General features: G+C 42.6%; 1 protein-coding gene across 1 annotated transcript; it reads left to right on the top strand.

Annotated features, from left to right (window-relative positions):
• The first annotated feature begins 13,397 nt into the window (after nt 1-13,397).
• On the top strand, nt 13,398-57,096 carry LOC311149061 (influenza virus NS1A-binding protein homolog A-like). The gene is made up of 14 exons (XM_084186165.1): nt 13,398-13,777; nt 30,429-30,722; nt 30,989-31,127; nt 39,019-39,188; nt 40,844-40,919; nt 41,023-41,196; nt 44,505-44,630; nt 46,361-46,474; nt 47,564-47,708; nt 47,836-48,060; nt 49,695-49,816; nt 49,940-50,198; nt 53,938-54,111; nt 55,964-57,096. The coding sequence occupies exons 3-14, from the start codon at nt 31,017-31,019 to the stop codon at nt 56,221-56,223; spliced, it is 1,956 nt and encodes a 651-aa protein (XP_084042291.1). The 5' UTR covers nt 13,398-13,777; nt 30,429-30,722; nt 30,989-31,016; the 3' UTR covers nt 56,224-57,096.
• Nucleotides 57,097-72,089: the final 14,993 nt, after the last annotated feature.

The following is a 72,089-nucleotide window of genomic DNA, read 5'->3' as shown; positions in this document are numbered from 1 at the left end:
ACATGTAGCGCAGTTTTGCATGACCCCTGCAAGGTCCAAGCGAGCAGAGAGAATAATATGTAGTTTTAAAGCAAAGTTTCTGTAATTCTAAACATTTCTTTCATTGCTTATGTTGTGTTCATATGCTATCTGGGTGGCCAACCTCCCGGGTGACTTGCGGCTACTTGAATTAGAAGTTGGCTACTTCTAATTCAACTAATGACGACACATCTGCTCTTATGTTAATGAGAGCACCTAGATTTGAGGGAGGCATTAAAATGTCTGGATGCCATGGCGATTACTGAGATAGAGAGCCAAATTACTGGTGCAGAGTAGAATTAAGCACCGTTCCCAAAATTAATGTAAGTGCACCAAAATAAAAGAACATGGATTTAGCTAAACTGTGTGAGCCAAATAGAACATCAGAGTTCAGTGTGTGTGTGTGTGTGTGTGTGTGTGTGTACATATTTTCCTACCTTATCAGGACCAGAATGTCCTGACAAGTCACCAGAATGTCAAGGTAGGAAAACAAGAAACATTTATAAAAGTCCTGAATTTGTTAAAATGCTATTTTAGGCTTAAGGGTTAGGTTTAGGGTTCGGAGTTAGGTTAGGGGTTTGGGGATTGGGGTTAAGATTAGGGTTATGGTTTTTACTCCCCAATAAGTCCCGAAAATTCACAAAAACAAAGCTGTGTGTGTGTGTGTGTGTGTGTGTGTGTGTGTGTGTGTGTGTGTGTGTGTGTGTGTGTGTGTGTGTGTGTGTGTGTGTGTGTGTGTGTGTGTGTGTGTGTCATGTTTGTGTACCCTTTTGGCTGACCCACATTACAGAAAGGGAGAGAGAAGACAAACAGAGAGGGAGGCCCAAACGTAAACGGATACTGTGTACCTCAACAGAGGCCAAACACTCTCATGACATGTCTTGCACCCGGCTAGATGCATCGGGGGTAAATGGGGCCTTGCATCAGTCCTGGCAGACTTGGTCACAGTAGTTATCAACACACAGCAAGCAGGGTTTGTTTAGCTTTAGCCTGTGTCCCCATACTACACACATGACTACAATGCACTGGGCTTCTCATGCTGCTAATATCAACCCTTCCCCTGACCCCTGCAACCAGTCACAATAGACTATCAATATGACTGACAGTCTACACAGTATCTCGGGTCACACTGTAGCAGCATAACCAAACTGGGCTAGTTTGCATTGCATCACAGTTCCACTTTTAGTTCCTCTGTAAAACTCAGTCACCTCCAATGAACTTTTCCAATTAATTGAATATAGGAAAGAGGAGCCAACTGATGATTGCAACATATTGCTCCCATCTGTCACAAGCACTTATGTTAGCTTTTTCAAAAGCTTTAAAACTGGCAGCAATGATGTTCACAGTAGTGACGTGCAGTTTGCGAACAATTCGTTCTTTTTGAACAACTATTTTTACTGACTTGAGAGTCATGATTCGTTTTTCTGAGTGACTCGTTCATTTTAGCCATTTGTTTCATTGGCTGGTTGCAATGAGTCCTACAGCAGGATTGATGCACCCTCTTGGCTCAGTGGCTCCAGAGACATTCTCCAACCAATAACTGTCTGTCATATATGCGAACAGGAAAATAGATCTTGCTGCACGCAGCATACAGAAGAAAAATACATGTTTAGAACTGATAATAGATTGCATGGTTTAAGCTATATGGAATTGTTTTAAGAAGGTCATACCAAGGATCATGTTGCTATTTGTTTTTGAATTTTAAGACCCCTTGAAGTGTAAAAAGAAATATATAAAAACATTATTTGATGAAAAAAAAAGTGGCCTTACTGCAATTAGCCCATCAAAATGCACTGAATGACAGATTCACTACATGGAACAACAGATAGTCAACAAAAATAAAGTTTGTTCTGAAGTGTCTGTCCTATGTTTGAGATATATAAGAAAGATGTACATGTATTTAACCCCTTATTAACCCCTTATTTTTGTGAGGCAACCAACATGTACGTGTTCGTGAGAGTCTCATCTTTTCATAGAGGGGTCATAATTGTTTGAGGTCAAACTGTTTGGATGCTACAGACGATGTTGTGAGAAGACCGATTTTTTAACTGACAGATTTTTATGGGGATTTTTTTATTATGCCTATTAGATTTCCGACGGGGCAAAAGCATACACATGCAAAGCATGCTGGGTATTATTCTAATGCAGTCCGCCTCCAAACAAGTACACATTTGGTCGGTCCGGACAAAACTGAATCATATACAGTACCAGTCAAAAATTTGGACACACATACTCATTCCAGGGTTTTTCTTTATTTTTACTATTTTCTACATTGTAAAATAATAGTGAAGATATCAAAACTATGAAATAACACATATGGAATCATGTAGTAACTATCACAACTCAGGATATGACCCAGATGCAGACACAGGAGGCGGATGGTTCGGTTCTTTGAATATTTATTATCACAAATGGTCAGGCAAAAGGGCAGGTCGAGGTCAAGCAGAGGTTTGTTATCCAAGGCAGAGTCAACAAGGGACAGAACGGCAGGCAGGCTCAGGGTCACTGCAGGCAGAAATGGTGGAACCAGGAAGACTAGAAAACAAGAGAGAAGGTAACACACGGAAAACATGCTGGGACGAGTTGACGAGACAAGACAAACTGGCAACATACAAACAGAAAACGCAGGTATAAATACACAGGGTGTAATGGGGAAAAATAGGAGACACCTGGTGGGGGGGTGGAGACAAGGACAAGACAGGTGAAACACATCAGGGTGTGACAGTAACCAAAAAAGTGTTAAACATATCAAAATATATTTTATATTTGAGATACTTCAAAGTAGGCACCCTTTGCCTTGATGACAGCTTTGCACACTCTTGGCATTCTCTCAACCAGCTTCATGAGGTAGTCACCTGGAATGCATTTCAATTAACAGCTGTGCCTTGTTAAAAGTTAATTTGTGGCCAACTGTTTGAGCCAAACAGTTGTGTTATGACAAGGTAGGTTTGGTATACAGAAGAAAGACCTATTTGGTAAAAGACCAGGTCCATATGATGGCAAGAACAGCTCAAATAAGCAAAAAGAAACGACAGTCCATCATTACTTTAAAATGTGAAGGTCAGTCAATCCGGAACATTTCAAGAACTTTGAAAGTTTCTTCAAGTGCAGTCGCAAAAAACATCAAGCACTATGATTAAACTGGCTCTCATGAGGACCGCCACAGGAAAGGAAGACCCAGAGTTACCTTAGCTGCAGAGGATAAGTTCATTAGATTTACCAGCCTCAGAAATTGCAGCCCAAATAAATGCTTCACAGAGTTAAAATAAAAGACACATCTCAACATCAACTGTTCAGAGGAGACTGCGTGAATCAACTACTGGTCCTCTGTAGCTCAGCTGGTAGAGCACGGCGCTTGTAACGCCAAGGTAGTGGGTTCGATCCCCGGGACCACCCATACACAAAAAAAAAAAAGGTATGCACGCATGACTGTAAGTTGCTTTGGATAAAAGCGTCTGCTAAATGGCATATTACTAATATTTATATTATAAGCATTCATGGTCGAATTGCTGAAAAAAACTCACTACTAAAGGACACCAATAATAAGAAGAGACTTGCTTGGGCCAAGAAACACGAGCAATGGACATTAGACCGGTGGAAATCTGTCCTTTGGTCTGATGAGTCCAAATTTGAGATTTTTGGTTCCAACCGCCGTGTCTTTGTGAGATGCAGAGTAGGTGAACGGATGATATCCGCATGTGTATTTCCCACCATGAAGCATGGAAGAGGAGGTTTGATGGTGTGGGGGTGCTTTGCTGGTGACACTATCTGTGATTTATTTAGAATTCAAGGCACACTTTACCAGCATGGCTACCACAGCATTCTGCAGCGATACGCCATCCCATCTGGTTTGCGCTTAGTGGGATTATCATTTGTTTTTCAACAGGACAATGACCCAACACACCTTCAGGCTGTGTAAGGGCTATTTGACCAAGAAGGAGAGTGATGGAGTGCTGTATCAGATGACCTGGCCTCCACAATCACCCGACCTCAACCCAATTGAGATGGTTTGGGATGAGTTGGACCGCAGAGTGAAGGAAAAGCAGCCAACAAGTGCTCAGCATATGTGGGAACTCCTTAAAGACGGTTGGAAAAGCATTCCAGGTGAAGCTGGTTGAGAGAATGCCAAAAGTGTGCAAAGCTGTCATCAAGGCAAAGGGTGTCTACTTTGAAGATCCTCAAATATAAAATATATTTGGATTTGTTTAACACTTTTTTGGTTACTACATTATTCCCCATGTGTTATTTCATAGTTTTGATGTCTTCACTATTATTCTACAATGTAGAAAATGAGTAAGTGTGTCCAAACTTTTGACTGGTACTGTATGTCTAGGTTATGTTTCCCAAGTTTGAACAGCTGAAATGAAGTCGAGGGCCGGAAAACCCTGTCAACATATCCTCCAAACACCGGCTTCGAGAGCATTATCACTTTTATACAACGGGTTACCAACATATTCAAATAATAATGACATATGTTCATGAAAAAAAATATTTTTATGAATTCATTCACACTATCTCATCCTTCCACAAGATATACTCCCGACACAAATCTAGGGTTGCTTCCCAAGCCGGCTGGTTGTTTGTTCTATCGATTCGGTTGCCATAGTACTGTACTCTGCTCTACTGAATATAACTCTACTGTCCCGTAACGTATTGTACTGTACTGTAATGTAATGTACTGTGCTCTACTGTGCTCTACTGTGCTGAACTGTGACATACTGTACTGTTGGCCTAACAACACCCATGCCATTATATCCTCCAAACACTGGCTTCTCGGGCATTGTCACTTAATCATACTGTCATCAAGGCTCTCAGTCATCCTCAACCTTTAGAACTATAGAAGATCAGGCTTGACTTATTACAGAGTTAGTACTTTTTTTTTTTTATATAAAATATTTCATAAAATATAAAAGTGGATTGATGAAGAGTCAGAGACTTCACAGTAGTTCAACATGTCCAACAGCTACCCCATTAATATGGACACTGTTAAATTAATGAACACGTTGCTGGGGCAACAGACACCCTTGCGCCATGGTCACAGCATAATGAGCCAGTTAACAGGCACACTTTAATTGTGTTCCATGTCGCTGCTGATTTTAACACCAGTGTGGAGAATAGGATAGGATTCACTTTAATGTTCAAGAATGCATTTAATTTAATTATTATTATGTCTGCAAAATGGTAAATTGTTCTTCTGCCTAAAAACCAATTGTTCTCACAAGACTTTGGCTCAGTGGAGTGGACACAATGTTTTCAGTTTGGGTCTATTAACTTTAATGGCACAGTGTTTCAATGGCCTAGAATCCTAGATAAACCAATTCTCCTCTCTGACACTGTTCACTATCTGGTAGCATTATGTGATCTACTGTACTAACATGCTCTCTAAACTTCCACCTGTGAAATCTGTTGGCAACACCTCTTGGACTAAAAGGTCTAAATGTTATCTCTCTGACCCTCTGGACCATAGCATTTCAGCACACAATTTTTTACATCCAACTACTTTTACTCCAACTCTGGAGCAATGACCAGAGAGAGATACACAAACCCACTGCCTCATATTTGTCAAGGTCATATGGTGCTTTAGTCATGTGTGAGAGAGTTTGTCACAGCTTATCAGTTCCTTATCAGAACACCATGTGACTCTTATGACACCGTTCTCATATTCCATTCCATTGCGCCAGGCACAAACCAGTCAAAAAACTTGGCCAGTTCAAGAACAGAGTACTGCCAAGGGAACTTCATTCACCTCTATGACAACCTGACAAGTGTCCTCTGCTGCAGCAATGCTCTTGTTCTGTTATGAGGGGAATCTCACAGGAAAGGCGAAGGAACAAGTTATTTGCAAGTAATGACACACTCACCTCAAGAGTAGATATAGTAGATACATATCAATGGCTCTTAATTTCAAACCACATTCAAAGCTTTGAAAGGAGTTCAACTAACTGTGGACTAACTGTGGACTAACTAACTGTGGACTATGTTCTCAATTATAATTCTGTCTTGTACATTTCCAGTGTCTCTCCCTACCAAGGTCAGGGCATTATGCATACACACAAAAGGGGGAGGAATCAGGTGAAATCTGATGTAGGCAGCCATTGTTTTTCAGCAATACACAGAGACCGTCGACCAGACTGCCTAGCTAGTGACAGGTCCTCTGATGCCCCTGTAAAGAGCATGTCCAACACAAACACATTGGTTGAGACCCAAATGGTGCCCGGTTGAGTGCACTATGGGCCCTGGACAAAAGTAGTGCATTCATTGGGAACAGGGTGCCATTTGGGATGCACACATTCACTCAACCAGGAATGTGATGTCTCCCCCACGTTGGTAACAGACAGAGTGACAATGACAGTGTCTCCATGCATAAATACCAACTAGCACAAGCAATGTTCTGTTCTGCCATGATCCCTTGCTTCATCCCACCCAAAAACCATTCAGCACTGGGTTGACAAATTTGAACCGAATGTTGACTGTCCCCCTGGGCTTGTTTGTTAGGTTAGCTACATACAAAGGACAGACAGAGCTCTCCTACAGCAGGGCTTTGGCTCAACACTATTGTTCTGTCACTGTCAATGACACTTAATAAGTAGGCAGGAGGAGCCATGTTACAGACACTGTAGGGCTGACACTGGCTAAATGGGAGGCTCATGTGCAGGGCCGGCTCTAGCCTTTTGGGGGCCCTAAGCGAGATTTGGTTGGGGGGCCCAACCATTTCATGCAATTGTACACATTGTGCCATGTAGCAGAGATACATTTTAGCTGTTTTAAAACTTTGTTTTCTGCAGTTCTACCCATTTTGCCCTGGGCGGAGAGGAAATGTGAAATACATTTTTGCAGTTTTAAAGCTACTTTCCTGCAATTCTACATATTTTGCCATGGGGTTGAGAGAAATGTTTGCAGTTTTAAAGCTAATTTCCTGCAATTCTACACATTTTGCCATGACTTATGCCATGTTTATGATATCTGAGTGAGAGTGGCTAACAAAATAAATGGAGGTCAGGGCCCCAGGGCCGGTATTCGGCCATGATTACTACAAGTTTAGATAACTGGCTAGACTAACTTACCAATCTAAAAATTATTAGCTGACATGGCTAACTGAGTGACAGTCACTGACAAAACAAGAGAAAAACATGGAAAAAAAAGTAAGTTTAGACCACGACTGAGTTCCTAAAAAATATATTATTTTTTTTTCATCTCGGGCCCCCTAGCGGCCGGGGGCCCTAAGCAAAGTCTTATGTCACTTATGCCTGGAGCTGGCCCTGCTCATGTGTCTATAGTAGTGATTGTGACCCCTTAATCTGATTTAATCACTGTAGAGTACAGTAAAGTAGTAAGCTCTTAGCAGCCATGCAGGGATCTATCTGAGGGTCTGCCTCCCTCACTGATGATGATGTCTGTAGGTGCTAGAGGCCATGGGGTCACTCAGGGACAGGATGTACTAGGATCTCAGAATGCCTCATCGGGAGTGGAAGAACTACATTTACATTTACGTCATTTAGCAGACGCTCTTATCCAGAGCGACTTATCACATAGATTTTTATTTTTCATACTGGCTCCCCGTGGGAATCGAACCCACAACCCTGGCGTTGCAAACGCCATGCTCTACCAACTGAGCTACATCTTTGCCGGCCATTCCCTCCCCTCCCCTGGATGACGCTGGGCCAATTGTGCGCCGCCCCATGGGTCTCCCGGTCGCGGCCGGCTACAACAGAGCCTGGATTCGAACCAGGATCTCTAGTGGCACAGCTAGCACTGCGATGCAGTGCCTTAGACCACTGCGCCACTAGGCACTCAAATGAGTCAGGCTTAGGCAGGCAGATGCCATGAATATAGGTAGGCCTAGCCTATCAGGCAAGACCAACAACAATAAGTAGGCAGTATACAGTAGGCCTATCAAACCAGTCATAATCAGTCCAAATCAGTAGCATTAGTATGTCCTATGATTAAATCAAAGTCCAAAGAATGCTGTTTCAATTAAATGCTACTTGTCCAGCAGATACATAAGACAGCAGAAGAAATAGATGCCTTTGGATAAAAAAATACTTCATTCTCCAAAGTGAATTTATACCAACACAGACCTCTACTCTATTCATGGGCATGTTCCTCAGCTAAGGCGAGGAGACGCAACAACCAATGGGCGAACTCTGCCGATTCTCGCTGGGTTTATAGCAACAACAAAAAAGTGTCCCAGCGGTCAAGAAAAATGACACCGCCAACGGAAGTAGAGTCACCGCCTGCGTCGGTGAAATGGCCTTGAATTGCGCAGCGCTAAATTTGGTCTCCACCGCATACCTCACGCAGCAAAGCTGCTCAATGAACAAAGGAATGTTTGGCGGAAAGAGGGGCCAAGCACTGAGAGTTATGCTATCTATCGCCATCTACATGGCGCCTTACCTAGTCAGTCTGGAACAATGGTTCCTCTGCCTAGGCATTGCTGATGCCAGATCTTACAACACCTGGATAGGTATTTTACGTATCAGCTAACCATATGTTATAGAAATCTGTCAGTTGATGACACAGTCGATGACTTGGCACGCAACCATTGGTTGATGCATGCAACATCTGAGCAGGGGAACACGACCAATGACTGTATTTAAGAATGGACAAAGCCATCGATCACGTGACATCCTTCATTCCTATGTGAAGACTGAATAGAGTGGTGAGGAGGAGGAGTCTACCGTGTCCGGAAGCAAATTCACTATACATTTTCTGTGTTCAGGGTTCACTCAAACATCATTTTAACCTTTGTTTTATTATTGACAGTTACAGCTGATTTCGGGATTGTATATCGATTTGCTCTCCTTAAATATAAGTAATCTGATGTATTGTTTAATCTAACATGCACACTAGGCCCGAGCTCGTTTCCCCCGGTTTTTCCCTGGCTAAACTAGCTGGCTAGCTGAACTATGCTAGTTTTCGTCCTCATTGCCAAACTTAATAAATACTGCACCCTCAACTTCAAAATTCCTTTACTAGTTATACAATCATGTAACTAAGAAATTTGCTTGAAACTTTTTTTTATTTTTATGGTTTTCTTGAATAGTCATGACTGGTTTGAGACAGCGCCAGATTACCAAACGGCACGCAGGGCACGTGGATTGGGGCCCCCTGGAGGACGTGGGTCCCCAGATAGCATATGAAAGCAAGATGTGTAGAATTGCAGGAAATTAGCTTTAAAACTCTAAAATGTTCTCTCAGCCTCATGGCAAAATGTGATCAAAAGCATGAGATGAGCTATAAAACAACACATTTTCCTCTCTGCCCCATTGCAAAACGTGTAGAATTTCAGGAAATTAGCTTTAAAACTGCATTTTTCTCTCCGCACCATGGCAAAATGTGTTGAAATGCAGTAATCATTTTCTTGGGGGGTGGGGGACCTGGTAGTCCGGCCCTGGTTTGAGATATCTGTCATAAGACAACATTGGCGAAGGATATCATTGCTACTTAACGTGGATCCAAGTTCAGTTTTGCAATCCACAGGCGTCATTGGCGTAGTGTTAGCTGGACGTTTCTGACTGGTCTTTGAACTGTAACAATGGACAGCCTCTCCCCGCTTGACTTGATGGGATATGTAGTGATTTGGCCAACACAGCCAGATATGTACACAGTCGTGTACCCTTAACCTTTTTTAAACTGACTATCATTCTTGTTGATTAAATCTGACTTTTTTAATATAATGAGCAGTGGCGACCCGTCATTCAGGGCAGGTGGGGCAGAGCCCCACCTGTTTTGAGCCCCACCTGTTTAGCAATATTATTTTTTGGACTGTTTTGCATGTTATTTTGGTATTAATACATGTCACATATCAGGCTGGAAACAATGTAAAAAACTAAACAATAATTGAGTTAATAACGCCGCATACAAACATGGTCTCTTTTTTGCTTTCTTGAGTAAGGCAACTCCAAAAAGGTGTTTCAGCCTAGCTCAGTGCTTTCTGTGGTAGTGGGGCAGCCAGCGGAAAATACAGAACTTAGGGGTTGGTAATGTTCTCTAGTTGAGCTGTGATTGACTACGTCACCACAAAATCTACAGGGGAGAGCTCGAAAATTCAAGTCCATTGGGTGCTGCCATAGATTTACATTAGAAGTGCCCATCCAAGAAGGCTCAAGTTCATTGGCCACAGATAAAATGACGTAAAATAACGTTATATCTGCTGTAGCTTTGATTGGACTGATCATGTCAACGTCATACTTTTAAAATCTTAGCTAGCAAGCTAGACAAGCAGTCGTCATCATGAATCAAGTCGACAATCTACTGGTAAATCCTTTTCAATCCTTGTCATATGAAGAGAAATTATAGATAAAACGTATTGGTGGTCATCGGCCATTGGACACATTACACAACAAGTTGGAAATCGCAAATTCAACAATGAGTGGTTTGGAAGGAATCAGTCTCTAACTGCAAGTGGAGAGGGTGTGTGGTCCAAGTCTGGGTTTAAGGGTCTCTTTTCCAAGCTTAAAAGGATAAACATCCACATGCAACACCATGGGCCAGAAAAGGTTGAATACATTGGCCATGCTGTCAATCCAGCATGACTTCTGCCGCGTTCAAAACAACTCGGAACTGTAAAATCTCAGACTTCAGTGATTTCAAGACAACTGCGAACTCTGAAAAAAATGAGCTCAGACTGGGAAGATATGTTTTGAACGGTCATCCAACTCGGAATTCCAAGTCGGGAACTTAGGCGTCTTTCTAGAGCTCCGACCTGAAGATCACTGATGTCATGATTCGACCTTGTTGTTCTTTTTAGTTCCCAGTTGTCTTGAAAGCACCATAAATACAGAGAATGCCAGACTTTGATGAAAAAGTTTGATGACAAAGATTTGCCCACAAGAAGGACCGACGCGCCACCTTCCTGTTCAAGGGAGAACAGCACAACAAGGTGAGTCCAAAAATGACTTGTATGTATGATGTAATATGCCAGGGAGATATGTATATGTATGTCATCGTTCCCTTATGCCATAGTGTGTACACCTCAATTGTCAATAGAAACCACATTTGTTTAAGCAAGTCAGCCATATCAACTATGTTTTTTAAAAAGGCATTAAATGAGGCTGAATGAACTGTTTCACTGCCAGACAAGGCTCCGCTGATAGCCAGGTGTAGCTTTGGTAAGGATTCACTTCATGGTGCTGTAAAGAAAGCTCCGCTGTTGGGACAGCTTTATGTAGGCCCTAACCATTTCTGGGCACCATTTGTCACCATTATAGTGCAATTAATGTATTGTTTAATGTTGTGTTGTGTTGTGTAGTGGCTTTGCTGGCATGCATTTTTTTTTTTTATTGAGTTCGCCCCACCAAGATTTACATGCTAAAATCGCCACTGATAATGACTAATCCAGGAATGTCATGAGAAAACTTGAGAAAATAGCAACTCTACAGAGCGCAATGACTACAATGAATGGCTAAATTACTTATGGACACGAAGGGTTCGCACAGCTCCTCCTCCTCCTCCTCCTCCTCACCACCACTCTATAGCGCATTAAAGCCAAATGAAGTCGGTTAAAATAGCATTTCATGGAGACGTAACATGCGCAGTGTGAGGTACTCCAGGAGGCAGGCTTGCTCAGTGCTGCCCCCTCTCATTGAGTAACTCATGTTGAAGGCAGACTGGGGTACTGCAGGCTGACATTAGCAACTAAATGATCCATTTAACTTCTTCTTTGTGCATTTTTTTAAAATAATCGGTTCAAGGACACACATCTGGTGTATTCTAAGCAATTTTGGCACCATGACTGTCTTCGAATGTTTATTTATTTACACAAAGATTCATAATTGACATTTAAGTGAGGGGGAAATGTCCCCCCAATGTTACAGAAGGTTAAGTGAGGGAGACATGCCCCCCCCCCCCCCCCCCCCCCCCCCCAACCTAATAATTTCAAACACATGTAGTTCTAACTTTTGAACGGTTGGAACTATCAGCTATTATGACCACATCACTGATAGCTACAACTCTCAGGAATACAGACAGAATATACAGGTATTCTGTTTCCTTCTACGATGCCAACAAGCCGTGCAGGTCTCGTTAGAAGGGACAGTGACACAACCGCAATTTAAAGCAATGCAGATGTTGTTTTCTACACACACTATTCCTACCTAATTATCTTCCCTGATGTTTTCGTGAACTTTCCAAATCCTTTTGAATGCATTTCAGTCACATTGTGATGCAAATAAAAAATGTAATCAAATAATTTCACATATTTTCTTGTTAGCCTACGTAGAAATGTGGTTGCAGTTGATATCTGTGCTAGAAAAGCCATAAAATGAAAAAGGAAATAGGATATTGGTATCAGCCCACAATATTCACATTGGTGCATCCCTTATTGAATGTCTAAAACCTGATAGAAAGTATGCAGAAATTATAATGGCCTATATATTTTTTAATAACTGCCTTGGCCTTGTGGTTAAAAAGTACACCCTGAGATTGAAAGGTTGGGGGTTCGATGCCCATTTGAGAATGGGACATGATGCCACCGCTTGGTAGTCAGCATTAAAGAAAAATTCAACACAAAAACGATATTTTGGTATTTGTTTCATTATTCCGTTATTGATACAATCCTAAAATGGTTTGCATGTTAGCAATCAAGTTTTCAAGATATATAACTTTCAAAATATAGAAATACATTTTTATTTTTTGACCACTTTAATGGACAACTATTACAGTAAGGTTCATGGTTGTTACCCAGAAATGATTTGATATTGAGATTATATTTATTTATTTCAGCTGCATTGGGCCTTTAAAATGCAGGAAGTCAACCTCCTGTGTCTGGAACGCAACCCATCTCTTACCCAATTGCTTACCCCACCTTGCAGTTGTAAGTAATTGTCTTCAGGCAGGGCTAGGCTACATTAACCAACTAACCCAACATAGACCACAGCCTGTCATTTCCAATAGGAACAAATTAGTCATATTGGACAGAACAAGCAAGGAGGAGGGCAGAGCCAAGCACGAGCTACTGAGATCCTATTGGCGCGTTATATAATATATTTGCATATTTCCGTTAAGGAACGCCTACTCTGTGAAGTGCGCATGTGCAATTACTCAATTCGTAACTCCTTCTAAACAATAACAAAAAACAATACTTTGTAAAAGGGTAAAATCTACAAAACTTTGTCCACTCTGTTCGTAACATATTTTTGTTTTGGGAACATTAAACTGTATTGAGATCAAATGTTTCATCGATTAAAATATTAGCATAATGTCGGTCAAAATCGATCTCGCTCCTTCTCCCACTGCCGGCCACTGGGCTTCCTCCCATCACCATATTTGGTAGTGTGGAAACGGCAACCGGATGCTTCACACTTTTATATCCGTTGAACTATCTGGCTCCTCGCTCTATCTTGGGTGTTGCTACGTGTGGTACATGTTGGGGTGGCACCAGAGACGGAAGAGGAAGAGAGACACTCCACTCGCAGTTTTTTTCTGGTTCAATGAAAGTCAATGAACTAATTAGAAAAGACCCAGCTGCTATTGCATTGGTGTTTATGGGAGACACACCCAGTTAAGCAGACCGGAATTTACCTTTTTTTTTTATGGTAAACGGCCTGAGTGAACTATCGTCCTTTATCCACCATCTTCGGTAGCACTTTGTAAACGTGCTCGAGTCGCCCCTGTCGTCACTTCTGTTCAGACTAGTCTGCGCTACAGTCGCATTGGAGAGAGAGTAAAGAGTGGGACCTGTCCGAAAACTGAACCGTACCCACACAACTCTGAATTTACATTAAATATGTCTACCACCATCTGCTGTCAAAAGCCCCAGGTAAGGTTTTATTTCTGTCAAATATAGCTTATTGTCATTGTTGGTAGATGTTGTGTACGTAGGCCAAGGCTAGCCTACTGGAGGAAATGTGTACATTTAACACGAGGTTGCTTGCTTGTTATATGCTGACATTTTACATTTTTAGTAGACGCTCTTATCCAGAGCGATTTACAGTTAGTGAGTGCATAAATTTTTTTATACTGGTCCCCAGTGGGAATCGAACCCACAACCCTGGCGTTGCAAGCGCCATGCTCTACCAAATGAGCTACACGGGACCTCTGTCGGGTCGTTTTTCAAAATCTAGACTTGTTTTTACCGCACTGTAGCCTACATGTTTTAAATGTAATCATCGACGTTTGTTACATTGCATCTTCCCGCCTTGTAGTGAGTGGCCAACCGCAGAATGAATAGCCACAACTTGTCGTTGGCTGCTGTGACAGTGGTGAGCGCGAGTACATTTTTATCATCAATAAATCCATGGACTGTGCTACACCGCATATCAACTGTTGGCAGCTTTTACCTAGGCTATAATTAGTATCTAGAAAGTTATTCGTGTTTTAGTAATAAAGATATCTTGATTTGTGAATGTGCTTTTGTCAAGGCATGTCCTTAGCCAGCAAATCCGATCCCCTTGCATACAGCTGCACTACGGTCGGACAGGCTTCCTGTGCGAGATATGGCTCTGAAAATTTACCTCAATCCAGGGATTAGAAATAAGTTTAACTCCAAATTTTCCCATATCCCAACTGTTACACCGAGAAGATTGAAGGACTGTAATTCTTTCTCCAGAAAACGGCCCTTTTCATCCTCATGCTAGGTAGCAGAAGCCACAGCAGCCATTTTGGAATGGCAGTGTCAGCCAATCAGCTCCTTTGTTGTTCAACGCCATGTGCCATTCCTTAATGGCTACTGCTAGCTAGCATGAGGACAAAAATAGTAGTTTCCTTAAACTAGCAGTCGTTCAATCTTATCGGTGTAACAGTTGGGTTAATGGGACAATTCGTAATACAATGCATTTCTTATCCCTGGATTGAGGTACGTTTTTCAGAGCCATATCTCGCGCAGACTCTGCAGTCTCTTTCTAAACAGGAAGCCTGTCTGACCCTAGTGCAGCTGTAAGCAAGCGGATCTGCTGGCTAGGCATATCCTCATCACTGGCTGGCAAAGAAGAAAAAAATGGTCAGCTGAGATCGGAGCCATCTCAAGGCTAACTTTATTGGAAGAACCTACATAGGAGCATCATTAAATGTCAGTTGTTTCCCAAAACCATTGTTAAAGTTGCACTTGAAAATGCTTGTTATTTACCGTCTGCCTCAGACCACTTGTAGAGCAGCTAAGTGCGCCTTTAGATACATTATAAACCCTTTATACACAGATCTCCGCTAAACATAGAATCAAGATGTTTATCTGTCTTTTAATCAAGATGTGTATCTTTCTCTCTGACTGCTGATAATTTCACAAACACAAGGAAGCTGACAACAAATACAAAGTTGCCAATGTCTTTGCAATTGTTACAAATAAGCAAAGGATAGTAAGATGCTTCAAATGAAAACCGAGATGACTTTATTAAAAGATGAGTAGGCTAAATAGGCCTATATAATTAAATAATATTGAAGTCAATATTTGCTCATTGTATGCTACTGTCTGTAGTTTTTGCCTCAATATATTTCATGATATGTAACAATGTCCACAATGATGTGCCAAATCTTGATTTAGTTTATTATTATAGTGTAAGAATTAGAAAGACTCCTCAATATTTGCAGCAATATGTGATAATATCTAGGAGCTGATCCGTCATCAGTACTGTGAAATAATTATAATGTTAAGATAAGATTTGAATGGGGAAAACTGATCCGAGAGCAGCACTGCCTTTCTTTCGATTCTATCATTATCGGCACATACTTAGCGAACGTTCTCTCTGCGTAGTGTTTTGGGAAACGTATATTACATATTCGGTCATTGTAGGAACGATGCATCATCATCATCAACACTCATAGTTTAGCAGGCATGCTACCAAGCAAAAATAGCCTTTTGAGATGTTTTCCTGATACGGCCTCTTTCGTAATACACAGTGATTGGCATGTCCCTGGTGTTTTTGTTGTGTGCGCTGTTGGTACTGTCGGTGTAAAGCCATGCAAGCTAATGAGCTTCACTGACCTACATGCTCGTGTTAGGGGACCGGGGTAGACTTTTGGCACAATGTCGACGCCGGTGGCAGTGTGACTAACTGCACGCTTTCTCGGGCACCGTACTCTAAGAGCGTGTTAGACTGACAGGGCTGTCTGACGGAGTGCTGGCTCAGAATTGCATGGACTCATTGTTGACAGTCACTGAGGAAAATGGTTTGACTCTTGTGGAGCAGTAGTCAAAAGGATCGGACTCTTGTTCATTTCACTCTCTTGAGTTGGAACGGTGCTATGCCGGAATGTGGACAGCCAGAGTTCGGCGCAGTATATGGCTGGGAAAACGTAACTCAATCCAGGGATGGAATATGTCGTTGTACTCCTAATCATCCTGAAATGATGAGAGGTGAATCGAGAAGATTGAAATACAACTTATTTTTAATTAAACTACTGTTTTTGTCAGCATGCTAGGGGGCGGCAGGTAGCATAGTGGTTACTGTTCGGACAGTAACCAAAAGGTTTCTGGTTCGAATACCGGAGCCAACAAGGTGAAAAATCTATCTGTGCCCTTTAGCAAGGCACTTAACCCTAATTTGCTCCAGAGGCACCATACTACTATGTTCGACCCTGTAAAACAACACATTTCAATGCACCTATCTGGTGTATGTGACAATTTTGTGTAATTCTAATGGTGAAGTAACCCATGGTTTCAACAACACTTCCAGTAGCTACTCACCCCAACACTAGGCATCATGGAATCCAATAGCGTTAGTTAGCCTAGCGTGCTGGTGAAAACGGCAATGGTTCAATGGTTTAGTTTTTATTCAAATCTATAGAGATACACAACAAAGGATCATCAAACCCACAACTCAATATCTTAGTATTTCCAACCATTGAGACATTTTCTGTGGTAGCAGTAACATTAGTCTTGTCATCTGAGTGACATTTATGTTTTACAATATGGCTTTATCTTGGCCAGGTCGCAGTTGTAAATGAGAACTTGTTCTCAACTGGCCTACCTGGTTAAATAAAGGTAAAATGAATAGCTAGTTCTCCTATCATCTGAGTGACATTTGTTGTACACTGTGGCAGTAGCTAGGCCTAGACTTCTTCTTGGCATCCCCTGGTCAGATGTTTCTTACTCCCCAATAATAGCTATTTGGAGGTCTGGGGTGTACATGTAGTTCTTTATTCTTCAGTGCCTAGACCCTTGGTCTTCTGGACTAAAATAAGATTTAAAGAAATATCTTCCTTGTTATTAATGTTACAAAAACACATTATCCCTTGACTGTTTAGTAGCTCAGTTGGTAGAGCATGGCGTTTTGTAACGCCAGGGTTGTGGGTTTGTTTCCCACGGGGGACCAGTATGAGAATTTTAAAAAATGTATGCACTCACTAACTGTACGTCGCTCTGGATAAGAGCGCCTGCTAAAATGTCGGGGGAAAAAATGTGGATCCCTTTTAGCTGCTGTTTCTGCAGTCCACATAAAATGTACAAATACATGACAAAGTACAAAACAGTTATAGACAAGAACAAAATATATTACATGAAATTCTAAATACAATTTGAGTTATGTTGTGCCTTAAAGTATTCACACAATTTTTTCCACATTTTGTTGCAAAGTGTGATTTAAAATGGATTTGTCATTTTTTTGTCAACCATCTACACAAAATACTCTCAATGTGAAAGAACATTTTGAACTTTTTTTAATTAATGGAAAATAAAACAATAATATATTTTGATTTGGATAAGTATTCAACCCCCTGAGTCAATACATGTTAAAATAACGTTTGGCTGCGATTTAAATCTGAGTCTTTCTGGGTAAGTCTCTAAGAGCTTTGGAAACTTGGATTGTACAATATTTGCCCACTATTCTTTACAGTTGGCACTGTGCATTGGGGCAGGTAGCGTTCTCCTGGCATCCGCCAAACCCATATTTGTCCATCGGACTGCCAGTAGGTAAAGTGTGAACACAGTTTTAACAGGCTGACTTGTTGCAAAGGTGGCATCCTATGATAGTGCCACGTTGAAAGTCATTGAACTCTTCAGTAAGACCAATGTTTGTCTATGGAGATTGCATGGCTGTGTGTTTGGTTTTATTACACACCTGTCAACAACCAGAATCCACTAATTTGAAGGGGTGTCCACATGCTTTTGTGTGTATATATAGTGCATGTTCCTCCTGAGTGGCGCAGTGGTCTAAGGCACTGCATCGCAGTGCTAGCTGTGTCACTAGAGATCCTGGTTCGTATCCAGGCTCTGTCGTAGCCGGCCGTGACCGGGAGACCCATGGGGCGGCGCGCAATTGGCCCAGCGTCGTCCAGGGTAGGGGAGGGAATGGCCGGCAGGGATGTAGCTCAGTTGATAGAGCATGGTGTTTGCAACGCCAGGGTTGTGGGTTCGATTCCCACAGGGGGTATGAAAATAAATAAATAATGTAAGTCGCTCTGGATAAGAGCGTCTGCTAAATGACGTAAATGTATGTTCCTGGATGCGTTTATATATTTTGATGAAAGCTGGCCGCGGTAGCTAACTAGCTAACCGACCTGAGGTAGTTAGCAAGGTAGCTACGTTGCTAAGCATGAATTCGCTTTGCAGAATCTGTCAATATGTTTACAAATCACATCTTCATAGTTCCATTTCGGTTCCTGCAATGTAGCTAGTTAGCTAATAAGCTTCAGCATCTAGCTAGCCAACTAGTTAGCTGGCTATGCCTGCGTTCATTATTAAGCATATCACTCGTGACATCACATTTTAATCTTTCGCCATGGCCAACTGAAATGACTCAAAAAAAAATTTTGACTGTTAAAATAATAAAAATAATCATTCTCTTAGACCTAAACCTCTACAGGAGTTGTGCTTAAAGGGTGTGACCATTGAACAAGTTGAAGAAGCTGAACTCCTAGGAGTAACATTGGATGGTCAGTTATCATAGTCAAGTCATATTGACAAAGTTGTTGTGAAGATGGGGAGAAGTATGTCTGTTATTAAAAGATGTTCTGCGTTTTTGACAAAGATCAACTGAAGTAGGCCTAGGCTACCTGGCCTATAAATGTGCCCATTTGGGCATTTGTTACTTTTTCTGATTGTCTTAACTCACCATCACTGTGGAACTTCTCAAAGTACATTTTCTTTGCCTCATACAGCAAGTAAACAGCCTGTTTTTACATCCATTGAGAATGACAATAGTTCCTTAATGTAGCCTATTTGAAAAATCTTTCCAGCTCTCTCCCTTTCGATAGCCACTCAGCATGAAAGGGGAAGAAAATGTCATGCTCTGATCTGGTGGAGACGTCATAAAATAGGCCTACCTGATTACTTCTTATCCCTTGTGCAAATAGCCTACAGCTGATACAATGTTTCAAACAGGCCATGCATAGCCAATGTGATTTTATAGGATATTTATTTTATCAGGATATTTTCTACCTGCGGGCTGCAATGTTTTTATTTGTCGGCTTTATGTAGGCCAATATTACATATTGTCAATGGCAATAGAAGTTACTTTTAGATTTGTATCATTTTCATTTAGATGGCATTTTGATTAACCACATGACATTGAATTTGCGATATGAAGTTAAATAAAAATGTGCATAAAAAAAAAATCTTAGCTGCCGCGCAGATCAGTAGAAATTGTATTTATAACTTGGCACTCCAAATGGAAAAGGTTGCCGACCGCTGGTGTAGCCTATTACTGGCAACTTAAGGAGCGTAGTGGCACAATGCGAAGGCCAGCTGGAGCGTCGGGAACATGTTTTTTTCTTCTGGTTAACCTATATCAATCTCTGACTCCCTCTTTAGTAATTTGTGTCTTCCTTTTTTAATCGCAGTGTTTAAAGTGTCAGACAAGCTCAGTAGCCCACATATAGTTGATTTTATTCAACATAGTGTGGTAAAATAAACGTTTTAACATTTCAACCATCGATTGGTCGAAAGAACAGACTCTCGGTCGACCAATATATATTTTTTTTGGGGGGGGGGGGGCAGCCCTAAATGAATCCATGAAATATAGACAAACGAACTGTGCAGAGAGCCAGTGGAGCATTCAGAAGGCTCTTCTGCCAGATGGCATGTTGCATAACCGCTAGTAAAGTGGGCCAACCGACCCACATCTGTACAGCACAGACAGGCTATGGCTGCTCTAACCCTCAACACATCCTGGCCTACAAACAGATCCTTGATTCAAGTCTTGCTTACATGCTCGGGCACGGACACACACATACGCAGTTTGGCACACATTCAATTTCATAACCAGCCTGGCCAACTCTGTCACTTCATTCTGCATGCAAGCTATGTCACATCCGCCATCCTAACACACACACACACACAGGGAGTAGGCATGAGACACACCCAGATTCAAAAACATTTTCCGGATTTCAGTAGTGTAGCGTGCCTCAGTCTGCAACGTTAGTCATGTGACGTTCTGTTCCACAGCAATGCAATACATTTTACGTAGTTCCCCTTTCTCCCCTTGTACTTCCCCTTTCTCTTCCCCCCCCCTTGCCTGTACAATTTGTCTTTACTCCCCCTCTCTCCAGTCACCATGCTGTTGTGTAAGACTTGTGGACGGCATGTGATCAACAATAGTGAGAGGGAATCATTCATTGGATCAGGAGGCAGAGAGAGGAATCTGATCTGCATGTTATTTCGTCTTACCATGCCTCTGAGGGGTCTGTCTGCAGAACAGAACTGCACTGGATGCTCCTGGCTGGAGTGTCATTGTCTGAACCCCACGCCACCGTACACACGTTTCATAACAATTATTCAAGTCGGTTTCTGTTGTGATTAGTCTGTTTGAAAGACTTGGTGGAGAAGTCTACTTTGTATGTTTGTGTGTTTGGCAGAAGATAGCGGTCTGTCCTATGGGTAATTGAGATCCCAGACACACACATTTATCTCCTCAGGTGACAGTTAGGTGGTTGAAGCCCGTCAGGGATATTAACTAAAGAGCTTTTAATGAACTAACGGGTGATGTCTTGGCTGCCATTGTACTGTCATGATACGCCAATTTAACGGTTTAATTTGGCAAATGGCACCTACTTTGATTAAACGGTGGAAAAGCAATACCTAAAAAGCAATGCCCTACATCAGGGGTAGGCAACTAGATTTTTGTTGGCGCGGATGGTTGCGTGTCGGGAACATAATTATAATACTTTATATACACTACAAATTGACCACTACTAAGCCCAAAAAGAGATTATTTTCAAATGCAATCATTTCATGCTTTGATTATATTGAGACAAGATCACACGTCTCTTTTTTTTATTAGTGGGAATGCTTGGGAACAGATTTCCTAAAATCAACTATTTTGGAGTAGAATTCCTGGTGATTTTAGTATTTTTGGACCAATAACTAAAATCAAAAACTAAAATACTTTAGGTGGCCGGTTTTTGGCCTGTTGCCGACCCCTGCCCCTACACACAAACTACACATCCACACTCACACACTGTTTCCAAACCAGCTGAGCACAAGATTCCCAAAAAAGAAAAAGCTTTACAAAAGTCTCTTTCACATATGGCCTTCATGGCAGTTTTAAGAATGTGAGCGCGTGTATTGTTTCTTCTGTCTGAACTGTCTAGGACTGGAAGAAGACATGGCACATTAAGGTCATAAAGCTGATCTAGCCAGGATCTTATCATTTAATTCTCTAATCCTTCTGCCACCACACAGCCAAGAAACCAGCAACCTGTAGTTTAAAGTGTAACTGAACCGAAAAACCAACTTCTCTCGTTGAAAAAGGCCTATATGGCATTTATGAGTCAAGCATTTATTCTAGTGTAAAAAAAAAACCAGTGTAAATAGGATAATTTGGGTCATAAAGTCTGTCTCGTCCAAAATTGAGAGTTGTGAGATGATTAGGAAAGAATGTGTATGTCACAGAATGAAGTGTACGCCAGTTTTCCTTTTGGTTTATTTCAATCCTGTCCACAGCTGGCAGCACCCAAGTAATAATACATTTGGCACATAATGCCCGTGGTACATTTGGTTTAACTTTGGATATACCTATGGGGCTAGTTGGGGACCATCAGTAATTTATACAATGTACATGCAGCAATATTTTAAAATGTCAATAGCTCCAAATTTCAATGACAACCTGAAAACCAAGTATGAATTCATATACAAATATTGAAAGCATTTAATGTGTGTTCAACATGAAAATATTATTCCATTTACATTGTGTAATTTATTCATGGTCCTTAACTAGCCCCACAGATGGGCTATCCAAAGTCAAACCAACTTTGCCACAGTCGCACATCGGCGGCTGAAGCTAATTACCGATAGAAGTTGGCTAGTTTTGCTAGCTAGCCTAGGCTACTTCCAGACACAAGACCTGGTTAGACTGTTTCAAGTTATCTAGAAGGGTGAATGTACAAATGCTTCCCCCATGCGAACACACACAAGTGAAACCCACATCAAAGCATGCCTCCAAGACCCAAATCCTGTTCTCAGTTGCATTTCCTAATTTGGATCAAATTAGTCAGTTCAGCCCTCCTTTAAGCCTGTCTTTTTTCTTATGGTTTAGTTACTTTCAAAAGCGGCTTTTTTTTTTTTTATGAATGCCCAGTGTGATACACTTCAAGGCTGACTGGCTACATGTATAAATATCAGTGTGTTAGGGTTATAAAAAAAAAAAAAATCACACATAGTTTTGAGATTTAGAGTCAGAGTTCGATTATTTGTTACGTTGTATTTCTTTAATTTGGTCTGGTTGGTTTCACATTGCTAAATGTCAAACTAAAATGCCTAAACAAAACCACGTGTTCATGCAAGTCATTTGTTTATTGGAGAAAAATGTTCATGTTAAATCCATCTATGATTATCAAGAAGCATAACTTGTGTGTCCCAAACTTCATATTACTTTTGCTTTGGTCATCCAACAACATGCGGTAGGAAACGGCCCAATACTACTAGATGAGAAAGCAGTCCAGACCAAACACAGGAAAAGAACATTTAGAGGCGCGAAGTATTATTGGTTGTTTGACTGCAAGCATTTGATGAAATGCACGCAATACCATAACTTTATATCGCTGCAACATTCTGTGAGAAGCAGCACATTTATGAGCTGATCCGATGCAGATTAGGGGAGACAGGTGGCTATAGCCTACCGGGGATAGCTTTTAGGCTACTAAATTTAGCCTATTCACTTCACCGTTAGAGCGGCTATTGGGCCGTTTCCTACCGCATGTTGTTGGATGACCAAAGCAAAAGTAATATGAAGTTTGGGACACATCTTGTCCCTGACATCCTTGGAGAGCTCTTTGGTCTTGGCCATGGTGGAGAGTTTGGAATCTGATTGATTGCTTCTGTGGACAGGTGTCTTTTATATAGGTAACATGCTGAGATTAGGAGCATTCCCTTTAAGAGTGTGCTCCTAATCTCAGCTCGTTACCTGTATAAAAGACACCTGGGAGCCAGAAATCTTTCTGAATGAGAGGGGGTCAAATACTTATTTCCCTCATTAAAATGCAAATCAATTTATAACATTTTTGACATGTGTTTTTCTGGATTTTTTTGTTATTCTGTCTCACTGTTCAAATAAACCTACCATTATAATTATAGACTGATCATTTCTTTGTCAGTGGGCAAACGTACGAAATCAGCAGGAGATCAAATACTTTTTTCCCTCACTGTATGTACTCTAGGGCTGTCCCAGATTGGTCAATTTTTTGAACCTATATATTTTTCCATATAGACATGTGTTTTAATAATATCCACAGAGCTTGTCTGATGCTTTAAGCACACTGTTTGATTAAATAATTAAGACAAATGACTCAAGGGAGTCCGATTGATTGTGCCTGGCCAAGCTCAGACTTGCTGAGCTGCGTTTAAAAAAAAAAAATACATTGAGTGCCTTCGTGACTAGCACCCGCTCGCTCTCTTCCCTACTGCAGCGACCACCACAGAACATCAGTGTTTATCGTGCAGTTCGTGTTGTTGAAGCTGTAACATAATTAGTCATTTCTGACTGAAAAGTTCTGTCACTGAAAACATTCATTTGTTTAAGAAAAACATTCCCTATTCTCTCAACCTTTGCCCTCTTTACATGACATATGTATGTATCACATGCACATGACCAACGGGGCCTGACCTAATTTCATAAATTAATTGGTTATAACAAACTCCGAACACCGTAACATGTGACAGCAAAATGGGTGCGGAGGACGTGAAAAAGAAACTCGAAACGGGGGATTGTTTACTGGTTGCTCAGGAGGGAAAGGGGAAGTCAGATGTGTGGAAGACATTTTACTTAGTTGTGGAAACTACTGGAGATCAAGAAAAAGAAGGTAAGGAGCAAGCGTGCATATTAGGCCTACGTGTGCCAAGCAGTTGCTGTTAGATTACAATGTTTTTTTTCTGACCATTTGGAACTGTTCAAACACTAAACATTTTTGTGACACCTTTATTACAACAAAGACTAAAAACAGTTGCATGCATTCGTTAATCCAATTGCTGACATGGAACGGTTTATATTTTTGGGGGGGCTAATTATTCAAGGATCCCTGTGTTTATTTAATTTTAAAACTAAAATGCTTGATTGCATTTCAAATCATGAATGACTGGTAGGCTGTGTGATGACATGAATGAATGAATGAATGACTGGTACAGTCACCTATATATTTACATATAGGCCACAAAAAAAAAAATATAACCACTGATTTATATACTGGATTCTAGACATCTTACTGTAATATACAGTGTATTCGGAAAGTATTCAGACCCCTTCACTTTTCCCACATTTTGTTACGTTACAGCCTTATTCTAAAATGGATAAAATTGTCCCCCCCCCCCCATCAATCTAAACACAATACCCCATAATAACAAAGCAAAAAAAGGTTTAGAAATTTGAGCAAATGTTATAACAAAAATAAACTGAAATTACATTTACGTAAGTATTCAGACCCTTTACTCAGTACTTTGTTGAAGCACCTTTGGCAGCGATTACAGCCTCAAGTATTCTTAGACAGCTCCCGAGTGGCGCAGCGGTCTAAGGCACTGCATCTCAGTGCTTGAGGTGTCACTACAGACCCCCTGGTTCGATTACAGGCTGTATCACAACCGGCTGTGATTGGGAGTCCCTTAGGGCAGCGCACAATTGGCCCAGCGTCGTCCGGGTTTGGCCGGTGTAGGCCGGCATTGTAAATAAGAATTTATTTTTAACTGACTTGCCTAGTTAAATAAAGGTTAAATAAAAATAAAAAATGACGCTACAAGCTTGGCACACCTGTATTTGGGGAGTTTCTCCCATTCTTCTCTGCAGCTTCAAGCTCTGTCAGGTTGTATGGGGAGCGTCGCTGCACTGCAATTTACAGGGCTCTCCAGAGATGTTCGATTGGGTTCAAGTCCGGCCTCTGGCTGGGCCACTAAAGGACAATCAGAGACTAGTCCCAAAGCCACTCCTGCATTGTCTTGGCTGTGTGCCTAGGGTCGTTGTCCTGTTGGAAGGCAAACTGTCGCCCCAGTCTGAGATCCTGAGCACTCTAGAGCAGGTAGCAAAATGTGGAAGAAGTAAAGGGGTCAGAATACTTTCTGAATGCACTGTATCTACTGCTGTACATAGTCTTAGTGTGTATATATATATATTCTTTATATATGCATAGATTGCATTTGGATTATTGACAGTGTTATTTGGGTTGTGAACTGGACAGTTGTAATTACTTGTTTTTAATCATTTGTGTACTGTTTGACATTTTGACTGCATTGTTAGGAGCTAATAATACAAGCATTTTGCTGCACCCGCTATGACATCTGCTAAACCGTGTACGCGATAAATAAACTTGGTTTTGAAAAAGGGTGGTCTTGGTCCGATTCCATTCGTACCGTGGTGCGTTTCACTGCAGGTGAGAAAGCAGTCCAGACCAAACACAGGAAAGGAACCAGAGGCGCGAAGTATTATTGGTTGTTTGACTGCGAGCATTTGATGAAATGCACGCAATACCAAAACTTTATATCGCTGCAACATTCTGTGAGAAGCAGCACATTTATGCGTCATCCAGGGTAGGGGAGGGAATGGCTGGCAGGGATGTAGCTCAGTTGGTAGAGCATGGCGTTTGCAACGCCAGGGTTGTGCGTTCGATTCCCACGGGGTCCAGCATGAAAAATAAAATAAAAATAATGTATGCACTCACTAACTGTAAGTCGCTCTGGATAAGAGCGTCTGCTAAAATGACTAAAATGTAAATATATTAGAATGAGCTAAATGAAAATACAGGATATGAATACACAGTGTGAAACTGTGCAGTGTTTAATGTCTCTATATACATGGGACAGCAGCGTTGGCTATGTGTGTTTGAGTATGGGCGTGAGTGCGAGTACACACGCTGTATGAGGTGTGTGTGAGTGAGTATCTTTTACAGTACTACTTTGGAGTAATACTTACTACTGGAGATGGCCTAATGGCTGTTCAACAGTCTGCTGGCCTGGAGATGGAAGCTGTTTTTCAGTCTTTCGGAATGAGCTTTCATGCACCTGTACGGTCTCTTTTTGAGCAAACCCACAGTGTGTTGTTTAGTGCGCTCCCGAGTGCGGAAAGAGTGTTCACACCAGTCCAAACGAACCAAACTATCGGGGAAATGCTCCAGAGTTTGGAAAAAATCTCTCCAAACCAATTTGGTGTGAAAGCCCCCGTAGAATAGATATTGGGACAGGGAGCTCAGCTGACTTGGGTGGCTGGCAGGCTGCATCCATATCTATCTATCCATCCATCTATCTATCCAGGTAGAGAAGAATAAGGCTTTTAATTCTGGGCTTCTGTTTCACATAAAGGCCTACTTCTCTATCCCCCTGAGTGTAATCGTTTAAGAGCTATCGTCTCAAATGGCCATGGCTGGCATCTGGCTACACACTCCGCCGGGGAGATCCAAAGTTTTATAGCTTGTTTTCGGTCTGTAATGATAATGGGCAATCAATGGTGCATCCATAAGTGATAATGCCAGGAAAGCTGTGGCCAAACCACTGCTTCGAGGGCATCATCACATTTATACATTGGTGACCAACATATTAAAATAATGATTTGACATTTTCATTAAGCGTTATTTTCTTTAATTTATTCATTTTATTTCATCCTTCCATGCATAGTCACATGAAGATTTTATGAGTAGGGGGAGCTGGGGGGAAAAAATCTCCTTTTATAATAAAGCATTTGGAAGCTAATGATGAAATTAAATTCCTAATGTGGTGAGTAGGCCTAAGCATAGGACAAGTTTCAGTAACAGTAGTCACTGCAGCCTAAGATATTTTAACTCATGACTGTTTGAAAAACCAAGTAGACCGTTGTGAACAGAGCGCACATTTCTTTGTACAGCGTAATTACAATGGGTGTGTGAGTGAACGAGAGGAGTGTTGTAACTAAATTAGGAAAAAGATTGTAGTGTTGCACGGTATACAGAAACTATGTACTTTGTCAAAAAATAAAATAAAAACTGTTCGATACAAGAATTTGTTACCTTCGTTTGGTATTTCTGTCAAATGTTTCTTGAGTGATTGAGCAGATCAAGTCTCAGTGAAGCCACTCTTCGCACTATAAAAGGAAGTGCCTGCTCCACTTACTGATTCATTGCTAGAGCTGGCTGGGCTGCATTGTTAGCTCCCCACTCATACTGCACAAAGTTAAGGTAGAGCACGGAGCTTGTAACGCCAGGGTAGTGGGTTCGATCCCCGGGACCACCCATACGTAAAAATGTATGCGCGCATGACTGTAAGTTGCTTTGGATAAAAGCGTCTGCTAAATGGCTTATTATTATTAAACTTGAATAATGCAACACGACATGTAGAAACTGTTCATTACTGTTTGCAAAACAATGCCCATACAGGCTAGAAGTTGCACTTTACAATGCAAGACTGTAGCGGTAGCTTCCTGCTTTAATTGTAGGCTAACTTTCCTTGCTAGCATACAGCTGATTTCACTACCCTAGTAACGCAAAATATGCTATATTTTCTGAGCTGATTGTGACCGACAAGGTTATTAATTCACTTTGTCTTCCTCTCCTCCCATCTTGTTTCCACTAGATTCCAAAGCCAAAAGGTCAGATTCCACAACTACATTCTGCCTTGTGAACTTTCTTAAGAAACAGCGCACACTTTCATAAAAGAGATTGCGTCTTCTATGCAAAATAAATTATGTACTTTGAGATTTTTTTGTTGTTCAGTCATGTTACCTTATTGGCTAGCTAGCTAACAACCTGGTAACCAGTATATCCAAACATTTTGAGGCACAGAAAGAAAAAGGATAGCTTCTTCAGGAGATAAATTAATTAATGATGGATCTCTTGCATGTCGTTATCACAAATTTACATTTTTAGAGACTACAATTTTGAATGTAATGTGTCTCAATAGGAAAATAGTGCTTTTACACAATGTAGAAGCCTAATGTTCCACAAATGACTTTGTAATTTCAATGACTGTTATTCGTATCAACATCTTAGCTTTTTTAATAAACTGAAGTGCTGAAGTTTCATATGTGCTTCAAAAGTAGCTAGAATTCATAGGCTGTATCTCAATCAATAAAAATAAAAAATCGTCTTTGCTGGTGCTCCTAAATTTCATGTGGTGCGCCTAACTTTTTAAGTTGAGCGCACCAGTGCTACCAATTAAATTAATTTAGAGCCCTGTCTGTGTCTACAGGAGAATGTCAGGCCATCGGTCTGTAAGCTGAAGCGCAGCTGTGTCACGCAGCAAGACAATGATCCAAAACACACAAGCAAATCTACATCAGAATGGCTGAAAAGCAACTAATGTCAAGTTTTGGCATGGCCTAGTCGAAGTCCAACGGTTTTATCACCTAGGACCTCCCATGTTCTCCCTCCCTCCCTGCCAGACCTGTTGTGGTAGGCGCTGAAACGAGCAGTTCGTACTCCGTTCATACGCAGTTCTGCATAGAGTAGGCCAAAATTCCTCCACGACGATGTTGCAGTCATTGCAGCTAAAGGTGTCAAAACCAGTTATTGAGTGTAAGGTGGCAAATACTTTTTCACACAGGGCTATTGGGTGTTGCGTAACTTTTGTTTATTAAATAAATGAACTAAGTATCCAGTTTTTATTTGTTCACTCGGGTTCCCTTTATCTAATATTAGGTTTTGGTAGACAATCTGGTATGCAGTGTAAAAAATATGCACAAATAGAGAATCAGAAATGGGGCAAATACTTTTTCACGGCATTGTAGCTGTCGGCACCAGTGACCGCAGTTAGGTTGGCTATGACATTGTATGTACGCTTGTAAAATAGCAAGGGCAGTTCCATGTTGCCTTGTGAGAATCTCACACATTCCCCACATAATGGCAGATTCCCTGGAATGGTGACTAGATCTTCCTTCTGTCGTTATGTATTAGGGCTGGGAATTGCCTGGGACCTCACGATACGACATTATCAAGATACTTGGGTGCCGATACGATATGTATTCCGATTCGATACTGTGATTTTATTGTGGTTTGATGTTCCGAACATATTGCTCACCATATGTCTGCTGCAGAAAGACGAGGGAGCATGAGAAAATGAGTTTTGATCAGTCATGGAAATAAGTGCTGAAAACAAATGATATATCGTCAAAAATAATATTCCGATATGTAGCTATCAAAAAATGTATATATTCTTCCGCCATCACTATCATTTTATGTATGGGATTTCGACATACTGCAGCTGCTATGCTCCCTCTCCCTCCATGTGGGAAGAGAAGTGATAAATCACACAGGAATTCCAACGGCTTTATCAGCTAGGACCTCCCCCCTCTTCCTCCCATGTTTTCCCTCCTTTCCTCCCTGCCACCTCTGAGAGAATCCTGGGGAGCTGAGTGAGGGAGGGTGCTAGATGGGGTACCGTGAGGCTGTCTGGCTCCTCTCCTATGTGTTAGAGCTGTGAAGGTCTCCGGTGTATGGTACAGTAACACTCCTCACTAACACAGTGGCAGATGAATGCACACAGAGGTGGGGATAGCACGGCATAAGCATAGCAGTGATCACAAAGGGCTATGTAGTCAGTCAGCAGTATGTCTCCATTCCACCCAATAGCATAGTTGTTGTAATGCAAAGGCATACCAAGATGGAGTTAATGGTTTGGGTTGTGGTCTTGTGGGTGTGGCCTTACTGGTGGATTTTGATGGGACATGGGAGGGTCCTGAGGCGGGAGCTCATGGATCCACGGGTGTGCTAGCAGTCTTAAGACCGAGGGATAGTCCTAGTGGGTGTGCTTTGCCGAGGGTGAGTTTGAGCCGGATTCAGAGGTGGTGTCTGAGCTGGGTGACACGTGTGGAGGGGGCAGGGCAGGGATCAGAGTGCCTGCCCTGTCCTTAAGACTTGAGAGAGGGAGGGTGTTAATGCTACTGAGAGACTATTTTAGTGACTGGACTGTCAGTGTGCTACTTGACTGCAGCAGTCACTCTGCTTGCCTGCTGGAGATGCCATGAGGTAGCTTAGTTTAAACACGTGGGTTCAATTTAGGCCTTGCTCTCTGAGTATGTTCTTTATATTCTATCAATCTATCAATCTCACTGCAGTTTGGTGTAATCTAGTTGACACATTTTCTCTCCTCTCTCCTCCAGGTTATAATGCATGACCAACACAGAAAAAGCTTGACTCTATAGCCAACGGGATCCCGAGGACTTGATTTACAGTCGCTTCAAGCCTGATAGTTTGCATCGGTGCGGCTGCCCCCCTACCCCCGGCTCACACCCCTTTGGTCGACTGGCATTACTTCTGACAGCCCCCTTCCTCCTCCACTGGTAAAGAAGACTTGGTTTCCCTTGTGGTTCTCTGTCTACTTTGCCTGTCTTCACTTCCGTCGGTTCTCTACTGACACCAGTAGCACTCCCTGGAGTTACGTCATTCTGTATTAGGTAAGACCATTATTATTAAAGCAAGGGGCAGATTACACACACAATGCACATGTGCCTAATTCAAATCCTCAATGTGATCATGAATTAATCAAGCAAGCTTTTATGAACGATGCCAGCATCATGCCACTCTACTTTGTGTGTGTGTGTGGGACTGATGGTTGAAGAGTGTAGTCATATGGGGATAGAAATGTAGATGTTACTTTGTGATACTCTTTTTTTTTTTTCATGTTCCCCCTTCTCTCTCCCCTCCATCCCTCACTGGTCAGGCTCTGCCCCCAACATTAAATAGTGAAGATGATTCCCAACGGTTATCTGATCTTTGAAGATGAGAGTTTCCTGGATTCCACTGTGGCCAAGATGAACGCCCTGAGAAAGAGCGGACAGTTCTGTGATGTGAGACTGCAGGTACATGGAGCTCTCTCTTTTTCTCTCTCTCTTTCGCTCTCTCTCTTCTCCCTCTCTCCACCCCTCCCGCTCTCTCTCTTCTCCCTCTCTCCACCCCTCCCGCTCTCTTTCTTCTCCCTCTCTCCACCCCTCCCTCCATCCCTTCCTCTCTCCCTCCCTCCCTCTCTCCACCTCTCCCTCCCTCTCTCTCCACCCCTCCCTCCCTCTCTCTCCACCTCTCCCTCCCTCTCTCTCCACCTCTCCCTCCCTCTCTCTCCACCTCTCCCTCCCTCTCTCTACCCCTCTCTCTCTCTACCCCTCTCTCTCCACCCCCTTCTCACTCCTTCTGTCTTTTGAGAAATGACACCAGTCCCACCATTATGGGGAAGAGTCTTGAGTCACTGCAATCAGAGCACCTGTGACACGTGAGACTGAGGGAGTGGGAGGATAAGACGTAAAGAGCCAGAGGTGTTTTTCTAGATTTCAGGTTTGGCAGACACACATGTCATTAGACATTAGGCAGAGGTTTCACTTGTTTTCCTTCTCTAAAGGTCATGCAACAATTTCAAAGATTTTACTGAGTTATTGTTCATATAAGGAAATCAGTCGATTGAAATACATTCATTAGGCCCTAATCTATGTATTTCACATGACTGGGAACAGTGGCGGCTCCTGAAAAAATTCTCAGGGGGGGGCAATTTTTCTGATGATTTAGGTGACCTACACACATTTAAAAAAAGATATGTCCAGCAACAACATGAAGACAGGGGCAGCAAATAAGTCAATACTGATATACACATTACTTGCTTCAAAAAGGCCTTATGGTTGAATTGGAAATATGTGCACCTGAGCATAATTCACAACAAGCAAGCAGGAGCTTTTGATAGAGGCTACTGAAAACATTGATGCAAGTTATTGGTAATAAGAAATTTTTATAGACTTCCATATTCTGCCCTCTTGTATAGATTTGTGAAAATGAACAGTGATAGACATTTTGCCTGAAAACAACAGAATTTGAAAATAATTTCTAGAAAAGGTAAACACAGCTATCTGTATGGCTTTGTAAAAATGAACAACCATATTCTGGCCAATTGTATAGATTTGTAAATATGAACAACCATATTCTGTCCAATTGTATAGATTTGTAAAAATGAACATGAACAGACTTGGTGAAACATTTACTTAAAAAAAAATGAAAAATAACTATTTTAAACAACATCAACTGTGAACTGATTTGGGCGTGTGTGTGTTAAAGAGACAGACAGGGAGGGACAAAGAGAGAGAGAGAGGCTACATTACTTGTACTGAAACTGTTCTAGCTTGCTGCATGATCAAATTCAGCTGATGCGCATAGCAATGCACGTAATGGGCATTCTTGAAATGCTCACGCACCTTTTGCTGCACACCAGCCTTCTCTCACCTCATCACACTGGCTCCATCGTAAGCTTGCGCAATGAGTTTGACTTTCTCGTCGTCGGCAAAAAGACCGTTCAGTCTCTCCAAAAGCACACTGGCGATTGAGACTGAGGTTGATTCCGAGATGGGAAGGAACTCAAAAAAGCGCTCCTGCACTTTGTGGTTGCTATCTATGTACCTCAGCACAAGCACCAGCTGTGTCTGTGTAGAAACGTCCGTGGTCTCGTCAGCTTGGATAGCTACGAAGTTCGCCGACTTCACCTCCTCCACAATATGTTCCCTCATGACCGCTAGCATACACTCCAGTAGCTCGTTTTGAATGGTCTTTGATGTGCCCTTGAAAACTTTAGCATTTTTAAGATGGTCATCAAACACCTCATCTAATTGTGCCACAAATTTGACAAGTCCAAGAAAAATACCAGGGTTGGTGGAGCCCTCAGTTTCATCTTTGCCTCGCAAAGCTAGCCATCTTGACAGTTGTACGTGAATTGATTGACGCTGCTACCCGCTCTTTTCTTAGTTATGTTCATGGTTACTTATGTTACGTATGACGAAAGCGCGTAAGTGCAAGCCCTCCCGGAACCCATAGAGATTGTATTGAAAGCTCTGATATTTGAAGAAAAAAAATATTTTACATGATAGTCTGAGAGACTCCTGGGCGATTTTCAACCTGACTGAAATCGCCCCAAAAGGGGCGGGGCCATTTGAAGCACGACTTTAGCCTGATTGGACATTTAGTGGCAGATCAGACGTCTAGATTAGAACACTGAAAACTACTGTTGCCGTGATATAATTGATTAGAAAAAAAAATCCCTTCCTTTTCCCGTTTGGCAGTGCGTCGCCCATATCGCCCTAATGAACACACCGCCCCTGACTGGGAATACAGATATGCATCTGTTTGTCACCGATACCGTAAAAAAAAAAGGTATGGGCATGGATCAGGTAACCAGTCAGTATCTGGTCTGACCACCATTTGCCTCATGCAGCGCGATACATCTTCGCATAGAGTTGATCAGGCTGTTGATTGTGGAATGTTGTCCTACTCTTCTTCAATGGCTGTGCGGAGTTGCTGGATATTTGGTGGGAACTGGAACACGCTGTCATACACGTCGATCCAGAGCATTCCAAACATGCTCAATGGGTGTCATGTCTGGTGAGTATGCAGGCCATGAAAGAACTGGGACATTTTCAGCTTCCAGGAATTTTGTACAGATTCTTGCGACATGATTCTTGTGATTAATGCCGTGCATTATCATGCTGAAACATGAGATGATGGCGGCGGATGAATGGCACGACAATGGGCCTCAGGATCTCATCACGGTATCTCTGTGCATTCAAATTGCCATCGATAAAATGCAATTGTTTGTTGTCCATAGCTTATGCCTGCTCGTACCATAACCCCACCGCCAACATGGGACACTGTTCACAATGTTGACATCAGCAAACCGCTCACCCACACGACGCCGAACACTCTGTCTGCCGTCTGCCCGGTACAGTTGAAACCGGGATTCATCCGTGAAGAGCACACTTCTCCAGCGTGCCAGTAGCCATCGAAGGTGAGCGTTTGCCCACTGAAGTGGGTTACGACGTCGAACTGCAGTCAGGTCAAGACCCTGGTGAGGACGACGAGCACGCAGATGAGCTTCCCTGAGACTGTTTCTGACTGTTTGTGCAGAAATTATTCCGTTGTGCAAGCCCACCCACAGTTTCATCAGCTGTTTGGGTGGCTGGTCTCAGACGATCGTGCAGGTGAAGAAGCCGGATGTGGAGGTCCTGGGCTGGCGTGGGTGCACGTGGTCTGCGGTTGTGAGGACGGTTGAACGTACTGCCAAATTCTCTAACATGACGGAGGCTGCTTATGGTAAAGACATTAATATTCAATTAAATCAAATCTAATTTTATTTGTCACATGCGCCGAATACAACAGGTGTAGACCTTACAGTGAAACGCTTACTTACAAGCCCTTAACCAACAATGCAGTTTTAAGAAAGACTACCATAAATCACAAAAAAATACAATATAAAATAATACAAAATAAAAGTAACAAATAATTAAAGAGCAGCAGTAAAAATAATAATAGTGAGGCTATATACAGGGGGTACCGGTACCGAGTCAATGTGCGGGGGCACCGGTTAGTCGAGGTAATATGGCTTTCTCGTCGTTGTCGGTGATCAGGCTTACCACTGTTGTGTCATCGGCAATCTTAATGATGGTGTTTGAGTCGTGCCTGGCCATGCAGACATGAGTGAACAGGGAGTACAGGAGGGGACTGAGCATGCACCACTGAGGGGCCCCAGTGTTGAGGATCAGCATGGCAGATGTGTTGTTACCTACCCTTACCAACTGGGGGCGGCCAGTCAGAGTCCAGGATCCAGTTGCAGAGGGAGGTGTTTAGTCCCAGGGTCCTTAACTTAGTGATGAGCTTGGAGGGCACTATGGTGTTGAACGCTGAGCTGTAGTCAATGAATAGCATTCTCACATAGGTGTCCCTTTTGTCCAGGTGTGAAAGGGCAGTGTGGAGCGCAATAAAGATTGCATCATCTGTTGGGGCGGTATGCAAATTGGAGTGGATCTAGGGTTTCTGGGATAATGGTGTTGATGTCAGCAATGGCCAGCCTTTCAAAGCACTTCATGGCTACAGATGTGAGTGCTACGGGTCGGTAGTCATTTAGGCAGGTTACCTTAGTGTTCTTGGGCACAGGGACTATAGTGGTCTGCTTGAAACATGTTGGTATTACAGACAGGGAGAGGTTGAAAATGTCAGTGAAGACACTTGACAGTTGGTCAGCACATGCTCGGAGTACACGTCCTAGTAATCCGTCTGGCCCTGCGGCCTTGTGAATGTTGACCTGTTTAAAGGTCTTACTCACATCGGCTACGGAGAGCATGATCACACAGTCGTCCGGAACAGCTGATGCTCTCATGCATGTTTCAGTGTTACTTGCCTCGACGCGAGCATAGAAGTAATTTAGCTCGTCTGGTAGGCTTGTGTCACTGGGCAGCTCGCGACTGCTTCCCTTTGTAGTCTGTAATAGTTTGCAAGCCCTGCCACATCCGACGAGCGTCGGAGCCGGTGTAGTACGATTCGATCTTAGTCCTGTATTGACGCTTTGACTGTTTGATGGTTCGTCGGAGGGCATTGCAGGATTTCTTATAAGCTTCCGGGTTAGAGTCACGCACCTTGAAAGCGGCAGCTCTACCCTTTAGCTCAGTGCGGATGTTGCCTGTAATCCATGGCTTCTGGTTGGGGTATGTACGTACAGTCACTGTGGGGACGACGTCATCGATGCACTTATTGATGAAGCCAGTGACTGATGTGATGTACTCCTCAATGCCATCGGAAGAATCCCAGAACATATTCCAGTATGTGCTAGCAAAACCATCCTTTAGCTTAGCATCTGCTTCATCTGACCAGTTTTTTATTGACCGAGTTACTGGTGCTTCCTGCTTTAGTTTTTGCTTGTAAGCTGGAATCAGGAGAATATAATTATGGTCAGATTTGCCAAATGGAGGGCGAGGGAGAGCTTTGTACGTGTCTCTGTGTGTGGAGTAAAGGTGGTCTAGAGTTGTTGTTTTTGTTTTTTCTCTGGTTGCACATGTAACATGCTGGTAGAAATGAGGTTGAACGGATTTAAGTTTCCCTGCATTAAAGTCCCCGGCCACGAGGAGTGCCGCCTCTGGATGAGGGTTTTCCTGTTTGCTTATGACCGTATAATAATAATAATAATAATAATAATATGCCATTTAGCAGACGCTTTTATCCAAAGCGACTTACAGTCGTGCGTGCATACACTTTTGTGTATGGGTGGTCCCGGGGATCGAACCCACTACCTTGGCGTTACAAGCGCCGTGCTCTACCAGCTGAGCTACAGAGGACCACGGTTCATTGAGTGCGGTCTTAGTGCCAGCATCGGTTTGTGGTGGTAAATAGACAGCTACGAAGAATATAGATGAAAACTCTCTTGGTAGATAATGTGGTCTACAGCTAATCATGAGATACTGTACCTCAGGAGAGCAAAACCTCGAGACTCCTTAGATATCGTGCACCTGCTTTTGTTTACAAATATACATAGACCGCCACCCCTTGTCTGACCAGAGGCTGCTGTTCTATCCTGCCGATAGTGTATAACCCGCCAGCTGTATGTTATTCATGTCTTTGTTCAGCCACGACTTGGTGAAACATAAGATATTACAGTTTTTAATGTCCTGTTGGTAGGATATTCGTGCCTGTAGTTCGTCCACTTTATTATCAAGCGATTGTAAGTTGGCCAATAGTATCGATGCCAAAGGCAGATTAGCCACTCGTCGCCAGCTCCTTACCAAGCACCCCGATCTCCTTCCGTGATATCTCCTTTTCTTTCTACTTCGAATGATGGGAATGAGGGCCCTGTCGGGTGTCTGGAGCGAATCCCTCTCGTCCGACTCATTAAAGAAAAATGATTAGTCCAGTTCAAGGTGAGTAATCGCTGTTCTGATGTCCAGAAGCTATTTTCGGTCATAAGAGACGGTAGCAGCAACATTATGTACAAAATAAGTTACAAACAATACGAAAAAACACATAAAATAGCACGGTTGGTTAAGAGTCCATAAAACAGCAGCCATCCCCTCCGGCGCCATTTCTAAAAGGCGCCTCAGTCAGTCAGTCAATCGATCAATAATATAATCATACTCTTAGCAAAAATTGTTATCTTTAATTTACAATCTGTAAACTGAGAATAGAAAGGTTCAGAACTTTTGTGAAACAGCGCAGTTGAAAAATGTATGGCAAATAGAAATCAAAACTGGATGGTGTTCAGAGATGGATGGAAGGGGTTGAGTGGAGCTGAAGGGTGGGACTAAAAATACAAGATAACTCATGTAAAATATATGGTGTCCGTAAAATGTACATAGTATGTATAAGCTAGAAGTAGAAGCCTAAGTGTTGTCCATTAGTTTACTCCAATTAGGGGAGGGGTGTTAGGGTATAGGGGAAAATAACAAAGGAAAATATATTAAATGTTTTATACAAACATACATAATAATAATAATAATAATAATATGCCATTTAGCAGACGCTTTTATCCAAAGCGACTTACAGTCATGTGTGCATACATTTTACATACATACATACATGCATACATGCATGCATACAGTGCATTCGGAAACTATTCAGACCCCTTGACCTTTTCCACATTTTGTTACGTTACAGCCTTATTCTAAAATTTATTAAATAAATGTTTTTCCTCAGCAATCTACACACAATACCCCATAATGACAAAGCGAAAACAGGTTTTTAGAATTTTTTGCAAATTTATTAAAAATAAAAATACCTTATTTACATAAGTATTCAGACCTTTTGCTATGAGACAGGATTGTGTCGAGGCACAGATCTGGGTAAGGTTACTCAAAAAGTTCTGCAGCGTTGAAGGTCCCGAAGAACACAGTGGCCTCCATCATTCTTAAAAGGAAGAAGTTTGGAACCTACAAGACTCTTCCTAGAGCTGGCCGTCCGGTCAAACTGAGCAATCAAGGGAGAAGGGCCTCAGTCAGGGAGGTGACCAAGAACCTGATGGTCACTCTGACAGAGCTCCAGAGTTCCTCTGTGGCGATGGAAGAACCTTCCAGAAGGACATCCATCTCTGCAACACTCCACCAATCAGAACTTTATGGTAGAGTGGCCAGACATAAGCCACTTCTCAGTAAAAGGCACATGACGACTCGCTTGGAGTTTGCCAAAAGGCACCTAAAGACTCTCAGACCATGAGAAAGAAGATTCTCTGGTCTGATGAAACCAAGATTGAACTCTTTGGCCTGAATGCCAAGCGTCACGTCTGGAGGAAACCTGGCACCATCCCTAAGGTGAAGCATGTTGGTGACAGCATCATGCTGTGGGGATGTTTTTCAGCTGCAGGGACTGGGTGACTAGTCAGGATCGAGGCAAAGTACAGAGATCCTTGATGAAAACATGCTCCAGAGCGCTCAGGACCTCAGACTGGGGCTAAGGTTCAACTTCCAACAGGACAACGACCCTAAACGCATAATCATTTGCAACATTCAAGCTGGGGAAAAAATCTTTTAAAATAACATTCTCTGGCAACAGCTCTGGTGGACATTCCTGCAGTCAGCATGCCAATTGCAAGCTCCCTGAACCTGAGACATCTGTTGCATTGTGTTGTGTGAGAACTGCACATTTTAGTGGCCTTTTATTGTCCCCAGCAGAAGGTGCACCTGTGTAATGATCATGCTGTTTAATCAGCTTCTTGATTTGCGACATGTCAGTTGGATGGGTTATCTTGGCAAAGGAGAAATGCTAACTAACAGGAATGTAAACAACATTTGAGAGAAGTAAGCTTTTTGTGCATATGGAACATTTCTGGGATCTTTTATTTCGGCTCATGAAACATGGGACCAACGCTTCTCATGTTGCGTTTGCATTTTTGTTCAGTATAAATGATAGCACCTCTGAAGAAGGATCTCTATAGTTTGAGCCCTGACCTCTGATCTGTGTCCTCTGTAGGTGTGTGGTCATGAGTTGATGGCTCACCGTGCCGTGCTGGCCTGCTGTAGCCCCTACCTGTTTGAGATCTTCAACAGTGCGATCGAACCTCACGGTGTGTCCCACGTCACCTTCGAAGACCTTGACCCAGACGCTGTGGAGATCCTGCTTAACTACGCCTACACTGCCCAGTAAGTGCCATGACCTCTAACCTCTACCCTTTGACCCCTACACTATGCCTACACTGCCCAGTGAGTATACATCTTCAAATACATGCAATGAGCTTTGTTAAAGTGACGTTCTGCAACTTTGGCCACTACATAACTATTTTTTTTTATCCTCCTGCTTTGGGCTGGATGTGTCAATGTGTACTACATACATGCATATGAGCAGAATTTGTGTCCTAACTCAAATAGCCACGAAATCCCTAGTTTGAAAGTGACTGTTTTCTGGAAGTTAATTGGCGCTGTTTTGAGTGCAGCAAGCTTGGCCCATGTGGGCCACCCCCCTAGCAATTCGAGTTCCAGCCAATGAGCATCAGCCCCTCGCCATTTGAGTGACAACTAGCAAGATGCACATTGAAAGAAGGCTGGCCCAGGCCTCACGATACGATATTAGCCGATACGATATTTACATTTTAGTCATTTAGCAGAAGCTCTTATCCAGAGCGACTTACAGTTAGAGTGCATACATTTTCATACTGATATGTATTGCGATTCTCACGATTCTATATATATATTGCGATTCCATACTGTAATTTTATTGCGATTCGATGTTCCAAACATATTGCTCACCGTATGTCTGCTGCAGAAAGACGAGGGAGCATGAGAAAATGAGTTTTGATCAGTCATGGAAATAAAAGTGCTGAAAACAAATGGGCTCCCTATTTAAAAATAAAGATTTGGAACAAGCAGTTTTGGTGCAGGTACAGCAAACTACCACAAAAATAATTTTGCGACTTTGTCTATACGATATATCGTCAACAATAATATCCCGATATGTATCTATGATTATTATAAATTTTTTCATCACTACTTGCAGTGCGGGCCCAATGGCTCAGTGACACAACAGAGACAGAGCCCGAGAGCAATGACGTACTGCACATATATGACGTAGTACGCAATTTTCGTGGGACCCATTTGGCTCTTGAGCGCTGCTTTCAGAACTACTGGTTAAAACGTTTGCAAATCTTCTGGAAAGTCTCTTTTAAAGGGGCAGTTATGTTTTTTAACTGATATTTCCACACTGAGGTTGAAATAACACAATATTTAAGTATTAACAAAATATGACTTACTGTGTTTGGCCTCTGAGACTCAGAGGCCTATAGTCTGCCCTGTAGATAATCATGGTATTCTGCAATAAATAGACTGCAGACAGGGTATAAGACAGGATGGTCCACCATGCAAACAGGCTGTTCTGGTCCTGCATCTTCTGTTGACCTATTGAAAACAGTACAACAATGATAAAGCAAATTCAAATGCATTAAGTATGCCTTTTTGTTTTGATGACAAAACAAAGTAGCCTGCAGACCTGTGAAAGTTTTCCGCTTTCAGGGTGCAACTCCAGCTCTAACTGACCGGTTGAATACCATGTGCCTTTGTTTTTTTGAAGGGTTAAGTGGGTGGGCTCTAGACCATCCTATCAGCCAATCCGGCTGTGTCATTTCATATTCGATTTTGTTTCCTAACGCCCACACGATCAGACTGAGCATTTCAGTGGCCCAAGGAGGCACAGAGAAATACATTATAAAAAAATAACAAAAATCCTCAAGGCTTTATTTTTGATTGCTCATCATTCCTGTCAAACACGCGTACGACTCTGTCTGACTAATGGTTCTGTCTTACAGATTGAAGGCAGACAAGGAGTTGGTTAAGGATGTCTACACTGCAGCCAAAAGGCTAAAGATGGAACGAGTCAAGCAGGTAGGATCTTTCTATTTTTTTAACTACTGATACGCAAAACTGTATGTTTTAATGCAGTCCCAATGTTCAGAGGTTTACACTTCTCTCCTCACTGTTTGGTCAGATCTGTGGAAACTACCTGCTGTCGAAGGTGGAATCCCAGAGCGCCATCTCCTTTCGCAACTTTTCCAGCTGCATGGGAGACGGCCTCATGCTGTCCAAGATCGATGCCTACATCCAAGAACACCTGCTGGAGGTCTCTGAGCAGGAGGACTTTCTCAAACTCCCCCGCCTCAAGGTGAGCCTTCCCTGGGCAATGGTCTACTGCAACCTTAAAGGGGCAGTGCAGTTAAAAACGTGTCTTTCCGGGGGTCTTTAATGATATTTCCATATTGAACTCTGAGGAAAAAAAAATATGTATGCACTCACTAACTGTAAGTCGCTCTGGCTAAGAGCTTCTGCTAAATTAAAATTATAATGCTCTTTTTGTGTAAGAGCTGTTTAAAAAATGTCAGCCTGTTCAGGTTGGATGGAGTTTTTGGCCCGCCGCATAATGTAAAAAGGCAATCTGATTATAACCGACCAATGACCGTTCATCTATTACTAGCATATATCCGCCTACACTGCGGCTGGCCCCACCCGGTTATATTGGCATTCCATTCCTCATTGTTTGCACCATGCAGAGTTGGGCTACCAAAGACCAAAATATTTCTGGGGTTACTTCCTACTTTATCTTGCACCCGGCAGCAACCATTCAAGAAGTAAGTATCTAGATAGTTATTATTCTATTATTAAAAGTAAAGGACATAATATTCATGAGTGGCATGTTTTGTTTTGAATGTTATGTTGAAGACTGATGCCCGACAAAGTTCTAGTCTCGATTTGGTGCTGTTAGTCAAAAGTGGCTTGGGAAAACGATGACATTTCAAAAAGAGGCATATAATTAATAGGAACACCTTTTGTCATCCTTGTGATGTCGCTAAATTGACTTTAGATTGTATAACTTAAGCTTGCTAGCTAAGATTGAGGGGACAACACTGAATTTTAGCTAGCTAACGTTAGCATTGCTGGCTATTTTCGACGAACTTGGCTAGCTAATGGCGACAGTTATCCCTCTCTAAAGTAAATTTGACGACATCAAACTGGCATAGTTTCCTAATAATGATTTGCCTACTTTAGCAACGTAATCGTATTTCCAGGTCATTATAGTGTAATTTAGACAACTGTCGTTAGCTAGCAGCAGCATAGCTGGCTAGCTACCTAGCTATATTTTAGCAGCAGCAGCATCAATGCTTAATTCATAACCTGATTTACAGTTGCAATCACTTAGTTTTAACTTGTTCACTATTTATGTAATTAACCAACTTATTAATATTGATAAGTTGGACAGCCACATCTTGGACAGCCAAATCTTGTTGGCTCATTTCTTCCAATCTTTCTAATTTATTAAATAAAAAATGTTTTATGTCACCACATTCTATAAGTCAAAAGGTGTTGGCGTCATCCTTGATTCCACCCTCACCTTCGACCACCACATCCGACAGAATGTTCTCCGTAACATCTCCAGAGTCAGGACCTCCCTCTCCCGTCTTGGCGCTAAAACCCTCTTTCGTGCATTCATCTCCTCCCAACTAGACCACTGTAACTCACTACTCTCAGGCATCAACACAAGCTCCCTCTATATACTCCAAATGGTTCAAAACTATGCAGCCTGACTTCTCACGACACCACCCCTGTCTGATTTTACTTTTTTTGAGAGAGTAGTGTAGTAAACCATGTCCTATAACCAAGTAGGAATTCAATGGGTGGGGGAGATGTGACTATTTGAAGACCCATTTGTAGTGTGTGTGTGTGTGTGTAGGGGCAGTGGTCAACAACCAACCTCCAGGAGATCTGTTCTCCGGTAGATTTTCTCTCCAACATCACATATCACAACAGATTCCGCCAAACAAGTTCTTGGAGAGAAGCTAAGTGTGCAATACTGCAACTCTTCCACTTTTCCTGTCAAGGGATGAGGTTAGAGTTGTGTATAGTAATGTCAGTGTTTGAGAAAGCTGGTGATTACAATGTAAATTAAAGCACAACTTTTTTGTACTTTGTTGCCTACTCTGTTGCTGCACTATACCTCCGATCTGATTATGTTTAGCGAACACCCTCTTACTTTCACCATGATCTGTTTTCCTCTCACAGGAACACCTTCCAGAGCTTGAGCACATGTAAAACAATTACTTGAAAAGATACTTACATGCCATACTTTCATTATAACCTTGTTTACGATCTGTTTATTCTGTTATGTAAATAACTGACAAGAGAATTTGTAGAATGACAGCCTTTCATGGCAGTCTGGTTATTTTATTTACTTTCAACAACAGAAAGCATTCCAAAATGTGTAATTCAAGAGTGTTTACTCATTAGAAAAATTGAAATAAATTATCTTCCGTGTCATTACAAAGTCTATTTCGCAAAATTATGAAATAGACTTTGATTATACTGAAGATTATACCATGAGCCTCTGCATGGAAGTATTACTTGTTTTTGGCCTCAGACAGAGTCCTATAGTCTGCCCTGTAGATAATCATGGCGTTGTGCAATGAATAGACGGCAGACAGGGTATAGGCCAGGATGGAATATATTCACATTTGTATCCCCACACCCACACAGTTGGACTAAGCATTTCAGTGGCCTAAGGAGGCTTAGGAAAAGAAATTAGATTTTTTTTTATTTTTAATTATATTCAATAAATAACCTCAGTGATTGGTTAGACATACAGGGATACTTTTATTTAAATTCACTATTTACCTAGTCTCACTAGACATACGGGTTGCTTCCGGCAATGTACCACTGCTCCAGCTTAACACGTCCGTAGTGGTTCTGGCGTCAGTTTGGACAGTCGGAAATTGGAAGCCCGTCGCTGGTAGTCTGCTTCTTGCCCTAGCTAAACATGAGCACAATTCCCGCCTGCATTTTAAGCCTCGCCTACACAAACTTGTGATTTGTTAAGAGTGTTGACTGTCTGAAGAGGACCCTTCCTGAAAAAGTAAATAATTTCCTTTTGAAATGTCAGAGAAGCCGACATCCTCCCCAGACCTTGTCGCTGCCTAGCTTGTGATGCTCCAAGACTTTACCTTGACTAGGAGGCTATCTGATTGCTTTATTGACCGTTTGAGGACAAACATGGATAAATAATCTCAGTAGAAATTGTTAGCTGTAACTGCTCTGGATCTCACCCAATATGTACTAATCAGTGAACAGTTACATTTCTCGCTTGACGTTCATATCTAAATCGATGGCTTCCATGTCTATACACAGATACTGTATTTGATCCTGCCTCAAAATGACCATCTGTTAATGTGGGTGTGACCCAACTGGTTACTTATGGCCTTCAAATACAGTTCGTTGCATTATTACTTTTGTGCTGTAGAATTCACCAGTTACAGGTTTTGATTGAATAGCCTTCTCTGTTTCTCCAATTTTTAAAGTGGAACACATCTTAACCCTAGTCAGGCTACGATGGTTCAATAAGGAATCAGTGTCTTGTGATTTGACCCTAGCCATGGTTGATCCTAGCACCTCTTTTGACTGGTCTCCTCTTGTATGTCTCTACAGTTAGAAGTAATGCTGGAAGACAGCCTGAGCCTGCCCAGCAATGGCAAGCTCTACTCCAAGGTGCTCAACTGGGTCCAGCGCAGACTGTGGGAGAATGGAGACCAACTGGATGGACTGATGGAGGAGGTCAGTACCCTAGCTGGAGTCTAGCTTGCACTCATCCACCCCATATCCCTCCCTCCTTTCCGCTCTTTCCTCTAACAAGTCGTTTTGGCACTGTTCACAACCCAACGTGGCATGATGTCATTTCACACACTGTGTTAGGACTGTTGGTTGGTTTGTTTTTCCATTCTTTCTTTTTTTAAGTGTAAAGTTATGCAGTACAGTGTACCTGGGCATACTGCAAACTAGAGGTGAGCAGAGACACCGCAGCGTTGCTGTTCGCTCTTTCATTTGTCTGTTTTAGTGACCAGTTGTTTCCACCCCACAGTGTTATGACTTTTTGGTCTCTTCTCTTTAGCGTTGAAACAAATGCGAGTGAGCAGTTGTTTGACTCTGTTCTATCTCACTGTTCTCTTTCTGAGCAGGGGTGTGTGTGTGCGCATTAAGTGTGTGTTTTGCGTGCGCGTGTCAGCGTGCGCTCCAGTACTAACGACTGTTCCTCCCCGTTGATTTTCTCTGTTCTCCAGGTTTATTAACAGAAGCAGGAGACGAGACTGAAGAACCAAGACTGAGCCACCAGGGTAATGAGTCAGAGAGAGAAACAGAGAGAGGAGAAAAAAAAAGGGGGGGAGAGGAGACTAAAGGGAGGAGAGAAGCGACTTCCTCTCTACAGCCAAAGCAACACTGAGTTCCCATCTGTCCATGGAACACACACACACTTAGCTTACACATATTTACATTTGGATAGTATGCATACATTTACTTTCATTCCATTGGTCGTCCGGATATAAAAAAATGACATGCAGGAGAGTACTCACAGAAACCCATATCCACTGAACAGTACATCTGCATAGCACGTAACAATGATTACCCCAACCCCTCTACCACATACTCGATACACCCCTCATAATTCACTGATCAATGATGTGTCATCTCTCATTCATGATTTATAGCCAAACTCCTTATTTTGGAACCGCATTTAATATGAACCATATCCCATATTTAATCCATAGCAGTGATTGCACAGTACATTTTAAGAGCCGTGCTAAGTGGGCAAGAGCAGAATGACGGCCATTTAAAGCAGCTTTTGAAATGCTTCTCTGCTCAAAAATATTCTACACACCATCTCAATGCCCACATCACAATCCAATCACTTATTTGAACAGATTTTTTAAACCGATTTTTACTGTAATTTTGTTTGAAAACATCTATTTTCTAGTTTTTTTATTTTATGACGACTTGTATGAAACGTCAATGTATGTCAAAGCTTTGCCTTCACCTGCTGTATGAAAGAACAACTCATGGATTTACATCAGGGAACTGCAGTGCCTTTTTTCTTATGTTTTCCTATGCAATTGTACTGACCAACTTCCTGAGCCACCCGTGAGCGTGGTTTCTGGTTTCCAAGCAGCCGGTGTGAGGACTGAAGACGTTTCCAGATGCTGCGTCTTTACCAACCCCAGACTCCTCCTTTTTTAGATCTTATGGAGAGAGGGCAGCACAGAAGTCGAAACTGCTGATTTTGTGTGGACTCCTACATGTACTGTAACCACCTCTGTTCGTTCAACTGTGTGTCCATGTTGATAAAGAAGCATTGGTTCCTACCAGTGACAACCGATCAGCCTTCCTCCCCAACCAACCCCCTCCCCCCACCGTCTTCCTTCCACCTCCCTCCCTCTTGTGTTGCCCGGGGTGCTGCTGTGTTGCCATGGAGACAGCCTGCCACATGGGTGTTGTCGCTGTGTGTCTTGCAGGTGCAAACGCTGTACTACTCAGCTGACCACAAGCTGCTCGACGGCGCACTCATCCTTGAGGAACATGGGATGTTTGGGTTTGGTGCGGAGGAGGACCACATCCAGTTTGTGCAGGTACACAAATCAAATTAATTTTTATTTGCCACATGCGCCGAATACAACAGGTGTAGACCTTACAGTGAAATGCTTACTTACAAGCCCTTAACCAACAATGCAGTTTTTAAGAAAAAGAAAAAAAGTGTTCAGTAAAAAATAGCAAACAATTAAAGAGCAGCAGTAAAATAAAATAACAGTAGGGAGGATATATACAGGGGGTACCGGTACAGAGTCAATGTGCGGGGGCACCGGTTAATTGAGGTCATATGTACATGTGGATAGAGTTAAAGTGACTATGCATAAATAATAAACAGAGTATCAACAGCGTAAAAGAGGGGGTTGGGGTGGGGGGGGGGGCAATGCAAATAGTCTGGGTAGCCATGATTAGCAGTTCAGGAGTCTTATGGCTTGGGGGCAGAAGCTGTTAAGAAGCCTTTTGGACCTAGACTTGGCGCTCCGGTACCGCTTGCTGTGCGGTAGCAGAGAGAACAGTCTATGACTAGGGTGGCTGGAGTCTTTGACAATTTATAGGGCCTTCCTCTGACACTGCCTGCTATAGAGGTCCTGGATGGCATGGAGCTTGGCCCCAGTGATGTACTGGGCCGTACGCACTACCCACCCCTACCTGGACCTTTCCTGGGCCTACCTGAGTGTCGCTTGGCCCAACCTGGCCTTCATCCCACCTTATGTAGCCTGACAACAAGGGAAACAATTAGCATGTAGAACCTGGGGATACTACAGACTTGCTTGCGTAGCTCATGTTGCACGTTCAATGGTAATGGTAGTGATTACTACCTTTTGTGTTTTGTCTCCGTATGTAGCTGCTTCTGCATTTGTAAAAGTCTTTGCATTGTCTGTGCTGTCTTTCAGCATGTTCAGATGGTTTAAAATGGGTTGTAGGCTGGTTTGAACCATTTCAGGGGGATTAGCACTGCTAAAAGAATGTGCTTGGGTGTATTTCTAGGCAGGTTTAAACCCAGGTTTAGTCCATTTTCAGGCCAGATTGTGGAGTGTGCGCTCTGCAGCCAGCTGGTGTAATAGCCAGTGGTGGAATGATGTGGCTGTTGCCTCTGGCTGGGCTTCTGTAGCTGCTTTGTGCTCTTGCAGAAGAAGCCCCCTCGTGAGAACAGCAACACCCAGAGACAGCCGAGCTCCAGCTCCTCCGGCAGCACCTCACCCTCCGGCTTGGCCTCCAACACACCCAAACCCTGCAGGAGAGAGTGGAAGTACATCGCCTCCGAGAAGACCACCAGTAAGTGAATGTGTCGAAGAATGTTTGAAGCCTTCGGTGTCATGGAGTGGGTGTATAGCATAAAGTTTAACCATCACCTCCACTCATGGCTATTTCCCTCCCTCCTCCTTCTCCCTCTCTCTCCCAGACAACACCTACCTGTGTCTGGCTGTGCTGGACGGGGTGTTATGTGTGATCTTCCTGCATGGCCGCAACTCTCCCCAGAGTTCTCCCTCTGCCACACCCTGTCTGATGAAGAGCCTGAGCTTTGAGGCCCGGCCTGAGGAGCTGGAGGAACACCCGCTGACCGCCATGCACTATGCCCGCTCTGGCCTGGGTACTGCCACCCTGCAGGGCAGGCTCATCGCTGCAGGTATACAGGGTTAAAAAGCCAATGGGCCTCTATCTGGAAACTGGCACTGACAGGTCTCAGATCCTCCAAATCAACCCTGTCCTGTTACTCACAAACGTTATCTATCTATCTATACACAGTACCAGTCAAAAGTTTGGACACACTTACACATTCAAGGGTTTTTCTTTTTTTAAACTATTTTTTACATTGTAGAATAATAGTGAAGACATCAAAACTATGAAATAACACATATGGAATCATGTAGTAACCAAGAAAGTGTTAAACAAATCAAAATATATTTTATATTTATTCTTCAAATAGCCACCCTTTGCCTTGATGACAGCTTTGCACACTATTGGCATTCTCTCAACCAGCTTCACCTGGAATGCTTTTCCAACAGTCTTGAAGGAGTTCCCACATGCTGAGCACTTCTTTGTCAAATAGCCCTTACAAAGCCTGGAGGTGTGTTGGGTCATTGTCCTGTTGAAAAACAAATGATAGTCCCACTAAGCCCAAACCAGATGGGATGGCGTATCGCTGCAGAATGCTGTGGTAGCCATGCTGGTTAAGTGTGCCTTGAATTCTAAATAAATCACGGGGAGAGTGTCACAAGCAAAGCACCCCCACACCATAACACCACCTCCTCCATGCTTTACGGTGGGAACTACACATGCGGAGATCATCCGTTCACCCACACCACATCTCACAAAGACATGGCGGTTTGAACCAAAATTCTCCAATTTGGACTCCAGACCAAAGGACACATTTCCACCTTTCTAATGTCTATTGCTCGTGTTTCTTGGCCCAAGCAGGTCTCTTCTTATTGGTGTCCTTTTAGTAGTGGTTTCTTTGCAGCAATTCGACCATGAAGGCCTGATTCACACAGTCCCCTCTGAACAGTTGATCTTGATGTTTCTGTTGAACTCTGTGAAGCATTTATTTAGGCTGCAATTTCTGAGGCTGGTAACTCTAATGAACTTATGCAGCAGAGGTAACTCTGTGTCTTCCATTCCTGTGGCGGTCCTCATGAGAGCCAGTTTCATCATTGATGGTTTTTGCGACTGCACTTGAAGAAACGTTCAAAGTTCTTGAAATGTTCAGTATTGACTGACTTAGTCTTAAAGTAATGATGGACTGTTGTTTCTCTTTGCTTATTTGAGCTGTCCTTGCTATAATATGGACTTGGTCTTTTACCAAATAGGGCCATCTTCTGTATACCACCCCTACCTTGTCACAACACAACTGATTGGCTCAAACACATTAAGAAGGAAATAAATTCCACAAATAAACTTTTAATAAGGCACACCTGTTAATTGAAATGCATTCCAGGTGACTACCTCATGAAGCTGGTTGAGAGAATGCCAAGTGTGCAAAGCTGTTATCAAGGCAAAGGGGTGGCTATTTGAAGAATCTCAAATATATTTTGATTTGTTTAACACTTTTTTTTTTTTGGTTACTACATGATTCCATGTGTTATTTCATAGTTTTGATGTCTTCACTATTATTCTACAATGTAAAAAAATATATATAGTAAAAATAAAGAAAAACCCTTGAATGAGTAGGTGTCCAAACTTTTGACTGGCAGTGTATATAACCTGATGGTTCAGTAGGCCTAGACTCTGACCTGGTATCCTCTCTGTATGTTCCCTCTCCAGGAGGGTATAACCGGGAGGAGTGCCTCAGGACGGTGGAGTGTTACGACCCCAAAGAGGACCGCTGGACCTTCACCGCCCCCATGCGGACTGCCAGGGCTCGCTTCCAGATGGCTGTGCTCACGGTACCACACACCCCTGTCCTTTGGACCCGCATTTCATATGATTGACAGGTGCCTGTCTGACTCGGACCTATCAGGAGTTGTCTGACTTAAACCCGCCTCTTTGTCTCCTCTCATCTCTCATAGGGTCAGCTGTACGTGATGGGTGGCTCCAACGGCCACTCAGACGAGCTGAGCTGTGGGGAGACGTACGATCCACACACTGACACGTGGGCTCAGGTGCCAGAGCTCCGGACCAATCGCTGCAACGCAGGTGTCTGCTCGTTGAACAATAAGCTGTTTGTGGTGGGAGGGTCAGACCCCTGTGGGCAGAAAGGACTGAAGAACTGTGACGCTTTTGACCCTGTGACCAAGACCTGGAACAGCTGTGCCCCCCTCAACATCAGTAAGTACCTATACCACACATACACTTCCCTACGTATTTATTTTAATTTGGATCTATACTCCAGCATTTTTTTTATTTGAGATCAAATGTTTTATATGAGGTGACAGTACAGAATGTCACGATTATTTGAGGGAATTTCCACTTGGATGTAGAAGTGTTCAGAAACATTCTGTTCTTATTTACAATAAGTGACTCCAAAATGACACATTATTTACCATTCATTGGGCACAACGTAATCCGAAACACTACCAAAACAAACTGAAAATAAATCCAACAAGTTTGAAGAGTCACAATATTGTAGTCATTGCATGCTAGGAAAATGGGACCAAATACTAAACTTTTGACTAAATTGAGTACACTAAGTGAATTTGTGAAAATATTTGACATCTAAAGGGGGGACAAGAAACATAAAGTGCATTAGTTTCTAAACGGTAAAACAGATATGTATGAAAATACCCTCAAATAAAAGGCTACATTCTGTACTGTCACCTCATATAAAACATTTGATATCAAATCCAAAATGCTGGAGTATAGAGCCAAATTAAAAGTGTCAGCTTCATTGTTCAAATACGATTGTACTACACACATACTGTACCAATACTACACACACACTACACACTGAGCAAAAAGGGTTCCAGATAATACCAAAAAGGGGTTCTTTGATCTGTCACCAGGGCCGAATGCTTTAGTAATTGTGCTTATGTACAGTGCATTCGGAAAGTATTCAGACCCCTTGTCTTTTTCCACATTTTGTTACGTTACAGCCTTATTCTAAAATGGATTAAATGGTTTTTTTTCCCTCATCAATCTACACACTAACCCATAATGACAAAGCAAAAACAGGTTTTTAGAAATGTTTGCAAATGTATAAAAAATTAAATATCACATTTTCATAAATATTCTGACCCTTTACTCAGTACTTTGTTGAAGCACCTTTGGCAGTGAGTACAAGTCTTCTTGGGTATGACTCTACAAGCTTGGCACACCTGTATTTGGAGTTTATCCCATTCTTCTCTGCAGATCCTCTCAAGCTCTGTCAGGTTGGATGGGGAGCGTCTCTGCACAGCTATTTTCAGGTCTCCAGAGATGTTCGATCAGGTTCAAGTCCGGGCTCCGGCTGGACCACTCAAGGAAATTCAGAGACTTGTCCCGAAGCCACTCCTGCGGTGTCTTTGCTGTGTGCTCAGTCTGAGGTCCTGAGTGCTCTGGAGCAGGTTTTCATCAAGGATCTTTGTCCTTTGTTCCGTTCATCTTTCCCTTCATCCTGATTAGTCTCCCAGTCCTTGCAGCTGAAAAACATCCCCACAGCATGATGCTGCCACCACCATTCTTCACCGTAGGGATGGTGCCAGGTTTCCTCCAGATGTGACGCTTGGCATTCAGGCCAAAGCGTTCAATCTTGGTTTCATCAGACCAGAGAATCTTGTTTCTCATGGTCTGAGTCCATTAGGTGCCTTTTGGCAAACACCAAGCTTGCCGCCATTTGCCTTTTACTGAGGAGTGGCTTCCGTCTGGCCACTCTACCATAAAGGCCTGATTGGTGAAGTGCTGCAGAGATGGTTGTCCTTCTGGAAGGTTCCCCAATCTCCACAGAGGAACTCTGGAGCTCGCCTCCCTGACCAAGGCCCCGATTGCTCAGTTTGGCCGGGCGGCCAGCTCTAGGAAGAGTCTTGGTGGTTCCATACTTAATCCATTTAAGAATGATGGAGGCCACTGTGTTCTTGGGGACCTTCAATGCTGCAGAAATGTTTTGGCACCCTTGCCCAGATCTGTGCCTCGACACAATCCTGTCTCGGAGCTCTACGGACAATTCCTTCGGCCTCATGGCTTGGTTTTTGCTCTGACATGCACTCTCAACTGTGGGACCTTATATAGACAGGTGTGTGCCTTTCCAAATCATGTCCAATCAATGTAATTTACCACAGGTGAACTCCAAGTTGTACAAACATCTCAAGGATGATCAATGGAAACAGGATGCACCTGAGCTCAATTTCGAATCTCATAGCAAAGGGTCTGAATACTTATGTAAATAAGGTATTTTATATATACAAATACTGCTCAAAAAAATAAAGGGAACACTTAAACAACACAATATAACTCCAAGTCAGTCACACTTCTGTGAAATCAAACTGTCCACTTAGGAAGCAACACTGATTGACAGAACATTTTAACATGCTGTTGTGCAAATGGAATAGACAACAGGTGGAAATTATAGGCAATTAGTAAGACACCCCCAATGAAGGACTGGTTTTGCAGGTGGTGACCACAGACCACTTCTCAGTTCCTATGCTTCCTGGCTGATGTTTTGGTCACTTTTAAATGCTGGCGGTGCTTTCACTCTAGTGGTAGCATGAGACGGAGTCTACAACCCACACAAGTGGCTCAGGTAGTGCAGCTCATCCAGGATGGCACATCAATGTGAGCTGTGGCAAGAAGGTTTGCTGTGTCTGTCAGCGTAGTGTCCAGAGCATGGAGGCGCTACCAGGAGACAGGCCAGTACATCAGGAGACGTGGAGGAGGCCATAGGAGGGAGCAGGAGGAGCACTGCCAGAGCCCTGCAAAATGACCTCCAGCAGGCCACAAATGTGCATGTGTCTGCTCAAACGGTCAGAAACAGACTCCATGAGGGTGGTATGAGGGCCCGACGTCCACAGGTGGGGGTTGTGCTTACAGCCCAACACCGTGCAGGACGTTTGGCATTTGCCAGAGAACACCAAGAACATCCTCCAGCATGACCGGTTTGGCGGTGGGTCAGTCATGGTGTGGGGTGGCATTTCTTTGGGGGGCCGCACAGCCCTCCATGTGCTCGCCGGAGGTAGCCTGACTGCCATTAGGTACCGAGATGAGATCCTCAGACCCCTTGTGAGACCATCTGCTGGTGCGGTTGGCCCTGGGTTCCTCCTAATGCAAGACAATGCTAGACCTCATGTGGCTGGAGTGTGTCAGCAGTTCCTGCAAGAGGAAGGCATTGATGCTATGGACTGGCCCGCCCGTTCCCCAGACCTGAATCCAATTGAGCACATCTGGGACATCATGTCTCGCTCCATCCACCAACGCCACGTTGCACCACAGACTGTCCAGGAGTTGGAAGATGCTTTAGTCCAGGTCTGGGAGGAGATCCCTCAGGAGACCATCCGCCACCTCATCAGGAGCATGCCCAGGCGTTGTAGGGAGGTCATACAGGAACGTGGAGGCCACACACACTACTGAGCCTCATTTTGACTTGTTTTAAGGACATTACATCAAAGTTGGATCAGCCTGTAGTGTGGTTTTCCACTTTAATTTTGAGGGTGACTCCAAATCCAGACCTCCATGGGTTGATACATTTGATTTCCATTGATAATTTTTGTGATTTTGTTGTCAGCACATTCAACTATGTAAAGAAAAAAGTATTTAATAAGATTATTTCATTCATTCAGATCTAGGATGTGTTATTTTAGTGTTCCCTTAATTTTTTTGAGCAGTGTATATATATTTGCAAAAATGCCTAAACCTGTTTTCGCTTTGTCATTATGGGGTATCGTGTGTAGATTGATGAGGGGGGGAAAAACTACATTTTAAGCTATTTTAGAATAAGGCTGTAACGTAACAAAATGTGGAAAAAGTAAAGGGGTCTGAATACTTTCCGAATGCACTGTATTGCACATACTGTATTAGTTAAGAACTGGAACAGCTTTGAGTTGGTCTGTGAATGTGAAAAGTGAGTAATGTGTAGTGTTAACCTTGTCTGTTCTCCTAGAGAGGCACCAGGCTGCGGTATGTGAGCTGGATGGCTTCATGTACGTGATTGGAGGTGCTGAGTCGTGGAACTGCCTGAACACAGTGGAGCGCTACAACCCTGAGAATAACACCTGGACCCTTATCACCCCCATGAACGTTGCTCGCAGGGGGGCTGGGGTGGCCGTCTACGATGGTAAGGGACTACTCCATAGAAATGGACCATTCTAATTCTATGGTCTGCTATTAACTGGGGCGGACTCGAGGGGATTACCATGTACAGTGGGGAGAACAAGTATTTGATACACTGCCGATTTTGCATGTTTTCCTACTTACAAAGCATGTAGAGGTCTGTAATTTTTATCATAGGTAAACTGTGAGAGACGGAATCTAAAACAAAAATCCAGAAAATCACATTGTATGATTTTTAATTAATTAATTTGCATTTTATTGCATGACATAAGTATTTGATACATCAGAAAAGCAGAACTTAATATTTGGTACAGAAACCTTTGTTTGCAATTACAGAGATCATACGTTTCCTGTAGGTCTTGACCAGGTTTGCACACACTGCAGCAGGGATTTTGGCCCACTCCTCCATACATACCTTCTCCAGATCCTTCAGGTTTCGGGGCTGTCGCTGGGCAATACAGACTTTCAGCTCCCTCCAAAGATTTTCTATTGGGTTCAGGTCTGGAGACTGGCTAGGCCACTCCAGGACCTTGAGATGCTTCTTACGGAGCCACTCCTTAGTTGCCCTAGCTGTGTGTTTCGGGTCGTTGTCATGCTGGAAGACCCAGCCACGACCCATCTTCAATGCTCTTACTGAGGGAAGGAGGTTGTTGGCCAAGATCTCGCATTACATGGCCCCATCCATCCTCCCCTCAATACGGTACAGTCGTCCTGTCCCCTTTGCAGAAAAGCATCCCCAAAGAATGATGTTTCCACCTCCATGCTTCACGGTTGGGATGGTGTTCTTGGGGTTGTACTCATCCTTCTTCTTCCTCCAAACACGGCGAGTGGAGTTTAGACCAAAAAGCTCTATTTTTGTCTCATCAGACCACATGACCTTCTCCCATTCCTCCTCTGGATCATCCAGATGGTCATTGACAAACTTCAGACGGGCCTGGACATGCGCTGGCTTGAGCAGGGGGACCTTGCGTGCACTGCAGGATTTTAATCCATGACGGCGTAGTGTGTTACTAATGGTTTTCTCTGAGACTGTGGTCCCAGCTCTCTTCAGGTCATTGACCAGGTCCTGCCGTGTAGTTTTGGGCTGATCCCTCACCTTCCTCATGATCATTGATGCCCCACGAGGTGAGATCTTGCATGGAGCCCCTGACCGAGGGTGATTGACCGTCATCTTGAACTTCTTCCATTTTCTAATAATTGCGCCAAAAGTTGTTGCCTTCTCACCAAGCTGCTTGCCTATTGTCCTGTAGACCATCCCAGCCTTGTGCAGGTCTACAATTTTATCCCTGATGTCCTTACACAGCTCTCTGGTCTTGGCCATTGTGGAGAGGTTGGAGTCTTGTTGATTGAGTGTGTGGACAGGTGTATTTTATACAGGTAACGAGTTCAAACAGGTGCAGTTAATACAGGTAATGAGTGGAGAACAGGAGGGCTTCTTAAAGAAAAACTAACAGGTCTGTGAGAGCTGGAATTCTTACTAGTTGGTAGGTGATCAAATACTTATGTCATGCAATAAAATGCAAATTAATTAATAAAAAATGATACAATGTGATTTTCTGGATTTTTGTTTTAGATTCCGTCTCTCACAGTTGATGTGTACCAATGATAAAAATTACAGACCTCTACATGCTTTGTAAGTAGGAAAACCTGCAAAATCGGCAGTGTATCAAATACTTGTTCTCCCCACTGTATAGTGTAATCAGTTCACAGGGTGGGAATGCAGTTTGCTGTGGTTGCAACCTTGGAATTTGGCAGAAATATCCAAAACAATACTCCTCAGATAAAATCTGATTTGTGCTGACCCTTCGCTCTCTCTTTCTCTCCTCTCTCTTATCTCCTTCTCTTCCCCTCTCTAGGGAAGCTCTTAGTGGTTGGTGGGTTCGATGGCTCCCATGCACTGCGCTGCGTAGAGGTGTATGACCCAGCCTGTAACAGGTGGAGGATGCTGGGTAGCATGACCGTGGCACGGAGCAATGCGGGTGTGGCCGCGCTGGGTGACGTCATCTGCGCCGTGGGCGGCTTTGACGGAAACAACTTCCTGAACACGCTCGAGGTGTACAACCCTGAGACGGATGAGTGGAGTGACTGCGCCGAGGCCCTCTCCTCTTCCGCCTGAGAATCAGGGGTTAAGGTTGTGTTATGGGGGGTCCTAAACTAACATGCTTAGTGATGTAATTGTGTTTCATGATTTTATTTACGTGAGCGGGAGGGGAATCCTTTTTTGGGGGGGGGGGGGTTGCCACCGAAGGCAACATCAAGCCTTTGCATATTGCATACAATATTTTTCGTTCTGTATATATTTACATTTTTTCTTTTTCTTTTTTTTCTTAAGAATGCCAACATTTAATACATTTTTAGTGCAATTTAGTTTTTCTTTGTTGAAAGTTGTTTTCTGAGGGTTTACAGAGAAAAGGCTACTGTTTTGGTCACCTCAAGACTACCTTAGATTTACTGGTCTGATCAGAATAGGTGACTACTGGAAAACTTTGGGTTGACTTGTTTTAGGAAAGTTTTTTGTTTTGTTTGTTGAACTGTTATTTTAGCTCACACATTTAAAATCTGCAATTCTGAAGCCTTATTCAAAGAAAGAGGGTAACTCCCTTCATCATGGCTTTTTTGTGTCATTTAAACTAAAGCTGGATTGCTTGACGAATCTTGAACGCCTTTTTTATATTTTTATACACTGCTGATTTACCAATAGAGGAAGTAGTGGACGCACATGACTATTGAGTCATCAAACGGAACCAGTGCCAGTTTAGTAACGCCTAACACGCTTCTGTGCTTGTTCTGCTAACCAACTCTTTTGTTGCTGCATTTTGACTAATTTACTATTATAGAGATGCTGTTTTCTTGTGTTGAGTGTTTTAGAAGGGGTTCAGACATTTGGCTTCGATTTTCTTTTTTGAGTTTAGAATGATTCAATTGGAAAGTGCTGCATCACATTTGTAACAAGCTGATATTTCTTAACTAATAAACCATTTCAACCTGACGGTATGTCCTCTTGTAGTTTTCCAGGTCAATACAGTACTAGAACTAAGAGTCAGGTTTGACTGGTTTGTTAAAGTGGAGTGACTGTCAGCCTTTCGCTGTCTTTTAGGCAGCGTTGGGAAATTTCTACCCTGGGGTTCTAATGAAATAACGACCTGATTTATATACGTTCTATAAACTTTTCACCAATTGGACGTTGCAGCTCACTATTTATTCCACCAGGACACAATTACTGTCCCCAAATATAGCATTTCTCTCCCTTCCTTCTCTCTCTATCTTTCTCTCTCTCTACACAAGCAGAAACATCTGGCAGGTGATTAGCAGCATGGTCTCTGCAGCCGTCCAAGGCTGCTTTTTACACAGGCAACCAAATTCTGATCCTTTGCCTAATTATTGGCAAAATATCTGATCTGATTGGTCAGTAGACCAATTCGTGGAAAAATATCAGAATTGGGCTGCCTGTGTAAACGCAGCCTTAGCTCCTCTACCAGTTAGTTTCCACTGGGACCGGATTACCTACCTACCTCACTAAGGGCTGGATTCAATCCGTATTGCGGAAGATCTGCATAAAAATTTAAGGTAATTTTCGATTGAGCCGACATATGCAGCGTTTAGCGTGAATGCAGTCTCCGCGAACTGTGGGAACATTGCCTTTTAATTGTCAATTGCGCTATAAAGCAGATCTGAATAGAGCCCTAAATCCTTTCTCTGTTCCCATTAGTGTGTAATTTGAGAGGTTACAGTAAACGTAGTTTGCCTGCAGAGGAAGGAGGGATAGCGGGATCCAGTCAGTCTGGGTCACATGATCTCTAAAGGTGGGTGAACGGCGCAACAGCTGAGCTGCACCTGCAATCCATTGAATGACCCTGTCCTTGGACATTGGCTAACCTAACACGTCGGTCAAAGACCACTAATCCTTCCCCTCTACGTTCTGTCAATTCACAAAATAGCCTCCTATAATCTGTTACGAGTCTAACGGCACACCTGTCAATCACGTCGTGACCTGGCTGAGGGAAGTAGGCCACAGAAGGGTCGAGGGCAGCACTTCACTTTCTGCTGAGCGGTCGTGGCTTTTGGCCAGGCCATGTCAAACAATTACCTACCCATAGAAATAGAATTATAATTCTATGGAATTATAATTGTCTCATCTGCTCTAAAAATGAACAGTCAGAATTTTGTTTCACTGTGAATCAGACACATAGAGGCATGAGCTTTAGCTAGGATCAGGGTCCCACAGGGGAGGTTTGGAATGAAACATGTTCTGTGACAAATGTTTCACTAACTGTAAGTAATTTTCTAATCTAGGCATAGATTCAGTCAGATCAAGCGTTAACCGGTGACAGCCAACACCTAGCTGCTCTTGTGATCATTGTCACGAAGCAACAACCGTCCTACTCGCGTTAGAAGTTCAGAACGAGAAAGTGTAGGCTATATAGAAATAATGATGCTCAAATTGAAAATCATTAACCCATAAGAGTCCAACTCATCCCAAATCATCTCAATTGGGTTGAGGTCGGGGGATTGTGGAGGCCAGGTCATCTGATGCAGCACTCCATCACTTTCCTTCTTTGTCAAATAGCCCTTACACAGCCTGGAGGTGTGTTTTGGGTCATTGTCCTGTTGAAAAACAAGTGATAGTCCCACTAAGCGCAAACCAGATGGGATGGCGTATCGCTGCAGAATGCTGTGGTAGCCATGCTGGTTAAGTGTGCCTTGAATTCGAAATAAATCACCAACAGTGTCACCAGCAAAGCACCCCGCACCATCACACCTCCTCCTTCATGCTTCACGGTGGGAACTACACATGCAGAGATCATCCGTTCACCTACTCTGCGTCTCACAAAGACAGTGGTTGGAACCAAAAATCTCAAATTTGGACTCATCAGACCAAAGGACAGATTTCCACCGGTCTAATGTCCATTGCTCTTGTTTCCAAGCAAGTCTCTTCTTATTATTTGTGTCCTTTAGTAGTGGTTTCTTTGCAGCAATTCGACCATGAAGGCCTGATTCTCGCGGTCTCCTCTGAACAGTTGATGTTGAGATGTGTCTGTTACTTGAACTCTGCAGCCCAAATAAATGCTTCACAATCTGAGGCTGGAAACTGTAATGAATTTATCCTCTACAGCAGAGGTAATTCTGTGTCTTCATTCCTGTTGCGGTCCTCATGAGAACCAGTTTCTTCATAGCGCTTGATGGTTTTTGCGACTGCACTTGAAGAAACATTCAAAGTTCTTGAAATGTTCCGGATTGACTGACCTTCATTTCTTAAAGTAATGATGGACTGTCGTTTCTCTTTGGTTATTTGAGCTGTTCTTGCCGTAATATGGACTTGGTCTTTTACCAAATAGGGCTATCTTCTGTATACCACCCCTACCTTGTCACAACACAACTGATTGGCTCAAACGCATTAAGGAAAGAAATTCCACACATTCACTTTTAACAAGGCACACCTGTTAATTGAAATGCATTCCAGGTGACTACCTCATGAAGCTGGATGAGAGAATGCCAAGAGTGTGCAAAGCTGTCATCAAGGCAAAGGGTGGCTACTTTGAAGAATCTCAAATATAAAGTATATTTTGATTTGTTTAACACTTTTTTGGTTACTACACGATTCCATATGTGTTATTTCATAGTTTTGATGTCTTCACTATTATTCTACAATGTAGAAAATAGTCAAAATAAAGAAAAATCCTGGAATTAGTAGGTGTCCAAACTTTTGACTGGTACTGTATGTGTAAACATTCTATTCCAGTGTGAGGATAACAAACTGTTTGTAAAAAGGATCCACGTCCTCCATTAACATACTCTGTATAGAGATGGTGGGGAGATGGAGAGGTTTCTAGTAGCACAAAATGGCTACTGTTAGAAGCGCCAGAAGAGCCATGTTGGCTGCTCACTTCAATGCCCTCCCTCCTTCTCCACTTCTTTTGAGTGAGACAACAAACTCGAAAACCAATATCCACACACATGACAACAGTAGCTTCAAGTAAAGTCGTTGAGATGCGATATGATTAAAGGCCTCTGGTTGGATGTTCTGGTCCAAACTTCCCCCTAATCAGGGCCACGTGCTGTGTGACCTGCCGGGACGTGACCTCAGTGCAGTGCTCCAGACTGACGTTCAGCTCTGCCAACTCAGTCCCCCCCCCACACACACGCAACTTCTCCCTGTGAACACACACACTCAGACGTCAGAACCAAAACACACACAAACACAGACCTGATCCAAAACACACATACAGAACAAAAAGACTGAACGACTGGGTCGCGTCTCTGGCATCCGAACCGATAGAACGAACGACCAGCCGGCTTGGGTAGGAACCCTAGATTTGTGTCGGGACTATATCTTGTGGAAGGATGAAATAGTATTAATCAAATTAAAGTTATTTGAATATGTTGGTAACACGTTGTATAAAAGTGATAATGCCCTCGAAGCCCCAGTGTTTGGAGGATATATTGGCACGGTTAACAACACCCGTGCCAGTATATCATCCAAACACTGGCTTCTCTGGCATTATCACTTAAATATACTTGTGTTCACCCATGAACTTTTTTTTAAATATATTTTTTGTTTTACAAAAAGTATATAATAAAAACGGTCCACGTTAAGTAGCAATGATATCCTTTGCCTCTGTTGTCTTACAAAAGATATATTGAACCAGTCATGACTATTAAACAAAACAATACATCATTTTTAAGTTTCTTTCCAGCAAATGTCTTAGTTACATGATTATATAACTAGCAAAGGAGTTTTGAAGTTGAGGGTGCAGTATTTATGAAGTTTGGCAATGAGGACGGAAACTAGCATAGTTCAGCTAGCCAGCTAGTTTACCCAGGGAAAACGAGCTCGGGCATAGGGCGCACATGCGCACTACGCTAATTCAGGAGACTCTTTTTTTTTATGCCCTGATATCAGGAGCCAGCATTGAAAAGTTTGATTAAACATTCAGAGACTGAAACAAATAAATCAAATGATTTATATTTAAGTAGAGCAAATCGATATACAATCCCAAAAACAGCTGTAACTGTCAATAGTAACACAAAGCATAAAACGATGTTTGAGTGAACCCAGAATACAGAAAATGAATAGTGAATTCGTTTCAGGACTCGGTAGACTCCTCCTCCTCACCACTCTATTAGCGGGTGGTCACACAGAACAACTGGGAGCAGCCTCAAAAAAATATCCAAAACCCACTTGTAAATAAACAAACATGTTTGAGTATGTGTCTCAGCTCTGGAAGAGAGAATCTCAACGCTACAGTGGTGAAAGTGGGTTGGGGTACAATGTTTTCTGTGATATATCTTCATGCACATTTTTTTTTTTTTTCATAAACAAATGTGTCTGGTAAAAGATTTGAGTGGCTGGTAAAATTAGGGCATTCACCAGCCACTGCGGCTGGTGGACCAACAAGTTAATTTCCCACCCTGCCCCCATCCCTCCCGCCATCCTCCCTCCTCTATCTGTGTTTATGTAACCATAGAGAGATGGACCGATAGCTCTGCCCTCCTTTCTAAGCTACTCCCACATTGCACTGGGCTCGCTCTCTCTCTTCATCTCGCTCTCTGGGATAGCTGGGATGTGTGAAGTAATTGTACACTTTAAAATGTGTTGACATAGATGACAATGGTCTCTTTCTATAGTGAGGCATACCACCACGGCTGGTTTTTATTAATACATGAAAGGCATTTGTCACAATTGACACATGCACTGTCACATTGGTGCTGTACAAACTTAGACAAACAGTACAAACAGTCAAATATGCATAGACATAGTCACATAAACCACAGACACTACTGTGTATCCATACAATCACTGCAGACCAGTGTCAACTTGAATGCTTCTATACTGTCCAGCAAAGACTGTGGTTCCGTCCCAAATGGCACCCTATTCCCCATATAGTGCACTTCTTTAGACCAGAGCCCTATGGGGTTCAGCGAACTCAGCAACCATAGAACTCATCACCTGCTCAATACCAAATTGCACTGCATGAAAAAAAAATATTCTGGAACAAATGTTGAACTAAGCTTTCAAAAACGTTGGATGAGCTGTCACAACTGTTCACTGGAACAGACACAGCTATTTCTGTACTCATGAGTTCTGTACTTATCATTTTATTTCTGTATTCAGCAAAGCAGCTAATGTGTCAACACGACTTCTAAGAAAACTCCACTCTGACGTCATCACCTGGTGGAGCCCTAATGTTTTAGAGATGTTTATACAGTGAGGGGAAAAAAGTATTTGATCCCCTGCTGATTTTGTACGTTTGCCCACTGACAAAGACATGATCAGTCTATAATTTTAATGGTAGGTTTATTTGAACAGTGAGAGACAGAATAACAACAAAATAATCCAGAAAAACGCATGTCAAAAATGTTATAAAATGATTTGCATTTTAATGAGGGAAATAAGTATTTGACCCCCTCTCAATCAGAAAGATTTCTGGCTCCCAGGTGTCTTTTATACAGGTAACAAGCTGAGAATAGGAGCACACTCTTAAAGGGAGTGCTCCAAATCTCAGTTTGTTACCTGTATAAAAGACACCTGTCCACAGAAGCAATCAATCAATCAGATTCCCAACTCTCTACCATGGCCAAGACCAAAGAGCTCTCCAAGGATGTCAGGGACAAGATTGTAGACCTACACAAGGCTGGAATGGGCTACAAGACCATCGGCAAGCAACTTGGTAAGAAGGTGACAACAGTTGGTGCGATTATTCGCAAAAGGAAGAAACACAAAAGCACTGTCAATCTCCCTCGGCCTGCGGCTCCATGCAAGATCTCACCTCATGGAGTTGCAATGATCATGAGAACGGTGAGGAATCAGCCCAGAACTACACGGGAGGATCTTGTCAATGATCTCAAGGCAGCTGGGACCATAGTCACCAAGAAAACAATTGGTAACACACTACGCCGTGAAGGACTGAAATCCTGCAGCGCCCACAAGGTCCCCCTGCTCAAGAAAGCACATGTACAGGCCCGTCTGAAGTTTGCCAATGAACATCTGAATGATTCAGAGAAGAACTGGGTGAAAGTGTTGTGGTCAGATGAGACCAAAATTGAGCTCTTTGGCATCAACTCAACTCGCCGTGTTTGGAGGAGGAGGAATGCTGCCTATGACCCCAAGAACACTATCCCCACCGTCAAACATGGAGGTGGAAACATTATGCTTTGGGGGTGTTTTTTTGCTAAGGGGACAGGACAACTTCACCGCATCATAGGGACGATGGACGGTTCCATGTACTGTCAAATCTTGGGTGAGAACCTCCTTCCCTCAGCCAGGGCATTGAAAATGGGTCGTGGATGGGTGTTCCAGCATGACAATGACCCAAAACACATGGCCAAGGCAACAAAGGAGTGGCTCAAGAAGAAGCACATTAAGGTCCTGGAGTGGCCTAGCCAGTCTCCAGACCTTAATCCCATAGAAAATCTGTGGAGGGAGCTGAAGGTTCGAGTTGCCAAACGTCAGCCTCGAAACCTTAATGACTTGGAGAAGATCTGCAAAGAGGAGTGGAACAAAATCCCTCCTGAGATGTGTGCAAACCTGGTGGCCAACTACAAGAAACATCTGACCTCTGTGATTGCCAACAAGGGTACTAAGTCATGTTTTGCAGAGGGGTCAAATACTTATTTCCCTCATTAAAATGCAAATCAATTTATAAAATTTGACATGCGTTTTTCTGGATTTTGTTGTTGTTATTCTGTCTCTCACTGTTTAAATAAACCTACCATTCAAATTATAGACGGATCATGTCTTTGTCAGTGGGCAAACGTACAAAATCAGCAGGGGATCAAATACTTTTTTCCCTCACTGTAGCTCTTTCTGTGGAAATGAATCAGCCAAGACCCCTGTGTTTTTAGTTTTAATCAACTTTTCTGTCACTCCAACTGTAATAATCATAAATTGTGTCAATGATATGAGGCAGCATAACAATGATTTAGCTGTTGATCAGTAATATTTTCCTGTCGTTGGAGTGCTCTGTTTACTAGGGGTCCGATTCAAATTTTTTGGCGGACAAAACTTACCGATACCTATGCATCTGCCGATATACAATGTGAAAATCTAAAAGTGTCATTTCTCCAAACTGAATTCTCATAAATCGGTATCCAAAAGAGCAATTGTCAATGCTTCAAATTTGGATTTCTTACATTGTGACAATAATGACATGAGATCGGCAGCAAGTGTTCAGATAAGCAAAAGATTACCTTTTTTCATCCTATTTATCGAATAGCGGTGGAATAAATCGGCCGATATCGGTAAAATGGTTTTGAGCATAGCCTGAAGGTAGGGAGGGGCAGTTCCTCTTGCTGTTCCGTAGATAAGCACCATGAAAAAAAAAGAGATGAAACCACTCCCCCTCCAATACAGCCACTGATTACCAAAACAAGTCACATGTTGCCCTGCCCCTTGATCCTGGCTGATGTATCAACAACTATCAGCAAATTATGAGCAGTCAGCAGTTCACACACCAAGTAGGCTACTGGGAAAACAGGCAGCACTTAAAGTAGATGGCCCTAGCCAGCAAAAAGACAGTACTTTTTCACAACAGATAAAGACCCCCCAAAAATATATACTTATCACTCCTGGAGATATCAGGAGTCCTCTAGCTATAGAATGAAGCACAGCTCCTTCACGGTTCTGTTCTCTTCCCTGCAACACATCGGCAATTCCACGGTAACAGAATGATGCTTAGACTCAGATTTTTCACTTCAAAATGTATGCCAAATAAAAGCCATTGATTGCAAAGTTAAACAAGCAATACAACTCTATTCACAAGGACTACTTTTAACAATTTCCACTGAACATTTTACTTAAACACATTTACTTGAAGAACAGTTTAGATTCAAAGTTTGGTAATGAAATGACGGTTGTGTACATTTTAAAGTGAAAAATCTGGCTCTCTGCATCATTTTGTTACTGTGGATTTGCCCACATGCAGATTTGGAACCAGGCTAGGTCTGTGAGAGGTTTTACTGAGAAAGCGACTTCCAGCTATCCAATGGTAACCTCATTTTTGATAAAGTAAAACAAACAAACAAAAGGGATCATATGTGTTTTTATTTCCTATTTATTGAATATCGGTGGATTTATCGGCCGATATCGATATATATCGGTAAAATGCCAATATCGGTATATTGGTTGGGCTCTGCTGTTCACAACCCTACTGGTTATTATGTAAACAATGTATTATTTTTTATGTCATAAGTTATCAGAAAGGAGTTCTTTCCATTCAACAGGTGGGAAAATGACCTTTGGAGTACTACTGGTTGATATGTTCATACGAGTTCTCATTTGCGATCTACTCCAAGGCCCTCAAAAAGGTAACAACAAAACGGAATGGAAATGAACTCGATCACAAAGGAGATCTCATAACTCTGAAATGCAGTTATTTCCTTCTGAAACCTGTGAAATCTCTCCCCCACCTGGAGGCTATGTCTGGCTTGGCAGCACACATGACACACCACACCACACAGTCACACACCCTCTGGCATTTCTGTCTCTGTGTGTGACTGAGCTGTTGATCACTAATGTGTGTGTGTTGACATAACCTCTGTGTAGCCAGCGGTAACTGGTGACTAACTATTGCCTGGTGACTGGTAGCTGTGAAAAGGCTGCAGTTTTAAAGGTTGTGTCTAACTCTGAGGGAATGAATTATGTAAGAGAATAGAAAGAGATGCAGGTTATACAACGCAGGAAGACACACAGAGGTGCACGCACGCACACAGACAAACGCACACACACAAACGCTAAATGCCAACTATGTGTGTGGACAGGGTGAGATGAAAGGTAGTGATGGCAGTTCTAGTGAGGCATGTGATGTAACCTATCCCTTGTGCCAGACGTCATTCCGCTCTGTGTAAGCCACTGACCCTACAGCACGATGACAACTCTACTGGGCCATGGGTGTGTGTGTGTCTGGTGCTTCTGTGAATACCAAACAGAACTATGTTAATACAGAATAGCATGGTATGCACAGTGGGTTGTAAACTGTAATAGAAGTCCAGAGATCATTGAGTACACTAAAAAAGGGGTTCTCAAACTTTTTGGGGCCGGGGACCCCTTTTGTGATAGCCAATTCATCAGGGACCCCCTCATAATTCGAGTGAGATAAAAATAGCATACAATGAGTTTTACTATGTCTTCGGCAGTGCATGGTCAGACAAACCAAGTCTCGAGCCATGGGAAGGACATTTTTGGGGGCATCTAAAACTAATTTCCTACATTTCTACACAATCTAATATGACCCATGGCCCGTCTAGCCGTCTCTATTTAGAACAACATAAAGTATGCAAAAATGCCCAATCATCAAGCTAGGTAAGAGATCATTATTAAATATGTTTAAGTGATTGATAAGACTGAACTAGATCAATGATCATTCAATAATCAATATTGTGTTGCACCTTTAACCAAAGCTTAACAAATTAACAACTCTTACAAATAAAGTACAAAGACTTTTGATTGTCTTTATTAAGACATCCTCTACATCAAATTTCAGCCAGCCCGTCCAGCCAGCCCGAGCCGCCTGCAAGCCCAACCCCCACCAGTCTAGTCAATAACTCAACTCTCTTCCCCAACAAAACTTCCGTCCCACCTTTTTTTTATGTCTCAAGGAAAGGTTTGGAAAACAAAAGTTTTATAAAAAAACACACACACAGAAACAGTACACCCTCCATATAATTCATATCATAGACCTAATAGTACTGTAGAGCTCTTTTTATCTGCACACAATATAGCTGGGTCACCCCGTTCTGTTCCTAGGGGTCCACGGCCCTGCAGCGCCCCAAACCAACACACCCCACTCAGCTTTATGATCTTAGTGAAACATTCATTAGAGTGACAACCAACAGTACGGCAGACCCCCAGGGCCAGGACTGAGCAGCCCAGCAGCTAGGGATTGCCTAAATAGGTATCTCCCCTGACGTGGGCATGTTTTCAATACAGACTCCTTTTGTCGTACTGTTCTCCATTAAAGGCATCCAGACCTTATGAAAGTTGCACAGTATACCCTTAATCTTGTAATATATCAAATCTAGTGATACAGAACTTGACATTTCTTCCATCCATTGTGGGAGGATAACCAACCTTCCAATTAATGGCAATGCATTTCTTAGCCACTATAAATGCTAGGTTACACAGTTTCTTCAGATAACAATCTCCAGTATCAACATTTCCAAGCAAACAAAAACAGGGAGAAGGGAGAATCTGTAGACATACTGAGATAAAAGCACATACTCTTTGGCAGAATTCAGCCAGCCTTCACAAGACCACAACATATGCAAATATGTCCCCTTTTGTGTTTTACACCTCCAGCAGAATAATTACATTTCTGTGCGCATGATATTCAGTTCCACTGGCATGTAGTACGTTCAATGGATGGTTTTAAACTGCAGTAATTTGTCTGAGATTATATGAACATGACTGGGCATTCTAACGTCTCTGTATCCATTCATCATCATCAATAGCGTCTCCCAGGTCTTCCTCACATTTTAGTTTTACATGCTTTGTGTCATCAAGAAAAGTCTCTATTTGTCAGACTGCCTTAAAATAGTTTCAATCTTTGAAGCTTCTTGCTTGTCCAGTGTTTGCCACACAATGAAAATAGTGTTGTATCTGCAAAAATTCACCTCAGCTCCATCACAGACTGGTCTTCCCTGGCTGCCTGACCCTGATGAGACCCCTGTCACCATCTGATCCTGCTCAGATGGGGCATGACAAAGAATTACATTGGTGTACATTTATACATTATATTAACCATGAATAGATTCAATGGTTCAACAATTGAATGTACCATTATTGCCAGATCCCAGACTGTAGCCTACCCATCAACTCAAGATGGCACTTTGTATCCATTCACTGATTGTTATAATATACTGCAAAATTCACCTGAGCTCTGTAGACTGGTCTTCCCTGGCTGTATGACCCTGCAGGGACACCTGTCACCATCTGATCCTGCTAAGACATGGTGAGCATAGTGTTGTACACAGACTGTGCACCATGACAGTGAAGCCTGTAGAGCTGTTTATACAGTGTCAGTGTGAAAAGTAGGGAATTAGCTAGGGAAACTGACAGATCAATAATGTTACATTGCTATACTGACTAATAAAAACTCGCATTGCACTGAAAAAACATCAGAATATCAGTTTTCAATCGTTTGGCCGCTGGTTTCATCATTTGATTCAGGTCTAGTGTGATTGAGGCAAAAATAATATATAAAGTTAGTGAGCTAGCTAGCTAGCTAACATTAGCCAACTTTTGGCTATCTCTAGCTAATGGTACATCATCAAATGTACTTCTGTTGAAATGGGACAAAACAAAGGCTACAAAACATTTCCATACACACAACAGCTGTTAGATACTGCTACCAGACAGATACAGTGCATTCGGAAAGTATTCAGACCCCTTGACTTTTTCCACATTTTGTTACGTTACAGCTATATTCAATTAGTTTTTCCCCCTCATCAATCTACACACAATACCCCATAATGACAACATTTTTGCAAATGTATAACATTTTTTTACAACTGAAATATCACATGTACATACACTACCAGTCAAAGGTTTGGACACACCTACTCATTCAAGGATTTTTTAGATTGTAGAATAATAGTGAAGACATCAAAACTATGAAAGAACACATATGGAATCATGCAGTAACCAAGAAAGTGTTAAACAAATCAAAATATATTTTATATGTGAGATTCTTCAAATAGCAACCCTTTGCCTTGATGACAGCTTTGCAGACGCTTGGCATTCTCTCAACCAGCTTCATGAGGTAGTCACCTGGAATGCATTTCAATTAACAGGTGTTCCTTCTTAAAAGTTAATCTGTGGAATTTATATATACAGAAGATAGCCCTATTTGGTAAAAGACCAAGTCCATATTATGGCAAAAACAGCTCAAATAAGCAAAGAAAAATGACAGTCCATCATTACTTTATACGGAAAATTGCAATAACTTTGAATGTTTCTTCAAGTGCAGTCGCAAAAACCATCAAGCGCTATGATGAAACTGGCTCTCATGAGGACCACCATAGGAATGGAAGACCCAGAGTTACCTCTGCTGCAGAGGATAAATTCATTAGAGAGTTACCAGCCTCAGAAATTGCAGCCCAAATAAATGCTTCACAGAGTTCAAGTCACAAACACATCTCAACATCAACTGTTCAGAGGGGACTGTGTGAATCAGGCCTTCATGGTCGAATTGCTGCAAATAAACCACTACTAAAGGACACCAATAAGAAGAAGAGACCTGCTTGGGCCAAGAAACAAGAGCAATGGACATTAGACCGGTGGAAATGTGTCCTTTGGTCTGGAGTCCAAATTGGAGATTTTTGGTTCCAACCTCCGTGTCTTTGTGAGACGCGGTGTGGGTGAACGGATGATGTCCGCATGTGTAGTTCCCACCGTAAAGCATTGAGGAGGAGGTGTGATGGTTTGGGGGTGCTTTGCTGGTGACACTGTCTATGATTTATTAAGAATTCAAGGCACACTTAACCAGCATGGCTACCACAGCATTCTGCAGCGATACGCCATCCCATCTGGTTTGGGCTAAGCGGGACTATCATTTGTTTTTCAACAGGACAATGACCCAACACACCTCCAGGCTGTGTAAGGGCTATTTTACCAAGAAGGAGAGTGATGGAGTGCTGCGTCAGATGACCTGGCCTCCACAATCCCCCGACCTCAACCAAATTGAGATGGTTTGGGATGAGTCGGACGGCAGAGTGAAGGAAAAGCAGCCAACAAGTGCTCAGCATATGTGGGAACTCCTTCAAGACTGTTGGAAAAGCTTTCCAGGTGAAGCTGGTTGAGAGAATGCCAAGAGTGTGCAAAGCTGTCATCAAGGCAATGGGTGGCTATTTGAAGAATCTCATATATAAAATACATTTTGATTTGTTTAACACTTTTTTGGTTACTACATGATTCCATATGTGTTATTTCATGGTTTTGATGTCTTCACTATTATTCTACAATGTAGAAAATAGTAAAAATAAAGAAAAACCCTTGAATGAGTAGGTGTGTCCAAACTTTTGACTGGTACTGTATATATATGTATATAAGAGGTGAGAACCCCTGCACTAGAGCACTACAGATGTCATGAGGGGAAATAGACCTGCCATTCTCACCTCTTTCTCTCTCTCTGCTCATCTCCACGTCTCACAATCTTTCTCTTCTCTGTCTTGCACGCAGGCACGCACACACGTTTTCTTTGTAACATTTGGGTATGCAAGGGTAACATCACCCAGCGATGGATTTTAAAAAACAGTCCAAAAATAAGAGACATGCCCTGCAATAAGTTAAATAAATATATTAGGTGAAATGCTGCGATCGTCTTACCAACGGCAAATGCATCTGTTTTATCATTAGGCCTACATTTGAATGTTTTTATTAGCCTACCATTATTATAATTCCTGTGCATCAAGCACTTCCATTTCCCCCAAAATAACAATATTTGCTTGCAATACAGTTGATCAACCACTAGAAGTTGCGCATACGCATGGTCTGAGATTTGTGTGGAGATACGCACACTTTCCTGTCAAGTTCAACATTTTAAAATATCAACCATTGCGGGAAAACTGACGCACGCAAGATTCAGAGTCTTTTTTGTGCCAACACACCTTTGATAAATGAGGCCCCTGGTCAAAAGTAGTCCAATATACTGTATAGGGTACAGAGTGCCATTTGGGATGCAGCCCAAGCCTCAGTGGCCACCAACATAACATATTCCACACAAGGAATAACATAGCCTACTTATTTATTAACTGTATTACTTCACCGTAGGCCAAATTAATTAAATATTTCACACAGAAAGCGGTCATACTTTATTTGGATACTATCAACAAACTATATGTTAATAAGCAACTGCTTGCTAAGGTTAGGTTTAGAATAAGGGTTAGGGGCCTATCGAGTGGCGCAGCGGTCTAAGGCACTGCATTGCAGTGCTTAAGGTGTCACTACAGACCTGGGTTCAATCCCAGGCTGTGTCACAACCTGCCGTGACCGGGAGTCCCATAGGGCGGCGCACAATTGGCCCAGCGTCGTCTGGTTTAGGGGAGGGTTTGGCCGGGGGGGATTTACTTGGCTCATCGCGCTCTAGCGACTCCTTGTGACGCGCCTGCAGGCTGACTTCTGTCGTCAGTTGAACAGTGTTTCCTCCGACACATTGGTGCGGCTAGCTTCCGGGTTAAGCGGGCAGGTGTTAAGAAGCGCGGTTTGGCGGGTCATGTTTCGGAGGACGCATGACTCGACCTTCGCCTCTCCTGAGCCTGTTGGGGAGTTGCAGCGATGAGACAAGTTCGTAATTGGATATCATGAAAAAGGGGGTAAAATATATAAAAGAATAAGGGTTAGGGTTAGTAGATAGTTGAAATATTACTGATAGCCTGTAGAGCACGCGCAGATGGACTATCCAAATAAAGCCAGAAAACTACAGCATCAACTAGGCTGTTAGGCTATTTCTTTCCACAGTGAGCAGTTTAGTAAAATAATAACAGAAATGAAACATTGACTATCGCCTGTGGTGTTCGTTAATGCAATATCCTATTAACTATTTCTCAATCTTAAGCAGCAGTTAAGATTCAAACCACAGTATGAAATGGCTATTTTACATCAACAACATCATGATGAATTAAGAAATAACTAGGCCTACATTCAGTGTCATCTAAAGCCAACAGCTGTCATCTTTCTTCTTTCTGGGAATAAAGAATGGCGCATTTGTCAGTAAACTACGAGAATGTTCTCGTTATGATAATGAAATCATCAGAAATAGCTCTCTAGCTGACGGTCAGACAGTAGAATAAAGAGATTACTTGTAATGGTGCCATGAATAATAATCCATTTCATACTCAGAATTCTAACCTGTTTCCATAGCAGTGAGCCGGTAATTGGTTCAGGCCAGGGTCACATATAGAAAGCATTATGATAGTGCTGGGACTTTTTAGTGACAGACACAAAGGACTGGACATGCTGTGTGTGTGTGTGTGTGTGTGTGTGTGTCT

Source organism: Coregonus lavaretus, assembly GCF_964263955.1.
Source record: "Coregonus lavaretus genome assembly, chromosome: 21".
NCBI lineage: Eukaryota > Metazoa > Chordata > Actinopteri > Salmoniformes > Salmonidae > Coregonus > Coregonus lavaretus.
The sequence above is the reverse complement of the archived record's forward strand: the minus strand, read 5'-3'. Positions and strand labels throughout refer to the sequence as shown.

Coding starts and splice junctions, on each gene's coding strand:
- LOC311149061 (XM_084186165.1), top strand. CDS start 31,017: ATGATTCCCAACGGTTATCTGATCTTTGAAGATGAGAGTTTCCTGGAT. Junction 39,189..40,843: donor AACTACGCCTACACTGCCCA/GTAAGTGCCATG, acceptor TCTGTCTTACAG/ATTGAAGGCAGACAAGGAGT. Junction 47,709..47,835: donor CGCCTCCGAGAAGACCACCA/GTAAGTGAATGT, acceptor TCTCTCTCCCAG/ACAACACCTACCTGTGTCTG.